Source organism: Amphiprion ocellaris, chromosome 19 (assembly GCF_022539595.1).
Source record: "Amphiprion ocellaris isolate individual 3 ecotype Okinawa chromosome 19, ASM2253959v1, whole genome shotgun sequence".
Taxonomy (NCBI): domain Eukaryota; kingdom Metazoa; phylum Chordata; class Actinopteri; family Pomacentridae; genus Amphiprion; species Amphiprion ocellaris.
Window position 1 is genome coordinate 354 of NC_072784.1, and position 71,331 is coordinate 71,684.

The following is a 71,331-nucleotide window of genomic DNA, read 5'->3' on the forward strand; positions in this document are numbered from 1 at the left end:
CAAAACAGCCACTAATAGTCAGAATCCAGGCAGAACCAGATGTGTAGAAACCACCAGATCTCTCTGGCTGGACTCTAAAAGTGAAGCTGGTTATCTAACAGAGCATGAAGCTGGAATCAGGGGAAACGTTTAGCCTGCTCTCTATAAATACTTCCACCTACCAGCGCCTCCAAAGCTCACTAATTAACAGCCGTCCAAGTCTCTGCTGGTTACCTGGCAACTTGACCCATCCAGAAATAGGTTAACCTCAGAAAAAAACTCAGCAGACACTTTCATAGGCTGGTAGCTGCATGCAAACAGCTGCAGAGCTGCAGGATGGTGGTTTGTTGTCACTGTTTTGATGCTAAGCTAAGCTAACAGCTGATGTTCCATATTTACCATACAGAGGTTTACAACATTGATGCTAAGCTAAGCTAACAGCTGCTTGTTCCATATGTGCCATACAGAGGTTTACAGTGTTGATGCTAAGCTAAGCTAATGGCTGCTTGTTGTATATTTACCATACAGAGGCTTACAGTATTGATACTAAGCTAAGCTAATGGCTGATTGTTCCATATTTACCATACAGAGGTTAACAACATCGATGCTAAGCTAACAGCTGCTTGTTCCATATTTATCATACAAAGGCTTACAGTGTTGATGCTAAGCTAAGCTAACAGCTGTTTGTTCCATATTTACCACACAGAGGTTTACAGCATTGATGCTAAGCTAAGCTAACGGCTGCTTGTTCCATATTTGCCATACAGAGGTTTACAATGTGGATGCTAAGCTAATTGCTGCTTTTTCCATATTTACCATACAAATGTTTACAGTGTTGATGCTAAGCTAACGGCTGCTTGTTCCATATTTATCATACAGAGGTTTGCAACGTTGATGCTAAGCTAAGCTGATGGCTGCTTGTTCCATATTTACCATACAGTGGCTTACAGTGTTGATACTAAGCTAACAACTGATTGTTCTATATTTCCCATACAGAGGTTTACAGTGTTGATGCTAAGCTAAGGTAATGGCTGATTGTTCCACATTTATCATACAGTGGTTTACAACGTTGATGCTAAGCTAACAGCTGCTTGTTCCACATTTATCATACAGAAGCTTACAGTGATAATGCTAAGCTAAGCTAATGGCTGCTTGTTCCATATTTATCATATAGAGGCATACAGTGTTGATGCTAAGCGAAGCTAACAGCTGCTTGTTCCACATTTATCATACAGAAGCTTACAGTGATAATGCTAAGCTAAGCTAATGGCTGCTTGTTCCATATTTATCATATAGAGGCGTACAGTGTTGATGCTAAGCTAAGCTAACAGCTGCTTGTTCCATATGTGCCATACAGAGGTTTACAGTGTTGATGCTAAGCTAAGCTAATGGCTGCTTGTTGTATATTTACCATACAAAGGCTTACAGTATTGATACTAAGCTAAGGGCTGATTGTTCCATATTTACCATACAGAGGTTAACAACATCGATGCTAAGCTAACAGCTGCTTGTTCCATATTTATCATACAGAGGCTTACAGTGTTGATGCTAAGCTAACAGCTGTTTGTTCCATATTTACCACACAGAGGTTTACAGCATTGATGCTAAGCTAAGCTAACGGCTGCTTGTTCCATATTTGCCATACAGAGGTTTACAATGTGGATGCTAAGCTAATTGCTGCTTTTTCCATATTTACCATACAAATGTTTACAGTGTTGATGCTAAGCTAACGGCTGCTTGTTCCATATTTATCATACAGAGGTTTGCAACGTTGATGCTAAGCTAAGCTGACGGCTGCTTGTTCCATATTTACCATACAGTGGCTTACAGTGTTGATACTAAGCTAAGCTAACAACTGATTGTTCTATATTTACCATACAGAGGTTTACAGTGTTGATGCTAAGCTAAGGTAATGGCTGATTGTTCCACATTTATCATACAGAGGTTTACAACGTTGATGCTAAGCTAACAGCTGCTTGTTCCACATTTATCATACAGAAGCTTACAGTGATAATGCTAAGCTAAGCTAATGGCTGCTTGTTCCATATTTATCATATAGAGGCGTACAGTGTTGATGCTAAGCTAAGCTAACAGCTGATGTTCCATATTTACCATACAGAGGTTTACAACGCTGATGCTAAGCTAAGCTAATGGCTGCTTGTCCCATATTTACCATACAAATGTTTACAGTGTTGATGCTAAGCTAACAGCTGCTAGTTCCATATTTATCATACAGAGGTTTACAACGTTGATGCTAAGCTAAGCTAACAGCTGCTTGTTCCATATTTATCATACAGAAACTTACAGTGATGATGCTAAGCTAACAGCTGCTTGTTCCATATTTACCACACAGAGGTTTACAGCATTGATGCTAAGCTAAGCTAACGGCTGCTTGTTCCATATTTGCCATACAGAGGCTTACAATGTGGATACTAAGCTAAGCTAATTGCTGCTTTTTCCATATTTACCATACAAATGTTTACCAGTGATGATGCTAAGCCTAAATGGCTGCTTGTTCCATATTTATCATACAGAGGTTTGCAACGGTTGATGCTAAGCTAAGCTGACGGCTGCTTGTTCCCATAATTACCATACAGTGGCTTACAGTGTTGATAACTAAGCTAAGCTAACAACTGATTGTTCTATATTTACCCATACAGAGGTTTACAGTGTTGATGCTAAGCTAAGGTAATGGCTGATTGTTCCACATTTTATCATACAGAGGTTTACAACGTTGATGCTAAGCTAACAGCTGCTTGTTCCACATACAGAAGCTTACAGTGATGATGCTAAGCTAAGCTAATGGCTGCTTTGTTCCATATTTGCCATATAGAGGTTTACAGTGTTGATGTTAAGCTAAGCTAACAGCTGCTTGTTCCATATTTATCATATAGAGGCTTACAGTGTTGATGCTAAGCTAAGCTAACAGCTGATGTTCCATATTTACCATGCAGAGGGTTTACAGTGTTGATGCTAAGCTAAGCTAATGGGCTGCTTGTCCCATATTTACCATACAGTGGCTTACAGTGATGATGCTAAGCTAACAGCTGCTTGTTCCATATTTATCATACAGAGGTTTACAACAGTTGATGCTAAGCTAAGCTAACAGCTGCTTGTTCCATATTTACCATACAGTGGCTTACAGTGATGATGCTAAGCTAAGCTAATGGCTGCTTGTTCCATAATTACCATACAAATGTTTACAGTGTTGATGCTAAGCTAACAGCTGCTTGTTCCATATTTACGATACAATGGCTTTCAGTGTTGATGCTAAGCTAACGACTGCTTGTTCTATATTTACCATACAGAGGTTGTCAGTATGGATGCTAAGCTAAGCTAACGGCTGACTGTTCCATATTTACCATACAGAGGTTTACAACGTTGATGCTAATCTAACAGCTGCTTGTTCAATATTTATCCATACAGAGGCTTACAGTGATGATGCTAAGCTAACAGCTGCTTGTTCCATATTTAGCATACAGAGGTTTACAACGTTGATGCTAAGCTAAGCTAACAGCTGCTTGTTCCATATTTACCCATACAGTGGCTTACAGTGATGATGCTAAGCTACGCTAATGGCTGCTTGTTCCATATTTACACATACAAATGTTTACCAGTGTTGATGCTAAGCTAACAGCTGCTTGTTCCATATTTACGATACAATGGCTTTCAGTGTTGATGCTAAGCTAACGACTCCCTTGTTCTATATTTACCATACAGAGGTTGTCAGTATGGATGCTAAGCTAAGCTAACGGCTGACTGTTCCATATTTACCATACAGAGGTTTACAACGTTGATGCTAATCTAACAGCTGCTTGTTCAATATTTACCATACAGTGGCTTACAGTGATGATGCTAAAGCTAACAGCTGCTTGCTTCCATATTTATCATACAGAGGTTTACGACGTTGATGCTAAGCTAAGCTAACAGCTGCTTGTTCCATATTTACCATACAAATGTTTACAGTGTTGATGCTAAGCTAACAGCTGTTTGTTCCATATTTATCATACAGAGGCTTACAGTGTTGATGCTAAGCTAAGCTAATGGCTGCTCGTTCCCATATTTGCCATACAGAGGTTTACAGTGTTGATCCTAAGCTAAGCTAATGGCTGCTTGTTCCATATTTACCATAGAGGTTTGAACTGTTGATGCTAAACTAAGCTAACAGCTGCTTGTTCCATATTTTCCTGCAGATTGTCGCCCTTCCTGAATCTGGTTTTAGTCATTTTTTTGATATTATTTGAGTTTTTCCATGAATCATTTTTAAGGTTTAAACCTCAATATTTAAACTTTCTCTGTAAATCCATCACATTTCTCTTTATTTTCCTGACATTGGCTGAGCAGCCGTTGTTTTTAAGTAACGGTGACTTGGCTCCTAAAATGTCACGCTGTTCCCTCCAGGTTTGATTTGCAGAATAAATGATGATCAGATGTGTGCCTCGGAGGAAAAGAAAAGGTAAGAAACAGTTCCTATTCCTACAGCCACAGAGACACAAAATAACAACAAAACAACCACAAATAGAAAAACAACAACAACAAATACACACAACAAAACAACAAAGCAACAACATACAAAAAACAACTACAAAACAAGCACAAATATACAATAATCAATAAACAGTGACATAAATGACAAAAATCTGCTGATTGGAAACTTCAGGAGATGATTCCATTAAAATGTGACTGAGGATGCAGTTTAGCTCGATTACTTCACAGAAATAAATAATAAATGTTCCATAATTTTACTAGATATCTAAAAGGAAAATGTGTCAGATAGTAATAATAATAACAATAATATTAAGAATAGTAAATATTTACAAATCTTTTTCAACCTTAATATATAGTTTTTCTTTGAAATGATGGCAAAATTTCTGTTAAAAAAAATATTTTTTTAGCTGATTTAAATACAGTAAAAGTGTGATTTTATGGTAGCACAGCTGTTACAGAATATACTAATATTTAAATAAAATATAATATTTAAAAATCTGCAACAAAAATTGCAGCCTTTGTAAAGATGTTGGAATGTTGTAATATGTCTGTAAAAAATTATATTTTTACCTGATTTAAATGCTATAAAACTGTAATTTTATGGTAGCACACCGTTTAAAAAAATAATAATAAAAAATAAAATATAATATTTAAAAATGCACCACTATTTGTAAAAAATACAGACTTTCAATGTGGACTACAGTTTTGGCTGTTTTTGCTCAGTAAGCATGTAAATTAATACATTAATAATATCTTTAAAAGAAAAAAATGTATATTTGTAATATTTTTATATTAAAATTTAAAAAATTAAAAAATGTTGGAATACTGCCAGTGGTTATTTTCTGTAATCTACCAATATAGGGAAAAATTTGTAAAATCACAAAAATAAATAAATATAAAATATATATAATAATAATAATAATAATAATATAAATATAAATATATAAACCCATTTTCTGTCCTTATTATACATGAGGGTTCTTTTAAATAACTGATTTAAATGCAGTAAAAATAGTGTAACTTTATAGTTAGTTTTTATATAAATCCACAGAAATATTATGTATATTAAGAATTTTTAAAATGTATTTTTTAGTATTTATTATATTTTACAGATTTGCCCAGTTTTGCTAAATTACAGAGGGTAAATGTCATCATTTTACAGACACTTTCTGTTATTACCAATAAAAAATTATGCATAGTAAAGGATAGAAAATCGGTAAATCAGTTTTGTCACTGTTATTTTGGCAGATTTATATTTAATTTAAATCACTTAAAAATCAGATATTTTACCAGAGATTCATTATATATACTATTATTTTTACAGTTTTTTACCATTCTTGAATGTTACAAGAACATTTTTTTCATCTTTTTTCAGTTGTATTTTTTCTCTTGTTCAGTAAAAATCACAGAAGAAACTTTAAATAAGAACAACAAAAATCTCTCTATGTATATATTTACTTTTTTTAACTATAAAATTAAACAATTTTTACTGCATTTAAACCAGCAAGAAAATATTATTTTTACAGATGTTTTTTAATGTCATATGAAAAGAACACTTTTGTTTATTAAGGACAGAAAATGGGATTATTTTATTTATTTATGTGATTTTATAATTTTTTTCTTGTTTTGATAGACTACAGAAAATAATCATTAATTTGTTTTATGTTTGATGGTAAAATTCAGCTCTTCTTAACAGACTTAAAACATCAAGAAATGTTATTATTTTACAGATATTAAAAAGAAAATGTTTAATTATTTATAGATTTTTTTATTAGTTTTGTGAAATTACAGATATCTAAATATCCAAAAATCACAGAAAAAAGCTAATTTACATGATTTTATTTTACATTATTGAAAAGAACACATGTATATTAAGGACAGAAAATGGGAAATTTATTTATTGTAGTGATTAGTGATATAGTGATTTTACCAGATTTTCCTGTTTTGGCTAGATGATATAAAATAACCATTAAAAAATCTGACAGACATATTAAAGTATTCCAACATTTTTCAATATCTGTAGTTATTTTTATATATTTTATTTAAAGAAAAAATATTTATAATATTTGAAATACATTTTAACCCTCGTGTCGTCCTGCGGGTCAAAATTGACCAGTTTTAAAGTTTGAAAATGTGGGGGAGAAAATATATTTTTCACAGTGAAACTTCTGATGTCCCACATTTTCAACATTTCTGGGAAATCTTTGAGCATTTTTTTTGGTGGAAAAAAGAAATATTTAAAATGTTTCTTAAGAACATTCACATAATCAACCACAATCCAGTGTAATTCCATTATTTGGAAGATTTTTACCCATTTTTTGAAATTATTTACAAGAATTTTCTTGCCTAATTTGGGGGATTTTTTTTGAAAAAAAAAAACCTTTTAAGGGAAATTTTTAAGGAATTATTGGAATTTTCTTCCTGAAGGTGTTGCAAATTTTCAGATATTTGGGGATTTTTTTTGCTGCATTTTTGGATTTTTTTCAGAAAAGGAAACAATATTAAAGTATATTTTTATATATTTATTTCTAAAATATTTATAAATATATTTAAAATATAAATGTATATTTTTTCTTTAAATATATTGTTGACATATTAATCTACACACTGACTGAGCAATAACAGCCAAAACTGTTGTCCACATTTAAATTTATTTTTTTAATAGTGGTACGTTTTATTTTAAATGTTATGTTTTATTTAAATAATATATTTTTTAATGGTGCTGTGTTACAGGAGCGTTTTCTCCATCTTTTTTCAATCTATACACACACACACACACACACACACACACACACACACACACATATAATTGGATATTGTTGAATAGTGTAATATGTCTGTAAAATATATTTTTAGCTGATTTAAATGCTAGGAGAAGGAGGCTAGATGGAGAACCACGCGGTTATGGGTTTAAATCAGTCTCTACTGTAGAACTAGAACACTTCCTAGCTTTATTTTTCTGCTACTGGCATTTTGTGAAAAATCACAATGTTTAAAACCTTTATTTTGTCAGTCCTGCTCAGAGCTAGCATGATACTGCAGAGCTAGCAGGATTCTGCAGAGCTAGCATGATGCTGCAGAGCTGGCATGATGCTGCAGAGCTAGCACGATGCTGCAGAGCTAGCAGTATTCTGCAGAGCTAGCATGATGCTGCAGAGCTAGCAGGATGCTGCAGAGCTAGCATGATGCTGCAGAACTAGCAGTATTCTGCAGAGCTAGCATGATGCTGCAGAGCTAGCAGGATTCTGCAGAGCTAGCACGATGCTGCAGAGCTAGCACGATGCTGCAGAGCTAGCACGTTGCTGCAGAGCTAGCACGATGCTGCAGAGCTAGCAGTATTTTTCAGAGCTAGCATGATGCTGCAGACCTAGCAGGATTCTGCAGCGCTAGCATGATGCTGCAAAGCTAGCATGATGCTGCAGGGCTAGCAGGATCTTGCAGAGCTAGCATGATGCTGCGTGATCTGCCTGAATACAGAAACATAGCAGCTGGTTTATTGACAGAATGATTAGAAAATGCTGGTTAAACTCACGGGCTGCACGGTGGTTTGGTGGTTAGCACCGTCACCATACAGCTAGAAGATCCCTGGTTCGAGTCCTGACCTTCCTGGGGTCTTTCTGCATGGAGTCTCGATGTTCTCTCAGCTGGGTTCTCCAGGTTCTCCAGCTTCCTCCCACAGTCCAGAAACATGCTGAGGTTTAATTGGTGATTCTAAATTGTCTGTAGGTGTGAATGTGAGTGTCATTGTGTCTCTCTGTGTAGCCCCTGTGATGGACTGTTACCTGTCCAGGTGAACCTGTGATGGACTGTTACCTGTCCAGGTGAACCTGTGATGGACTGTTACCTGTCCAGGTGAACCTGTGATGGACTGTTACCTGTCCAGGTGAACCTGTGATGGACTGTTACCTGTCCAGGTGAACCTGTGATGGACTGTTACCTGTTCCTGCAGGTAGGAACAGAATTCCAACTTAAGTCAGGATCTCCTTGTATAGACAATGGATGGATGGATGGATGGGACGGCTGGATGATGGATTGATGGACGACGGATGGATGGATGATTGGATGGATGATGGTTGGATGGATGGATGATGTTGGATGGATGGATGTATGCATGGATAGATGATTGATGGATGGATGCAAGGATGGATGATGGATGGATGATGGTTGGATGGATGGATGGAAGGACAGACGGATTGTTGGATGGATGGATGATGGATTGATGGATGGATGGATGGATGACTTTCAACAACAGCAGCATTATACTCCAGGTTGTGTTTTCAGTCTTATGGTAACTTCTGACTGTTTCTGGTCCATCAGGTGGTTCGTCTCCTTCAGATCTTCCAGATGTCCACCAGGCAGATGATAAACTATCAGTGTGTTTTTAAATTCACATAAGCTTCAACCGACCGTCCGGATTCTGCTCCAGGACTCTCGTCTTCGTCCAACCTTGTGGCGTCGAAGCGTCCGTTCTCCTTCCTGTGGCGTCCTCGTCCTCCAGAGAGAAGTAACCCAGATCTGAAAAAGAATCGCCGCCTATTCCCCTCAATCTCTCTCTCACTCTCTCTCACTCTCTCTCTCTCTCTCTCTCTCTCTCTCCACTTCCCTTCCTGTCCTCCGTCTCCAGAATCAATCTTGGAAAGAGAATCCCAGCAGCAGCTCCTCGTCCTCGTCCCGTCCTCCTCCGGATATAAACCGCTTCCTTTCATCTCTGCTTCCTAGAAAGCTTCCTGACACTTTTCTGGCACTTTATTAATTCATATTTTTACTTTTTTTGGGTTTTTTTTTCTCTGCCAGCTTCTTTTCTCTTTTTACTCTGGTGTTTTTTGTTGTTTTTGAGCCACAGGTGTGACAGGAAGAGAAAGGAATTCGTCTCCGGGCGTCCGAACATCTCCTCCAACTTCAGGTACCGAGTCTTTACCCACTTATTTTTATTCTTTTTGCTGATTTCAGAGCCTTTTTTGATCTATTCGCTCCGGATTCTCACCATCATTTCATCACTTTTTTCTTTGTCCTGGCACAGGTGTTTGTTTTTTTTGTTTTTTTGCTACGGGGTTATTTATTTATTCATTGAATCTCTGTTTGATTCAACATTTAGTAGCACCATCTTTCTTTCTTTCTTTTTTCCGGCTCGTCTCCCTGTAGTCGTTTTATTCTGGTTCAAACTTTCTCCTCCAGAAGTGGGACTGGCTGCTAATAAGGGCAGCGGAGAGGCTCGGAGACGTGGAGGGATGCTAATATTGGAGCAGCTGGTGGGGGTGTTGTTGACATGGCAACAGGAGGCAGGGTTGACATGGCGACCGGGGAGGAGAATGTGGGACACTCGCCGCTAAATCGCTCCTCCGGGTCTCCGAGGAGGTTTCTGGGTCTCAGGTTGTGAATTAACCTCTCTGTCTCCTCCTCCTCTCCTTCTCCTCCTCCTCTTTCTCCTCCTCCTCTTTCTCCTCCTCCACTTCCTGTCTTTTTTCTCCTCCTCCTCTTCTTCCTCCTCCTCCTCTTCCCCCACTTTCTGTCTTCTGGATGCTTCTCTCCTCCTCCCCTCCTCCTTCTCTACCCCACCCTCTCCACCATTTCCTGTCTTCTGTCTCCTCCTCTTCCTCCTCTTCTTCCTCCTCCTCGTCCTCCTCTTCTTTCTCCTCCTCCTCCTCCTCTTCCTCCTCCTCCTCCTCCTCCTGCTCCTCCTCTTCCTCCTCCCCCTCTTCTTTCTTTTCTCCTCCTCCTCTTCCTCCTCATCATCCTCCTCTTCCTCCTCCTCCTCTTCCCCCTCCTCGTCCTCCTCCTCCTCTGCAGACATCATGTCCACCCCGGTGTCCCCTCCCCCGTCCCTCTCCCCCCTGACCCTGGCCTCCCCAGCCTCCTCCTCCCCCGGCGGTGCCTCCTCGTCCCCCCTGCCGTCTCCCCTGTCTCCTCCTCCCAGGGTTCCGGTGTTCCAGAGGAAAGGAGCTCTGAAGCACAAACGCATCGTGGAGGTGAAGGACCACCAGTTCACGGCGAGGTTCTTCAAGCAGCCCACCTTCTGCAGCCACTGCACTGACTTCATCTGGTAACGTTCTGCTGCTCCTCCTGCTGCTCCTCCTGCTGCTCCTCCTGCTGCTCCTCCTGCTGCCCCTCCTCCTCCTCCCTCTCTTCCTCCTGCTCCTCCTCCATGTAACCCTCCACCTCCACGCTGCCGCCCACACCATCCAGCAGTTACTGTAGGAACTTCCTGCACACATCAGAACACAGCAAACACTGCAGAGTTTTCAAATCAATAAAAAATAAATAAAATAAATGTTCTATAATTTTACTAGATATCAAACAGGAAAATGTTTCAGATAATTTAAAAAAAATTTACCATTTTATTCTTCAATACACATAATACACATAATTTTTCTTTCAAATGATGGCAAATAAAAAAAAACTTGATATTTTTAGCAGACAAAATAAATAAATACGAAATCATAAATAATAAAATGTAATTTTATTAGCTATGAAACAGGAAAATGTGTCAAATAATTAATAAAAATATTTACTATTTTATTTTCAACTTTAATATAAGTATTTTTTCTTTCAAATGATGACAAATAAAAATAAAATAAAACAAACAGTAGCCCTTTGTAGCTGATTTAAATACAGTAAAACTGTACAATTTTATGGTCAAAAACCATAAAAAAAAGTGTAAATAAAATCTAAATAAAATGTAATATTTAAAATAAAATGCACCACTATTTGTAAAAAGACATTATTCAGTTTTCTCTGATTTTGCACATTCAGCATGTAAATTAATATGTTAACAATATATTTAAAAGAAAAAATGTTTTAAATATATTAATAAACATGAAATAAATGTACAAAAACATACTTTCAAAATATATTTAAATTATTGTGAACATGTATTTTTCTGAAATAAAAATATAACTATAAATCTAGATATTAAAAAATGTTGGTATACTGTAATATGTCTGTCAGATTTTTAATGGTTATTTTCTGTAATGATCAAAACAGGAGAATCTGATAAAATCACAAAAATAAATAAATAAATAACCCATTTTCTGTCCTTAATATACATATTTGTTCTTTCAAAAAACATAAAAAATATCATGTAAATTGACATTTTTTTCTGTGATTTTTGGATATTATTTAGATATTATCTGCAATTTCACAAACCTAAAAATAATTGATAAATAATTAAACACTTTCTTTTTAATATCTGTAAAATAATAACATTATTTATGATTTAAGTCTGTTTAAAAATAGCAGAATTTTTAAAGGAAAAAAATTGCAAAATCTCAAAAATAAATAAATAAATATATAACCTATTTTCTGTCCTTAATATACAAAAGTTTTCTTCCAAATAACTTAAAAAATATCTGTAAAACTAATAATTTTTGCTGATTTCAATGCAGTAAAAGTAGTGTCATTTTGTAGGTAAAAATTTTATAATAAATAATATATATTAACAAAAACTATAGAAGTATATTTAATAAATCTTTGGTAAAATATCAAATAGTTAGCTCATTTAAATTAAATATAAACCTGTAAAATAACATTTAAAAAAATGATTTACTAATTTTCTACTCCTTCTGTATATCATTTTTATTTAAATTAACAGCATGTGTCTCTAAAATAATGATATTTATTCTCTGTAATTTAACAAAACTGGGCAAATCTGTAAAATATAATAAATATACTAAATACTAAAAAAATGTTTTTTTGAAATTCTTAATATATATAGTTTTTCTGTCAAATAATGGCAAATGTATATACATATACAACTGTACAATAGTGATATTTTTGCGGATTATATTCAACAAAAATGTTTAAATTTAGGGTCAAATATTATGAAATAACAATTAGTATTTGTAAGAATACAGATTTTTGATATTTATAGCTTTGGACTATTTTTAGAGTCGATATCTGAATTGATCATTTTGTTTTTCTGTGATTTTTATGACGCAAAGGAAAGGAGGAGAGGAGAAAGAAGGAAAATCTGTAAAATAACATCGATAATTTTTTAACCAATTTTCTATCCTTAATATTTATATTTTTTTACAAATAATAGTAAATATGTGTGCAATAAGAGTATTTTTTTGCTAATTTTTATTTACAACAAAATAGTGACATTTTACAGTTAAATATTGCAGATTAAAAAATATAATAAGAATGTCTAAAAAATACAGATATTTAATGTAGACAAAATTTATTTTTTTAGTTTTGGATTTTTGTTCTACAATTAACATGTAAATTAAGATTTTTTCTGTGACTTTATTAGATATTATTTGGAATTTAACAAAACAGAAAATCTGTAGAAGAAGAAGTATTTTCTCAGAAATAATTTAATTTGATAATTTAATAATAAATAAATAATAATTATATACATATATAATATCTGTAAAAAATTATACAAATATTGTTTTGTGAGATTTCATATAGTAAAAAATTGTAGAATTATTTAATAATTATTATGAGTAATATTAATAATAATAATAATAATAGTAATAATATATGTATATAATATCTGCAATTATATAACTATTATTTTGTGAGAGTCAATATAGTAAAAATATTATAATTATTTGATAATTATTGTGAACAATAATAATAATATATGTATATAATATCTGTAATTATATATTTTGTGAAATTCAATATAGTAAAAATAGTATAATTATTTCATAATAAAAAAACACATATATATATATAACTTGTGAAATTTAATATAGTAAAAAATAGTGTAAATTAAAGGTCAAATGTTTTTACTATTTTTACTAATTATCAGCTTAAAAATGTATGATCTGCACACAACACTGGAAGATAAATATTTGTTTTTTAAATTAAACATAAATAATCAGACATTTTATCTGTAATTTCAGCATATGTAAGAAAACAAATAAAAAACAAACAATCCTTAATATTTTTATTTTATTTTACTGCACAAATCTGTCAAATAATGACATAAAGACCAAATTAATGATGCTAAAAACACAGAAGTTTGATTTGGATGTGAGCTTTAGACTGCAGAGAAATTAGTCTCATCTTAAACTTCAGGTCCAGAAGTTTGTGCCGGACTCACGGGGGACGAATTAAAACAAAGAAAAGCTGCAGAAAAGGTGGAGATGTCATCGAGTGTTTGTTCTGAAATACCTCCAGATCCTCCGGAGACCTCTGAGGTTGTTTCTGCAGACGTTTCTAACCTCCAGACTTTTCTACCCTCCTCCAGACGTTTCTAACCTCCAGACTTTTCTAACCTCCTCCAGACGTTTCTAACCTCTTCCAGACGTTTCTAACCTCCAGACTTTTCTACCCTCCTCCAGACGTTTCTAACCTCTTCCAGACGTTTCTAACCTCCAGACGTTTCTAACCTCCTCCAGAGCTGCAGAAAGCATGCAGGAGCATTTTTAACGAGACGATCCGACCAAGCAGCAAAACCAATTCAGACTCTGCTCCCATAGTCTGATCTGAAGGTGTTTCTTAGGGTTTTGCTGCAGTTTCTTCACTGAAACCTTGAGAGAATACGGTTCTTCTCTATCAGATTAAAGCAGATTATGTAAAAAATGCAGCGTCACCAAGCTAAAAGTGGATCTTAGTCATTCAGAGATGTGAGGTTTGTAGAGGAGGCAGCAGCAAACTCAGTTCAGCCCAAACATGGACGGTTTCCAACAGCGATATATAGATTTTTACTGTGGTAAAATAGTTTTTTAAAGGCTGCAGTCTCGCCACATGCAACTTATGCACTGAAAATGTTATTTTTCTGAATAAATTTCAAGCAGATTATGTGAAAAGTGCAGCATTATGAATCTAACAGATGTGAGGATTGTACTGGAAGCAGCATTAAACTGTAAAACCTGCAAAAAGTGGAAACAGTTTCATCCAAACATGAGTGTTTCTTCTATTTTTATGCTGCACTCGCTCCACATGGTGCTTCTGTAACTCCTGCTGCAACTTCTTCACTGAAAATGTAGTTTTTCTTGATAAAATTAAAGCAGATGATATTAAAAATGCAGCATCATGAAGCTAGAAACAGATCTTGTTGGTGAATGAAGGCATTAATTCCAAAATCTATTCTTGCAATAACATGTTTTTACTGTTAAAGTAGATTTTAAAGTAGATTTTTCAGGCTGCAGTCTCTCAAATGGTGTTTCTGCAATTCCTGCTGCAACATCTTCATTAAAAATGTCATTTTTCTTGATAAATGTCAAGCAGATTATGTGAAGAATGCAACATCATGAAGCTAGTAGATGTGAGGTTTGTAGAGGAGGCAGCATCAAACTGTAAAATCTGCAGAAAACAGAAAAAGATTCATCTAAACAGGTTTTTCCGCCTATTTTTTTGTTGCATTTGCTCCAGATTGAATTAATGCAACTCTTGCTGCAACTTCCTCACTAAAAATTTCATTTTTCTTGATAAAGGTCAAGCATATTATGTGAAAAATGCAGTGTCATGAAGCTAGTAGATGTGAGGTTTGTGCAGGAGGCAGCATCTTGTCTAAAACCTGCAGAAAGTGGAAACAAATTCACCTCAACATGTGATTGTTTAGACTCCAGTTGTTGTTTCTGTAACTTCTGCTGCATGTGAGTGAAAACAGCAGCGTTCTGAAGCTGAACCCGTCCTGATCGTTGACCGTAGAGCTCTGATGACGGGTTAAAGGAGCTCCTGCAGCTCGTTTCTGATGATCCGTTAAAGGAGCTCCTGCAGCTCGTTTCTGATGACGGGTTAAAGGAGCTCCTGCAGCTCGTTTCTGGGCTGAGGGACCAGATGGTGCTGGTGAATGTGGGCCAGCAGCCTCTGGGCTTCTGTCAGGACGTTCCTCCAACTGGACGGAAACTCTTCCTCCTCACAACATGTCAGAGCAGCTCTCTGATTAAGACCAGCTCGTTGGTAAATATCTGGTTTATTAGAAAGGGAACGAGTTTGATAGTTCTCTATTCAGAGGCGTGCACAGACATTTTGGTGCTCAATGGAAAAAAAGGCACCTGGTGCAGCGTGTAGAACCACTGGCTGCCTGAATAGAACAGTGTGAGATTTGGAAAAAAAAAAAAAAGAAATCAGGAACACATTTTCTGCAGCGGCATTTATTTTAACATCTTAATAACACACAAAGGGTCAATAAAAGTCAGAGTTTTAATAATAGCCTATCGATGTAAATACAAAATTACTGCAAGTGTTGTAACGTAGAAATAACTCATGGTTAGTACATAATAATATATTTTGCTAATACAGCCTATTGCCTGATTTAGTTCCATCAAATCACTTTGTGTTGACAAAATAAATCAGGAACAGCTTTTAAGATATCTCAGTAAGATGAGAGGAGAAGGCCCTAAACAGTTAACATCACTCTGATGTTGACTCTGATGTGTTTTCTCGTGTTTCCTGCTGGTCCAGTTGTGGTGCGTTTCCAGCTGTGATCAGGTGTGTTTACCTGGAGAGGGCCGCAGCTCATTTGCATAAAGTAGACTGGACAAATTGGATGCTGCATGTGGAGACTCCACACATCATGAAACTGTCCTCAAATGTCTAAACCAGCCGTCGGTGAACTAAAACCAGGACAGATTCAGCTACTGCAGATTATTTCTGCCTCAAACGCTTTCAGAAATACTTTTCGCTGAAGTGTTTTCAAAATAAAAGGGAAAGTTTGCAGCTGAGCTGCTGTGCTTATCCGACTCATCTGCTGGACTGTCAAGCTGACAGCGTGGTCATGTGACCACGTAGTGACCCGCTGTTGGTCCAGATGTCATGTGACCATGTTGTGGTCCGCTAGTGACCGCCCAGCATCCGTGCGATTTTCAGATGCGGTGCGTTGCCGTGCGGGAAAACCGCATCTACTGGACATGCGGCTTGTGTATGTGTTTCATGTTTACATTTTTTTTAAAAACTGAGACTCGGAGGGCACCCGCTTGATACTGAGGGCAAAGGGCAAGTGCTCTAGCGCCACCTGGTGTCCATCTGTGCACGCCCCTGTCTCTATTAGTGACATGATCCCTCTGAAGGATCATTTTAACTCACGCTTGGTTCATTTTTCTTCACTCTTGGTTCATTTTTCTTCACTCTTGGTTCATTTTTCAATCTAAAGTTCTGCAACTCTGTGGAACCAGAACAACATGACGAAGAAGAGAGAACTCAAAATCAATGATGGAAATTAGGGGAAAAAATACCCAAAAAATTTAATTTGGGAGGATTTTCTGTTTGGAATGACCGAAAATCACACAAAAATAGTCGCTTTTTAAAATTTATTTTACAAAAATGTTTAAAAAACAATACTTTTGTTGATTTGTGCTAAAAAAAATACAGAAAATTAAGTTTGAGTTACGCAAAATCAGGTGGGTTAGTTTCCAAATTACACTTTTTAAAAAATTCAGTCACAATTAACTTGTTTGTTTAACTGTGGGTTTTTGTCAGGATTTTTGCAGTTTTTACAATTTCAGACTCCAATTAGAAATATATTTTTAGCTATTCTTTAAAAATCACAATGTTTTATGACAAAATTTAAATTTAAATTTTGGACACATTTAGAATAAAGAGATTTTGATGAACAATCCTGATTTTGAGCTTAGATTTTGTTAATTTTCCTAAATAAACCTTACGTTGCACATGAGATGTTCAAGTACTGTTGGAAAGCTGGAAATTTTATTTTTTTTTCAGTTTTTATAATTTCGGACTCCAATAAAAGATGTAATTTTAGCAAATTTTTTTGTCTTTCAAACCACAGCAGGAGACTGAAACTAAAACAGCTAAATGGAATTCAGCCACAATTTATTCTTTTTTTTTTAAACTGTGTTTTTGTCTAAATCTGTTTAGTGAAACAGAAAGCTGAAAATTTGAGGATTTTGTCAGTTTTTATAGTTTCTGACTCCAATTAAAGATGTAATTTTAACTGTTTTTTAAAAATCTGACTGCTTTGTTTTTCACACGTTTAAATTTTAAACTCAATTAGAATAAAGAGATTTTGATGAACAATCCTGATTTTAAGCTTAGATTTGGTTAATTTTCCTAATTGAACCACATATCACACATGATACATTCAAAGACTGTTGGAAAGCTAAAAATTTTAGTTTTTTTTCCTGGTTTTGCAGTTTTTGGCTCTCCTAAAAAAATGAAATTTTAGCTAATTTTTAAAATCTGAATGCTTTGCTTTTCACTCGTTTACATTTTAAACAGGGCTGCACAGTGGTGTAGTGGTTAGCACTTTCGCCTTGCAGCTAGAAGATCCCTGGTTCACGTCCCGGCTTTCCTGGGATCTTTCTGCATGGAGTTTGCATGTTCTCCCTGTGCATGCGTGGGTTTTCTCCGGGTACTCCGGCTTCCTCCCACAGTCCAAAAATATGCTGAGGTTAATTGATTATTCTAAATTGCCCGTAGGTGTGAATGTGAGAGTGATTGTTTGTCTCTGTATGTAGCCCTGTGACAGACTGGTGACCTGTCTAGGGTGTCCCCTGCCTTCACCTGAGTCAGCTGGGATAGACTCCAGCCCCCCCCCCCCCCCCGCGATCCTAATGAGGATTAAGCGGTGTATAGATAATGGATGGATGGATGGACATTTTAAACACAGTTGATTTTTATTAACAATCCTGATTTTGATAAATTTTCCTAAATGAACTGTACATCACACATGAGATGTTCAAGTACTGTTGGAAAGCTGAAAATTTTATATTTTTTTCTGGTTTTATAGTTTCTGACTCCAGTTAAAGATGTAATTTTAGCAAATTTTTTTGTCTTTCAAACCGCAGCAGGAGACTGAAACTAAAGCAGCTAAATGGAATCCAGCCACAGCTGATTGTGTTTTTATTAAAATATATTTAACAAAAATCTTTTTTTTTTATTTTGGCCTTTTTACGGCTTTATTGGATAGGCGCAGTGAGAGAGAGACAGGAAACGGGAGAAGAGTCGGGGGAAGACATGCAGCAAAGGGCCGCGAGCGGGAATCGAACCCGGGCCTCTGCATCAGGGACCAGCCCTGTACATGGGTCACCCGCTCAACGCGTTGAGCTATACGGGTGCCCCGAAAATCTTATTTTTAAAGATCAGCTCCAGGTTCAGTTAGTGAGAGTTTAGATATTTTCATTCTGATTCCTGATCAGTTTCTGTCTGCTCCATCTCTGGTGCTTTGATGCTCTCTGCCGGTCACAGAGCAGAATGACATCACTTCCTGTTTCCTGCTGAATGCTGATCCGGGATCAGATCGCCCTCTGCAGCTCCATCTTTAATAATAGACTTTTGAGCTGACTAAAGATCAGTGACAGTGGTGGTTTTCCTCCTGATCACAGCTGCTGAGTCAATTAAAGCTCAGCGGGGCAGATCTGGGATCAGACTTTGAAGAACATCCTCAGTTATAAAGAGTTACTGCAGCTGGTCTGGGATCAGACTTTAAACAGACTCAGCTACAAGTTTCAGCTCATTTTGGACAAAAACTGAAGTATTTTAGACAATTTTAAGGTAAAAACAGGTTTTATGTCATTCTCTGCAATTTTAGTCCCTTTAGATCAGGTTTCTGTTCATTTTAAACAGTTTTTACCTCATTTTAGACGAGTTTCAGGTCATTTTAGACATTTTTGAGTCATTTTGCACAAATATTAAAAACAGTTTTTAAGCAAATTAACACAGATTTAATGTCATTTCAGGTCATTTTGAGCTCTTTTAGATACTTTTTGAAAATCATTTTGGACAACTAGAGAGCCAATTGTGGACAGGTTTGGGGTTTTTTGAGTGATTTTGAGTGCTTTTATACAGTTTGTGAGTAATTTTAAGCAAGTTTCAAAACTTTGTAGCTTTTTGGGCAGGATTTAAGTCATATTGGGTAATTTTTAATCATTTTTGACAGTTTATTCATTTTAGATGTGTTTCAAGTCAATTTTGGACAGTTTGGGGGTTCATTTAGATGATTTTGAGTGGTTTTATACAATTTTTGAGTAATTTAAAGCAAGTTTTAGCCTATGTTGGGCAGGATTTAAGACATATTGGATGATTTTAAATCATTTCTGGCTGTCAGCTGAAGTCTAATCGTCGTTCCTTTTCTCTCTCAGGGGCATCGGCAAACAGGGATTCCAGTGTCAAGGTACGGATGAACTTATCCCCTGGTTTTTATTATTTAATCTTCTCTGTGGGTGTGATTCTGAGGATGTTTTTTTTTTTATTATTTTTCTCCAGTTTGCAGCTTTGTGGTTCATAAAAGATGCCACGAGTTCGTGACCTTCACGTGTCCCGGATCAGTGACGGAGCCCAGACCTGACGTAAGAGTTTCCACCGACACCTGGGACCATTTAGAGTCATTTTGTGAACATTTAAACAATTTTAACTCATTTGTGGCAGGGTTTAATTTGGAGTCATTTTGAATCTTTTATGATGGTTTTTATTTCATTTTAGAAATATTTTCAGACATTTGGGACAAATTTCAAGTCATTTTGTACAATTTTGAGTCCTTTAGGACAATTTTGTAAGTCATTTTGTGCAAGTTTCAAAGCATTTTAGAGTTTTTAAGTAAATTAATACAGGTATAATGTCATTTTCTGCAAATTTTAGTCCCTTTAGAGAAGATGTCTGTTCATTCTAAACAGTTTTACCTCATTTTAGATGAGATTCAGGTCATTTTGGACAATTTTGAATCATTTTACACAAATATTGAAGAAATTTTAGGCAGTTTTTCAGTAAATTAACACAGGTTTAATGCCATTTTCTGCAATTCTGATTCCTTTTGGACATTTTTTAAAAAATAGTTTTAGACAATTAGACAGTGTTAAATCATTTTGGACACGTTTCAAGTCGTTTTGGATGTTTTTCAGTCCTTTTGGACAATTTTAAATCTGCTTGGACAATTTTAAATATTTTAGACAGTCTTTAAGTCATCTAGGACAAGTTTCAGGTCATTTTCCACAATTTTTAAAATTCTTTTGGACTTTTTAAAAATCATTTTGGATAAATAGACAGTGGCTGTCTTATTTTGGACAATTTTGAGTCATTTCAGAATAATTGAGCAAATTTTGGACAAATGTCAAGTCATTTGTGCAATTTAAAGTGCCTGTGGGCATTATTTAAAATTCTATTTGACAAATAGACAGTTTTAAGGTATTTTAGGTGACTTTGTCCTTTTAGACAATTTGAAGTCATTTCAAACAAAGTTCAAAAGCCTTTTAAACTGTTTTTAGTCATTTGGGGTGAGTTTTAAAGCATTTTAACTGCTTGTAACTCATATAGGGCAGGTTTCATGTTACTTTGGGCAGTTTTCTGTTATTTTTCAAATGTTTAATGGCATTTTGGTAAGTTTTGAAGTAGATTTGTGTCCTTTTAGACAAGTTTGTTCAGTGATCGTCATCAATGGCAATAATATGAAGTCTGTGAGTCGTTCTGAGATCAGTGTGAACATTTTCTGGTTGTTTTTCAGACCTGAACGTGTCCACAGCTGACTCAGATTCTCTTTTCTTTCAGGACCTGAAGAGTCGACACACTTTTAAAGTCCACACGTATTCCAGTCCGACGTTCTGCGACCACTGTGGCTCGCTGCTGTACGGACTCATCCACCAGGGCATGAAGTGTGCCTGTAAGCTTCACCCTTTTATTGTTGTTATTATTTAAATTTAAACGTCCTCATATTTTAGTCAGCAGGCAGCAGCAGCAGGTTGTTAAAGATCTTCATTAGTTTGTTTTTCTGCAGGTCAAACTCTCTGACAGAACTCATAAACAGAATAATAACCTGGAACTGATTAAAAACCTGGAACAGCTGATGGAGTTTTGCTTTGTTAAATGTTGATGAAACTCGGGAGATTATTATAATTTAAATTCCATTCAGATAATTAAACTCTCCTGGTTCTGTTCAGGACATCCAGACTGTCGTTTCTCTTCCAGCTGCAGCTTCTGGGACACAATGAGACACAAAATGGCAAAAAAGAGACACAACACGACAAAAACGAGATACAAAATGTCACAAACGAGAGACAAAACAACAAAAACGAGGAACAAAAGGACAAAATCAAGACACAAAATAAAAAAACAACACACGAAATGACAAATGAAACACAAAATGCCAAAAACGAGAGAGAAAACAACAAAAACAAGGCACAAAACGACAAAATTTAGACACAAAATGACAAAAATTAGACACAACATGACAAAACAAGACACACAATGAAAAAAACAAGACACAAAGCAACTTAAGTGTAAAATGTTGTGTTTTTTGTGTTGCTTTTTTGTGAGGCTGCGACATGAACGTCCACCGGCGCTGTGAGACCAGCGTTCCCAGTCTGTGTGGTCAGGACCACACCGAGAAGAGAGGCCGGATCCACCTGACAATCCGGGGCGAGAAGGAGGACGTCTACGTCACGGGTGAGAACCTTCTACAGAACCTCCACACAGGAAGTAGGTCTACCTCACACAGGAAGTAGATCTTTCTTCTCTCCGTTCTGACGGTCCTTCTGCTTCCTTTCCAGTCCGGGAGGCTCGGAACCTGATGCCGATGGACCCCAATGGCCTCTCGGACCCGTACGTCAAACTGAAACTGATCCCGGATCCCAAGAGCCACAGCAAACAGAAGACCAAGACCATCCGCTCCACGCTCAACCCCATCTGGAACGAGAGCTTCACCTTGTGAGTCCTCCTGGGCTGAAGATCCAGATCTCAGCTGACCGGTTCTGTCCTCCTTTTAGTTTTGTCCACTGACCCATTCTATCGTCCCCCTTTAGTTCAGTCCGCTGACTGGTTCTGTCTCCCTTTAGTTTCATCAGCTGACCAGTGCTGTCCTCGTTTAGTTCTGTCTACTGACCCTTTCCGTCCACTGACCCATTCTATCGTCCCCCTTTACTTCCATCCACTGACCGGTTCTGTCCACCTTTAGTTCCGTCTGCTGACCCGTTCTATCCCCCTTTAGTTCCGTCCGCTGACTGGTTCTATCCCCCTGTAGTTCCGTTCACTGACTGGTTCTGTCCCCCTTTAGTTCTGTCCAGTGACCGGTTCTGTCCCGCCTTTCAGTTAAGTCCGCTGACCCGTTCTGTCCCCCCTTTAGTTCCGTCCGGGGCCACCAGTGGGACCGGCGCCTGTCGGTGGAGATCTGGGACTGGGACCGGACGTCCAGGAACGACTTCATGGGAGCTCTGTCCTTTGGAGTCAGTGAGATCTTCAGGCGTCCCATCAGCGGCTGGTTCAAGCTGCTGGCTCAGGATGAAGGAGAATATTACAACATCCCAGTACCGGACCCAGACCTGCAGGTAGGAACTGGACCTGTCGGTAGGACCGCGATCTGTAGGTAGGAACCAGATCTGTAGGTAAGAACCAGACCTGTAGGTAGGAACCTGATCTACAGGTAGGAACCACATCTGTAGGTAGGAACCTGATCTACAGGTAAGAACCAGACCTGTAGGTAGCAACCTGATCTACAGGTAGGAACCACATCTGTAGGTAGGAACCTGATCTACAGGTAAGAACCAGACCTGTAGGTAGCAACCTGATCTACAGGTAGGAACCACATCTGTAGGTAGGAACCTGATCTACAGGTAGGAACCACATCTGTAGGTAGGAACCTGATCTACAGGTAAGAACCAGACCTGTAGGTAGGAACCTGATCTACAGGTAGGAACCACATCTGTAGATAGGAACTAGATCTACAGCTAGGAACCGGACCTGTAGGTAGGAACCTGATCTACAGGTAGGAACAACATCTGTAGGTAGGAACCTGATCTACAGGTAGGAATTAGGTCTACAGGTAGGAACCGCACCTGTAGGTAGGAATTAGACTTGTAGATTGGAACCAGACCTGTAGACAGGAACCAGATCTACAGGTAGGAATTATATCTGTAGTTAGGGGCCAGATTTGTAGGTAGGAATTAGATCTAGAAGGTAAGAACAAGACCTGTAGGTAGGAACCACATCTGTAGATAGGAACTAGATCTACAGCTAGGAACCGGACCTGTAGGTAGGAACCTGATCTACAGGTAGGAACAACATCTGTAGGTAGGAACCTGATCTACAGGTAGGAATTAGGTCTACAGGTAGGAACCGCACCTGTAGGTAGGAATTAGACTTGTAGATTGGAACCAGACCTGTAGACAGGAACCAGATCTACAGGTAGGAATTATATCTGTAGTTAGGGGCCAGATTTGTAGGTAGGAATTAGATCTAGAAGGTAAGAACAAGACCTGTAGGTAGGAACCACATCTGTAGATAGGAACTAGATCTACAGCTAGGAACCGGACCTGTAGGTAGGAACCTGATCTACAGGTAGGAACAACATCTGTAGGTAGGAACCTGATCTACAGGTAGGAATTAGGTCTACAGGTAGGAACCGCACCTGTAGGTAGGAATTAGACTTGTAGATTGGAACCAGACCTGTAGACAGGAACCAGATCTACAGGTAGGAATTATATCTGTAGTTAGGGGCCAGATTTGTAGGTAGGAATTAGATCTAGAAGGTAAGAACAAGACCTGTAGGTAGGAACCAGATCCGTTTCTATTTAAAAATCTAAGCATATTTTCCATTTTCAGACGGAACAGTTTTTTCTTCTAGTTATTTACTGGAGGAGACGTTTGAAGGTAAACGGCTTCAATAAATAAATTAACAGGAACTTTAACTTCCTGTTGGTGACTTTCGTGGTTCAAGGCCAGATTTGTTCCCAATGGATCCAAACAGTTTCTACGTTTCTGTACTCTATAATAAAATAAGTTCAGGTGAATCAGAAAGCAGATATTTACAGCGTTTGTCCTCAGACCAGCAGCAGAGGATGAACGTCGGTGATGTTTCTGAATAATTTGATGATAAATTCCCTCCAGCAGGGAGCAGGATTGTTCTGCCTGACTGGGATTTACCTTCGGGGGCAGAAAGAAGCTCCACGTTCCTACTGCTTTCCTTCATTTAATACAAGTTGTATGTCTTTTTCAAATATTAAACTCTATCTGAGATGGAAAGTTGAAAAAAAAATTACCTGTCGAGCCACTTTCAGCAGGTTTTTAAACAAAAATATTTCAGATAAAAACCTGAAATTTTACTGTTTGTTAATTTGATCTCAGCATTTTTAGAATAATTTCTGCTTGATGAGCTCCGATTTGCCGTTTATAGCATAAAATATTAATATTTATGAAGACGTTTGTCTATTTTTAAAAATAGAAAATACTAAAAAAAGAAGAAAGGTAAAAGAAGAAAAAGCCCTGAAATTTTCTCTGTTCAGTTGTTGAAAATGATCAAAGCTTTGGAATAATTTCTGCTCAACCGTCACTGATTTGCATGAATTTTTATAGCATAAAATATGTATATTTCTAAAGACATCTATAAAATTTTACAGTAATATATCAAATGCTTCACAAGATGTTTTTCTTGTTTAGTTTTTTTTGGTTTAGTTTTAAAATAATTTTTGACTTTTAAAGAAGTCTTTATATATATTTAAAAATATTTATATTATATATAAAATATATATATTTATTTAAAACATTGTTGGGTTTAAACCTGAAAATACCCACGCTCAGCACAGGAAGGAAAGACAGTACTCACAAGCTCAGATCTTTTACTTGCAGCAAGGGGAGACAGAGACTGCATGCACTGCTGTATGCACCGCTGCTGCAGCCTTCCCTCTCCGAAGGGTCTGTATCTCCTCTGTGTCTTTTATTTAGTTTCAACCAGTCATGTAACATGGGGCGGCATCATGCGTCAGCATAAGATATGTTGAACAGTGAAAGTGTCAGAGAAAGTGTCACTTGCATTATCTTATCATATGGAACACGTTAACCCTGTTCTCATGTTTCTTACTGAGTACATACAGACTACAGTTAAAATGTACATGTACTTCTTCAACAAGAAGTGCTTACATATGCATAGAGATACCTTTACAGTCATTCAATGATAACCACAATGAATCTAAGTATAATTCTTCTTACAAATATATATATTTAAAATATAGTGTGTGTGTGTGTGTGTATATATATATATATATATATATATATATATATATATATATATATATATATATATTTAATATTTCAAAAATAAACTAAAAAAAGCTAGAAAAGAAAAATATCTCGTGAAGCATTTGATATATTCTAAAATTTTCTGATTTTGTAAGTTCAAAATTTTATATATGTTTAGCTTTATATATCAAATAAATTTTGAGATTTTTAATATTTTTATTATTATTATTAGAAATAATAAACTTGTTTTCTCTATTGATAAATATTATTATTATTATTATAATTTCATGTTGACCCACTCCCAGCAGGTTTATACAATATAAATAAAAATTATTATTAAAACTATTGAAAATAAAATCCAGAAATTTTTACTGTTTGGGCATTTTAGCTCAAATCATCTAATTTTAACAAAAAAAATCTTCCCCACCATCTCTGATTTTCCTGAAATTGTTGTACCATAAAAAAATATGGCTATTTGTAAGAATATCTGTGAGATTTGGCATGAAATATAAAACACTTTCTGAGAAAAAAGCTTTTAAAAGTTTCTCGTTGACACTGATGACCTGAAGTTCAGCAGGTTTTTTGCACCTTGAAAGTTGAGGCTGTTTTCTCTGATTTGTCTGAAATTTTTATGTCATCAAATATATTTTTATTTATTTTTAGGTAGGGCTGGGCGATATGGCCTAAAAAAAAAAAATCTCAGATTTTTTCACAAAAAATCCAGATTCACGATTTATCCGATTTTTTTTTTTTGCCCCCTACCTAATCTCTGCATGCAGGAGTCCAGTCTATTTTATGCAAATGAGCTGCAGCCCTCTCCAGGTAAACACACCGCATCGCAGCTGGAAATGCGCTGCATGTGGCATGCTGGTCCGGTTGCGGTGCGTTTCCTGCTGTGATCAGGTGTATTTACCTGGAGAGGGCTGCGGCTCATTTGCATTAAGTAGACTGACTTCTACTTTATGCAAATTGGATGTGGGTGCGGAGATTCCACACATCGTAAAACTGTCCTCAAACTTCTAAACTAGGCGTCAGTGACCTAAAACGAGGACAGATTCAGCTGCTGCACAGATTATTTCTGCCTCAAATGCTTTCAGAAATACTTTTCGCTGACGTGTTTTTGAAATAAAAGGGGAAGTTTGTGGCCGAGCCGCTGTGTTTATCCGACTTGTCTGCAGGACTGTCCAGCTGAAAGCTCGGTGACGTCACCACGTAGCGGCCTGCTGTTGCTCAGCGCTGTCATGTGACCATGTTGTGGTTCGCTAGTGACCGCCGTCCGTGTGATTTTCAGATGTGCTGCGTTGCCGTGCAGGAAAATAGCATCTAGTGGACACGTACCTTTAGATCTGCACCGCTCGCCGCCATGTTGTTTGTATATCAAGCGCGGGGAGGAGGGGGGGGGCACTCTGAACTACGGGAGCCCAGCGGGAAGGCGTTGGTGGCGGATGTTGATGAGAAAATCGATTTTCATTAAAACAAATCCACATTAAGTACAAACTCGAATTAATCGATAAAATCGACAGCTCTATTTTTAGGTTTATATATCAAATACTTTTTGAAATTATTCTTCGTATTAGTATTATTAGAAATAATAATATATTTTTTAAATGTATTAGATATCTAATATAATAATAACATACTATAATTTCACGTGGACCTACTTCCAGCAGGTTTATATAATTAATAATATAATAATATGTAGTAAATAAAAATAATACATCAAGGACTATTAAAGGTATAATCCAGAAATTTTACTGTTTGGAAATTTGATCTCAAATCATCAGATTTTAACAAACATTTCAGCTCCACCCTCTGAACTTTTTATACCATAAAATCTGTATATTTCTAAACATATTTGTAAAATTTTAAATTAAAATATGAAGCACTTTCTGAGAAAAAGCTTTTAAAAATACCTTTTTACATTTTTTTTTATTTCACATCGAGCCACTTTCAGCAGGTTTATATAATATACAGTAAATAATAATAATGCAATAATATAGTCCAAAAATTCAACCTAAACTTGTCTAGTTGCCTCCAATTTGTCTGAATTTTATAGAATGAAATATGAATATTTCTAAAAATATCGGTCCAATTTTAGATTCCTGTATCTAAATACTTTCTCTCCTCTTTTTCTTTTTCTCTTCTCCTCCTCCATCCCATAATGATCCTCCAGGAGCCCCAGCCAGATGGCTCCGCCCCTTCCCTGCCTCAGGTCCTCCCCTCTCCGCTGTCCGAGTCCTTCCCAGTGGCCCTGAGTCCGGTCCCGGTCCTGTCCTGCCCCCCCATCCTGAGTCCCGGGAAGGTCAAAGTGGGAATCCACGACTTCAACTTCCTCATGGTTCTGGGGAAAGGAAGCTTCGGGAAGGTGAGAACAGCCGAGAGTCAGCTGATCAGTAGCAGAGAGTCAGCTGATCAACGGCAAAGAGTCAGCTGATCAACAACTGAGAGTCAGCTGATCAGTAGCAGAGAGTCAGCTGATCAGTAGCAGAGAGTCAGCTGATCAACGGCAAAGAGTCAGCTGATCAACAACTGAGAGTCAGCTGATCAGTAGCAGAGAGTCAGCTGATCAGTAGCAGAGAGTCAGCTGATCAACGGCAAAGAGTCAGCTGATCAACAACTGAGAGTCAGCTGATCAGTAGCAGAGTCAGCTGATCAGTAGCAGAGAGTCAGCTGATCAACGGCAAAGAGTCAGCTGATCAACAACTGAGAGTCAGCTGATCAGTAGCAGAGTCAGCTGATCAGTAGCAGAGAGTCAGCTGATCAACAACTGAGAGTCAGCTGATCAGTAGCAGAGTCAGCTGATCAGTAGCAGAGAGTCAGCTGATCAACAACTGAGAGTCAGCTGATCAGTAGCAGAGAGTCAGCTGATCAATGGCAGAGAGTCAGGTGATCAGTAGCTGTTAGTCAGCTGATCAACAGCCGAGAGTCAGCTGATCAACAACTGAGAGTCAGCTGATCAACAACTGAGAGTCAGCTGATCAACAGCAGTCAGCTGATCAACAGCAGAGTCAGCTGATCAGTAGCTGTTAGTCAGCTGATCAACAACTGAGAGTCAGCTGATCAACAACTGTTAGTCAAACCAAACACCACAGAGAACAGCCGAGAGTCAGCTGATCAGTAGCAGAGTCAGCTGATCAATGGCAGAGAGTCAGGTGATCAGTAGCTGTTAGTCAGCTGATCAGTAGCTGTTAGTCAGCTGATCAGTAGCTGTTAGTCAGCTGATCAACAGCAGAGTCAGCTGATCAGCAGCTGTTAGTCAAACCAAACACCACAGAGAACAGCCGAGAGTCAGCTGATCAGTTTATCAGCAGCTGATGTTTTTGGACAGTTTCTGGGTCTTTTTGGACGGTTTTTGAGTCAGCAGTCGTGAGCTTGGCTTCCTATGTACTATTTAGACAGTTTGTCTTGTTTTTTTTTTTTTTGTTTTTTTTTTACAGTTTCTGGGTCTTTCTGGATAGTTTCTGAGTCAGCCATTATGAGCTTGGCTTCCTACGTGATATTTTGAACAGGTTTTGGGTCATTTTGGGGTAATTATGAATCTTTCTGTACAGTTTCAGGATCTCTTTGTATAGTTTCTGGGTCTTTCTGTACAGTTTGTGGGTCTTTCTGTACAGTTTCTGACTCAGCAGTCGTGATCTGGGCTTCCTATCTACCACACAGGCGTCCGTCCTCCCGGCGTCGGTTTCCAGGGAGCCTCTGCTCTCCAGTTTCTCTTTAATTCCCCAGTAGATGAGGCATAATGAAGCGAGCTGCGAGTCCTTCTTCCTCTGAAATCCCCCCACGCTGTTTCATAACCGTCAGAGGAGAGTCTTCAGAGGACGGGAGGAGAAATAGACTCGACTTACGTAAGACGACCGGAGAAGGAGAGACGAACCCCGGGGCTTCAGAGGAGGAATCAGGAAGACTGATGGATGAGAGGAATAGATGTTTTAGCTGGAAACCACGAGGAACACTGATGCTTTATCACAGATACACAAATCTACCAAAGTGTCCTTGGTCAAGTTTGAACTCATTTTGGACAAGCGTCAAGTAAAGTTAGACAAGTTTGAGTCCTTTTGGGGATCATTTAAGTCCTTTTGGATAATGTTTGAGTCATTTTGAACAATTTCTGTGTCATTTTTACAAATTAAAAGTAATTTTGGACAGTTTTGGAGTGATTTTGGACAAGTTGCAAATAATTTTCGACAATTTTTAGACGATTGTTAGCTAATTTTATACAGATTTAAGTAATTTTGGACAATTTTCAAGTAAAAAATGGCCAAAATGACCCGAAAATTACACAAAATGACTAAAATTTGTCGAATATTACTTGAAATGTTTCCCGAATGACTTAAATCTGTATAGAATTAGTTACAAACTGTCCAAGATTAGCTAACAATTGTCCAAAAGGACTCAAATTTGTTGAAAATTATTTGCATCTTGTCCAGAATCACTCAAAAATTGTCCAAAACGACTTTTAATTTGCCCAAAATTACTTGAAATGCATCCAAAGTGAAGCGCAAATTGTACAAAAGGATTCAAACTTGCCCAAAAATAACAATTGTCCAAAATGATTCAGATATTATCCAAAAAGACTTGAATTATCCCAGAATGACTTAAAATTTTTCCAAAATCACCAGAAAATTACAAAAAATGACTCAAACTTGTCTAATATTACTTGAAAATTTTCCAAAATGACTTACATTTTTATAAAATTTATTTTTTTTTTGTTATCCCTTATTAATCCCAAGAGGGGAAATTCAGATTTTCGCATATCTCCCAAATGGGGGAGTCAGATCAACGGGTCAGCTGCAGTACAGCGCCCCCTGGAGCAGGAAGGGTTAAGGGTCTTGCTCAAGGGCCCAACAGTGGCCACATCGGGGCTTGAACCTCTGACCTTCTGATCAGTAGTCCAGAGACTTAACTGTTGCACCACCACTGCCCCTTTGTTCCAAACTGTCCAAAATTAGCTAACAATTGTCCAAAATGAATCAAAAATTGTCCAAAAAAACTTTTAATTTGCTCAAAATGACTTGAAATATGTCCAGTGAAGCACAAATTGTACCAAAGGACTCAAACCTGCCCCAAAATAACTAAACCTGTTCAAAATGCTTTGAAAATGGTCCAAAATGACACAGAAATTGTCCAAAATGACTCAAATATTATCTAAAAGGGCTTAAATTATCCCCGAATGACCCGAAAATTGCACAAAAGGAATCAAACTTGTCTAATATTATTTGAAAATTGTCCAAAATTACTTAAATCCGTTCGAAATTTGTTCCAATCTGTCCAAAATTAGTTAACAGTTGTCCAAAAGGACTCAAATTTGCCCAAAAATAACTAAACCTGTTCAAAATGCTTTGAAAATTGTCCAAAATGGCTCAAATATTATCCAGAATGGCTTAAATTATCCCAAAATGACTGAAAATGTCTCCAAAATCACCTGAAAATTGCAAAAAATTGACTCAAAAATGGTAGAAAAGGACTTCAAATCACCCAAACTGACCTAAGACCTGGGATTGTTTAAGCCCTTTTAGATCATTTTGAGTCATTTTGGAAAGTTTTTTTCATCATTCTGACATGTTTTTAACCCATTTTGAGCAGGTTTTAGGTGTGTTTGGGTGATTTGGAGTCCTTTTCTACAATTTTTGAGTAATTTTGGACAAGTTTCAAAGCCATTTTGAGCAGCTTTTAGCTCATCGGAGACATTTGGGGCAGATTTAAGTTCTTTTGGACAATTTCTGTGTGATTTTGAACAATTTTCAAAGCATTTTGAACAGGTTTAAAGTTTTTTTTGGGCAAGTTAAAGTCCTGTTGTACAATTCGTGCATCACTTTGGACACATTTCAAGTCATTTTGGGCAAATTAAAGGTCTTTTTGGACAATTTTTGAGTCATTTTGGACAATTTGCAAATAATTTTCAACAATTTTTGGACAATTGTTAGCTAATATTAGACAGTTTTTAACAAATTTTATACAGATTTAAGTCATTTTTGACAATTTTCAAGTAATGTTAGACAAGTTTGAGTCTGTGAAATTTTTGGTTCATTTTGGAGACATTTTCACTCATTTTGAGATAATGTAAGTTATTTTGGACAATATTTGAGTCATTTTGGACAATTTTTGCATCACTTGGACATGTTTTTAACCCATTTTGAGCAAGGTTTGGACCTAGTTTCCTTGTCACTCATACCACAGTGACCTAAAAACAGCGCTGGAGAACATTCTGACTGAGAGATGCGTTCATGAGCTGCTGGTTTGATGCTTCTGGTGGAGATTTCTGCAGAGAGAATGTGGAATTTGAAGCTCTTCCTCTATAAATACACAGGTTTTGTGTTTTCTGTTCAGGTGCTGCTGGCGGAGGAACGAGGCAGCGAGCGTCTGTTTGCCGTCAAAGTCCTGAAGAAAGACGTCCTTTTCCAGGACGAGGACACGGAGAGCGCTCTGGTGGAGAGGAGGGTTCTGGCTCTGGCCTCCCGTCCTCATTTCCTCACGTCGCTGTACTGCGCCTTCCAGACCGAGGTCAGGGATGAACCCCATAAAATCTGCATTCAGCTGACATTTTAGGACGAGTTTCAAACCACTTTAAAACAGCTTTAAACTCATTCTAGGCAAGCTTCAAGTCATTTTGGGCAAATTTAAGTTTGTTAGGATGATTTCTGTGTCATTTTTGACAAGTTTCATGTAATTTTGAAAAAGTTTTCTAAGTATTTTTAACAGTTTTCACTCATTTTAGACAGATTTAGGTTAATTTTGGTAAATTCCAATGTTTTTTAATAGTTTTCATTCATTTTGGACAGATTTTAAGTTAATTTTGGACAGATTTCAAAGCATTTTAAACACTTTTCACTCATTTTGGACAGGTTTTAGGTTAATTTTAGACAGTCTGCTGCAGTTTCAAGTCATTTTGGGCAAATTTATGTTCGTTAGGATGATTTTTGAGTAATTTTGATCAGGTTTAAGTTTAATTTTAGACAGTCTGCTGCTGAACTCCACAGGTCTGAATGTGTAAAAAGTCCACGAGGTCCCAAATGAAGCTCATAACTTTCAGTAAATTGTCCATAAAGCCGCCTGACATGTTGGCTGCTCCGTCCTCCCAGGAACCGTTTCCGTCCAGGTTGGGTGAATAAATGAAATAATTAGCTTTGCTTTCTTTAACGAGGTCCTCGGTCCTGACGGAGGTTGAGCAGTTTGCTTTTTAATTTGGACAGGAGCTGATTGTTGATGTGTTTCTGCAGGACCGGCTGTACTACGTGATGGAATACGTCAACGGAGGAGACCTGATGTTCCACATTCAGATCGTCGGGAAGTTTAAAGAGGCTCACGCAGCGTACGTCCTTCACTTTACCGCTTTTCTTCTTCATCATGCAGATAAAATGTCAAGAAAAACACATCATCCTCCCACGAATCTCATCTCTGAGTCTTCTAGACAGTTTCAGCACACATTTCAAAGCATTTCATCATTTTTTTTTTGCATAACTTTGGACACATTTCAAGTAATTTTGTGGTTTCAAAGCTTTTCAAATGTTTTTTGTGTTGTTTTTTATAGGTTTGAAGCCAGTTTGGACATTTTTTAGTACTTCTGAGCAGATTTTAACAGGTTTTGGACACGTTTCAAGTCATTGAGGCCAATTCTGAATCCTTCTGGGCAATTTTCCATCACTTTGGGCATATTTCAAGCTCATATCAAACATAAAACCTGTGGAAAATGACTTAAAGCCATTTAAAAGACTTTGAAACTAGTTGATGACTTCATTTAAAAATGCCCAAAATGACTTAAAATGACTTAAAACTGTCTGAAATTCTTTGAAACTTGTCTAATATGACTAAAATTTGTCCAAAATTACCTGAAACTTGTTAAAAAATTAGTTAAAAACTGTCCAGAAGGACTTAAAGTTGCCACAAGATTGCTTGAAATGTGTTCAATATAATGCAAAAATTGTACAGAAGAACTCAATATTGCCCCCAAAAGCTTGAAATCTTGTCTAAAATGAGACATAAACTGTCCAAAAGGACTCTGAATTACCCATAATGACTTGAAATGTATCCAAAAATGGACACCAAATTTTCCAAATTGAGTTAAAAGCGATCCAGAATGAGTTGAAAACATTGATTTTAGTTTTAGTAGTTTCAAAGCATTTTAAATTGTTTTTCACTGTTTTTTTTTTTTTTTTTTTTTTTTTAACAGGTTTGAGGTCAATTTTTAGAACTTTTGGACAGATTTGAACAGATTTTGCACTAATTTAAAGTCATTTTTGGTCATTCTGAGTCCTTTTGAGTCATTTAGGACATGTTTCTGGGCAGCTTTTAACTTATTTTAGGCAAATTTCAAGTCATTTTGGGCAATTTTAAAACATTTTAATGTTTTCAAACTGCTTCTAAGTCAATTTGGGCAGTTTGGTGTCCATTTTTGGACACGTTTCAAGTCATTTTAAGACTACTTTGAATCCTTCTGGACAGTTTTTAGCTTTTATAGATGTTTCAAAGCGTTTCAAAGCATTTTAGACAGTTTTTAGCTAATTTTTAACAAGTTTCAGGTAAATTTGGAAAAATTTTGAGTTATATTAGACAAGTTTCAAAGAATTTCAGTTTTAAGTCATTTCAATTCATTTTGGGTAATTCAGAATCGTTTTGGACAATTTATGTCTCATTTTAGACAAATGTTCAAGCTTTTAACCAGTGTGGACTTCTTTAGTACAGTTTTCACATCATTTTGGATGCATTTCAAGTCATTTTGTGGGAATTTTGAGTCTGTCTGGACAGTTTTTAGCTCATTTTCAAACGTTTTCACACATTTTAGACATTTAAACAGGTTTTAGGTAATTCTGTGCAATCTTTGAGTCATTAACTAGTTTCAAAGCCTTATTTCCACAGGTTTTGTGTTCAATTTGGGAAGTTTCAACTCATTTTGGGCAATTTTAAGTCCTTTTTGACAATTTCTGATTCGTTTTGGACAATTCTAAAACATTTTAAACTGTTTTCAACTCATTCTGGATTGCTTTGTCACTTTGGACAATTTGGTGTCCATTTTTGGACACATTTCAAGTCATTATTGGTAATTCAGAGTCCTTTTGGACAGTTTATGTCTCATTTTAGACAAGTTGGGCAGTTTTGAGCTTTTCTCTCCAGTTTTTGAGTCATTTTCAGCAGGTTTTTGGTCGGCACAGGAGACCTGATTGTTTGGTTTAAAGTTCAGAGAGGCTCCGTCCTTTAATCTCAGCCTTTCTTCCTTTGTTCATCATCACAGCGACTCATAAAAAGTCCTCATTTCCTTCTGGAGACTTTCTCCTCCCACTAATCTCATCTTTCATCTCCGTTTTCCCTCCATCCCCCCTGCTGTTTGTCTAATCAATAATCTTTGATCAGTCATCTGAAACTGAAACCTGTCCTGCTGCTCATTTCCATCTTCATTTCCTACCTTTCATCGGCCTGAATTCTCTGAGAACCTCCGTCCTCCTTCTTCTTCTCCTGCAGGTTTTATGCAGCAGAGATTGCAGTCGGCCTCTTCTTCCTCCACAGCAAAGGCATCATCTACAGGTAGGTTTCTCTTCTGTTGTGAAGACGTTTATCTGTGGAGATGATTCATCCCGTGTGATCCCCCTCCTCCTCCTCCTGTCAGGGACCTGAAGCTGGATAACGTCCTGCTCGACAGCGAGGGCCACATAAAGATCGCAGACTTTGGGATGTGCAGGGAGGGCATGTTTGAGGGCGACACCACCCGGACCTTCTGCGGTACGCCTGATTACATCGCCCCGGAGGTACGAGGAGCTCCAGGCCTCCACAGACTACCCTCATTTCCACCGTTTTCCACCATTTTCTACCGTTCCACCTCTTTTCTTCTGTTCGACCTGTTTTGCAGCTGCAGTTCCTCCGTCCTCTATGACCTTGTCAGCATTTTTGAATAATTAACTTCATGTGATTTAATTAGCAGCAGTGTGAGTCTGAGCTGTGAGGTTGTTGCTTTGGAACAACTGTTGTCCTTCACAGACCTTGTAACTCGCAGTTTTTTCTCTTCTGCAGCTCACGACTGAAACTCACATTTAGACAGAGTTCAGTTTGCAGCCTGCGTGTCTTTTTCAAACTTTTATTGATTGCAGATTATTTGATATTTACTTCAAAATTTTCACACAAAATCGTCAAAGCCTGTTGCAGAGCTGCAAGCTTTAAAATGCAGCTATTAAAGTAGTTTTTGCAGATTTTATTTGCACGTCTTTTGTGCAGGTTACTGAACGGTTTACACGTGAATGATTAGAGACAGGACACATCCAAGACAAATGAAGAGAAACTATAAGAGTATGATAATATCACCAAAAAAAGACAGACAGACAGATAGATAGATAGATTCAAACAAGAGATGAGAAAATGAACATAAAACCAGATAAACTGAATAAAATATGAGTAAGAAAATAAAATTTCATTTCGGACATGTTTCAAAGCATTTTAGACTATTTTAATCTAAGTTTAGGATAATTTTGAGTCCCTTTGGGCAGATTTTAACTAATTTTGGGCGATTTAAAGTCAATTGCAGCCGTTTTTGAGTCATTTTGGACAATTTTCAAAGCATTTTAGACCATTTTAGACTCATTTTGGACAATTTTGGGCAATTTTAAGTAAATTTCAACAGTTTTTGAGTCATTTTAGACAATTTTAAGTCATTTTGGATATGTTTCAAAGCATTTTAGACGGTTTTAAGTCATTTTAGACAATTTTAAGTCATTTTGGATATGTTTCAAAGCATTTTAGACGGTTTTAAGTCATTTTAGACAAGTTTTAATCATTTTGTGGAATTTGGAGTCATTTTACACAACTTTCAAGGCATTTGAGACCATTTTATACTAATTTTGGACAAGTTTTGTGTTATTTTGGGCAATTATGACTCATACGGAACATGTTTTAAAGCGTTCTAGACAGATTTAAGTCATTTTAGACATGTTTCAAGTCATTTTGGGCAATTTCGAGTCCTTTCTGACAAATTCTGACTCATTTTGTCATTTTTAGACAAGTTTTAGGTCATTTTGTGGAATTTTGAGTCATTTTAGATGACTTTCAAACCATTTTAGACAATTTTAAACTAATTTTGGACAAGTTTGGGGTCATTTTGGACAAGTTTCAAAGCCATTTTTATAGTTTCAAACGCATTTGTTCAGGTTTTAGGTCACTTTGGGTCATTTTTAGTCCTTTCTGAGTCATACTGAATATGTTTCAAAGCATTTTAGACAGTTTTAGGTCATTTTAGAGAATTTTTAGGTCATTTAGTGCAATTTTGAGTCATTTTAGACAACTCTCAAAGCATTTTAGACGATTTTAAACTAATTTTGGACAAGTTTTGGGTCATTTTGGACAATTTTAGGTCATTTTGGGCAATTTTTGAACATGTTGAAATGTTGTTTTATGTGGCCATCACTTCACTACATCGTTTAACTCCCCTGAAAACTAACTGAGGAGCTTAAATAGGATGTAAATGATGTCAATGAAAAGGCGGTTTTGATGTCCAAAGATGACGGATTGAATCTGCGTTCTGAGGAAGCTGCAGGATCTTTGCTGGGACTCGCGGCTGCAGCAGAGTGGTTCTTTGATAGCATAGAGCCGCTGATACTTTAAACCTCCGGGTATCGACTCTCTTATGTAAACACCCATTGATTCTGCTGCGTCGGCATTCTTGGAAGAGCTGCCATGTATTTCCCTGGAGGGCCCAGAGTTGTTCCACACACAAACCACAGAGCAACAAACAAACAAACACAAAGCGTCACAGAGTCATGTGTCGGCTGTTTCTCAGCTCATTTAACTCTCCTTTATGGTCCAGATCGTGGCCTACCAGCCCTATAACAAAGCCGTGGACTGGTGGTCGTACGGAGTGCTGCTGTACGAGATGCTGGCCGGACAGGTAACACCAACAACACACCTGTTGTAGTATTAGTATTTCTAGCAGCTTGAACTCATTTTATACAGGTTCCAGGTCGTTTTGGGTCATTTGGAGTCCTTTTGGGCAGATCTTAACTAATCTTGGACAATTTTAAGTTCTTTTTCAACAGTTTTTAACTCATTTTGGACAGGTTTTAGGTCATTTTGGGTAATTTTGAGTCCCTTAGGTCAGATTTTAACTAATTTTGAGTCATTTTAGACAACTTTCAAAGCATTTTTGGCCATTTTAAACTAATTTTGGACAAGTTTTGGGTAATTTTGGGCAATCATGAGTCCTCTCTGACAATTTTTAGTCATGTTGGACAAGTTTCAAAGAAGTTTTAACAGTTTCAAAGTCATTTTGGACAGGTTTCAGGTCATTTTGGTTAAGTTGAAGTCCTTTAGGGTAGATCTTAATTAATCTTGGACAATTTTAAGTCCTTTTCAACAGTTTTTGAGTCATTTTGGACAAGTTTCAAAGCATTTTTCGCAGGTTTAACTCATTTTAGACATGTTTCAGGTCATTTTGGGTAATTTTGAGTCCCTTAGGGCAGATTTTAACTAATTTTGGGCAATTTTAAGTTAATTTCAGCAGTTGTCATTTTCGACAATTTTTTTAAGCATACTGAACATGTTTCAAAGAATTTTTAACAGTTTCAACTTCATTTTAGACTGGTATTTGGTCATTTTGTTCAATTTTTAGTAGTTTTAGACAACTTTCAAAGAATTTTAGACCATTTTAAACAAATTTTGGATGAGTTTTGGGTAATTTTTTGGCAATTTGGAGTCCTTTCTGACAATTTTTAGTCATTTTGGACAAGTTTCAAAGAGTTTTTAACAGTTTCAAACTCATTCTTGGTCAGGTTTTAGGTCATTTTGGGTCATTTGGAGTCATACTGAATATGTTTCAAAGCATTTTAGACAGTTTTAAGTCATTTTAGATGAGTTTTGGGTCATTTTGTGGAATTTTGAGTCCTTTTTTGACTCATACTGAACATGTTTCAAAGCATTTTAGACCATTTTAAGTCATTTTAGACAATTTTTATGTCATTTTGGACAACTTTTAGTCATTTTGGACAAGTTTCAAAGAATTTTTAACAGTTTCAAACTCATTTTGGTCAGGTTTTCGGTCATTTTGGGTCATTTCATGTCATTTTGAGTCCTTTTTGACTCATACTGAACATCTTTCAAAGCATTTTAGACAGTTTTAAGTCATTTTGTCATTTTAAGGCAAGCTTTCGGTCATTTTGTGCAATTTTGAGTCATTTTAGACAGTTTTCAAAGCATTTTAAACTCATTTTAGACAAGTTTTGGGTAATTTTGAGCAATTTTAGTCCTTTTGGACAATTTTCATACTGAACACATTTTAAAGCATTTTAGACAAGTTTCAAGTCATTTCAGTCAACAACACACCTGCTCCTAAAGAACTTTAATTATATCTGCCGTCCATCTTAGTTTCATTAATACCTCGTCTGTGTTTCCTCTTAAAGCCTCCGTTTGACGGCATCGATGAGGAGGAGCTGTTTCAGTCCATCATGGAGCAAAGCGTCTCGTATCCTAAAAGTCTGACTCGTGAAGCCGTCGCTATCTGCAAAGGAGTGAGTTTATTTCTACTTCCTGTTTGAACTTTCACACACAGTTAAGATTAAAGAAAAAGTATTTTAGTCGTAATAACCGTGCACATTTACTGACTTCTTAAAGGAAAAGTTCAGCATTTAAGGACAGACTTGAACTTCTGTTTATCTGGAAGAACTGTTATATGGAACCATGTTTCTGCAGCTGTTGTTTCCACACGGACGCATTTTAACAGCACAACAACCCCCCTCTTCTTCTTTCTCTTCTTCCTCATTTTTACCCCTCCTCTGTCTCCTTCCTCCTCTTTCTTCCCCTCTTCTCACCCCTCTTTTTACCCCTTCCTGCCTCTCTTACTACCCCTCTTTTTACCCCGTCCTGCCCCAGCTGCTGACCAAACATCCTGCCAAGCGTCTGGGTGGAGGAGAGGAGGCGGAGAGAGAGATCAGAGAGCATCCTTTCTTCCGCTGGATCGACTGGGACCGACTGGAGAGACTGGAGATCCCTCCACCCTTCAAACCCAGAACTGTTAGTCTGAAGAACCATCATGCAACCTTCATCCAACCAGCATCCATCCATCCATCCACCCTTCAAACCCAGAACTGTTAGTCTGAAGAACCATCATGCAACCTTCATCCAACCAGCATCCATCCATCCATCCACCCTTCAAACCCAGAACTGTTAGTCTGAAGAACCATCATGCAACCTTCATCCAACCAGCATCCATCCATCCATCCACCCTTCAAACCCAGAACTGTTAGTCTGAAGAACCATCATCCAGCCTTCATCCAACCAGCATCCAACCTCCATCCATCCATCCATCCATCCCTCCACCCTTCAAACCCAGAACTGTTAGTCTGAAGAACCGTCATCTATCTATCTATCTATCTATCTATCTATCTATCTATCTATCTATCTATCTATCTATCTATCTATCTATCTATCTATCTATCTATCTATCTATCTATCTATCTATCTATCTATCTATCTATCTATCTATCTATCTATCTATCTATCTATCTGTCCTCCTCCGTCTCTCCGAGGACTCTTTTAGGGAACTGAATCCATCATTTCCTTCCCCTCTTCCATCCTTCGTCTCCCAGCATGTTGCCTTCCTTCCTTCCTCCTCCAGATCCGACCATCCAGCGCTACCAGACAGAACCTCTGACCTCCGTATGCTAATGTCCCCCATCATTAGCCCGTCAGGGTCGGAGGCCAGGAGCATTAGAATAATGAGATTCACAGTCTTCCTGCAGCAGCTGTTTGGAGATAAAGAGATCTGGGGGAGGATTCTGTCTGAAGTCTGACAGCTCGAACAGCAACTAGAGAAAATATTCACCTCTCCTGGAAGTTTCCTTCTTTTATTGCTTCTCAGAACTGAATCATGGTCAGTTTATTTTGGACTTTATGGACAAGAATTTACCGAGATTCAGATTCAGAAAACTTTATTTGTCCCCAGGGGGCAATTAAAAAGGCATGTAGAGCAGGCAGTGCAACAGTGGTGTAATATTTTAACAAAAAAGACAAAGACGCGAATAACAGGACACTATAAAAACACTATAAAAACTGCTCTACTAGCCAACCGGTCAGCCACACGAGCAGCGACCCAGGGTTCGACAGATTCACACAAAGTAATGTTAGTTATTGAAAATATGAAACATAAAATAACACTATTAGTCAAATGGAGTCAGTGATTGTAGTACAAAGACTAGTGGATCTGAAAGTCCAGTCCCTGGTGGATCAGTCCTCCTGGATAGAACTACACCATGAAGACTAAAGAACTCCCAAGAAACTCTGAGGAAAGGTTGTTGAACAGCATCAGTCAGGACGATACAAGAACATTTAAAGTTCCTGAAGATCTCCTGGAGTCCAGTTAAATCCATCATTAAGAAATGGAAGGAAGATGGAACATGAATAAATCTGACTAGAGCAGGACGTCCTCAAGACCTGAGAGACTAGAGAGGGAGGCCACCAAGACTCCTATGACTCCTCTGAAGGAGAATGAGACTAGAGAGGGAGGCCACCAAGACTCCTATGACTCCTCTGAAGGAGAAAGAGACTACAGAGGGAGGCCACCAAGACTCCTATGACTCCTCTGAAGGAGAATGAGAGTAGAGAGGGAGGCCACCAAGACTCCTATGACTCCTCTGAAGGAGTTCCAAGCTAGTATTAACCACCATGCTTCACATCATGATGCTGCCACCTCCATGCTTCACATCGTGATGCTGCCACCACCGTGCTTCACATCGTGATGCTGCCACCACCGTGCTTCACATCGTGATGCTGCCACCACCGTGCTTCACATCGTGATGCTGCCACCACCGTGCTTCACATCGTGATGCTGCCACCACCGTGCTTCACATCGTGATGCTGCCACCACCGTGCTTCACATCGTGATGCTGCCACCACCGTGCTTCACATCGTGATGCTGCCACCACCATGCTTCACATCGTGATGCTGCCACCACCATGCTTCACATCATGATGCTGCCACCACCGTGCTTCACATCGTGATGCTGCCACCACCATGCTTCACATCGTGATGCTGCCACCACCGTGCTTCACATCATGATGCTGCCACCACCGTGCTTCACATCGTGATGCTGCCACCACCGTGCTTCACATCATGATGCTGCCACCACCGTGCTTCACATCATGATGCTGCCACCACCGTGCTTCACATCGTGATGCTGCCACCACCATGCTTCACATCGTGATGCTGCCACCACCATGCTTCACATCATGATGCTGCCACCACCGTACTTCACATCATGATGCTGCCACCACCGTGCTTCACATCGTGATGCTGCCACCACCGTGCTTCACATCGTGATGCTGCCACCACCGTGCTTCACATCATGATGCTGCCACCGCCGTGCTTCACAGTGGGGATGGTGTGTCCACCAATCATAGTGTCTGATGAACTTAAAGCTCCACAGTGTCAATACTTACACAATCATTTATTTGACATTTTATATTTTTAATGAATTAACAGTACTTCATTGAAAAAAAGGAGTCTTTTTATTGGAACTTCTTGTCCAGAAAACCAAAATAAATTGATTATGATTCAGGTTCGAGATGCAATAAAAAGGTAAACGTCCAAGGAGGTGAATACTTTTATAGCTGCTGTATGTTGAGAAAGAAAAGTTTACTGTAAATATGTGTTCTAATTTTAATCTGTTGTGTTTTCTTCTTCTCCTCCTTCTTTTTCTCCCTCCTTCTTCTTTTTCTCCTTCTTTTTCTTCCTCTTACCCATCTTCTCATTCTTCTCCTTGTTCTTCTTTTGCACCTCATTCTTCTCATTCTCCTCTTCCTTCTTCTTCTCCTTCTTATTCTTTCTCTTCTCCTTCTCCTTCTCCTTGTTCTTGTTCTTCTCCTTGTTCTTGTTCTTCTTCTTTTTCTCCTCCTTCTTCTCCTCCTTCAGGGCGGGAGGAAAGGTGAGAACTTTGACAAGTTCTTCACAGGAACTTCGTCGGCGTTGACTCCCTCCGACCCGGAGATTCTTGCCGCCATCAACCAGGAGGACTTCCAGGGTTTCTCCTTCCTGAACCCAGACTTTGCCCCGTCGCCTCTCACCGCCGTTTGAAAATGGCCTCTGTCCCTCTCCCCAGTGCTCCCAGTTCTCCCAGTTCCTCCTCCTGTAGTAGTTTTCTGGCAGAGAATTTAAACAAGAGAACTTTAATTCTGACGTTTACAGCGAGAAGACACACCTTGAAGCTCTGCAGATCTTCTGATGTAGGAGAACCGTAGTAGAACCTGAACTTTCTGCATGCAGCTTGTTTTTATAGCTCTAGTCCTTGAACCTTTAATCAGACCACATAGAGGATTTAACAGTTTCTTTGTGTTTATTACAGTAACTCAGCAGCACTAAAGCGTCTCTCACTCTGTTTGTTTTAGCTGAAGATTCTCTGACTGCGACTCAAACTGAGCTGGTTGTTAGTTCAGGAGGGCTGACTGTCAGTCCTCAGCGTGACTCCAGATGACCTGATGAAACATTTAAACAACAATCTTCTTCTTCTTCTCTGCTCTGATGTCGTCATCTTCTTCTTCTTGTTCATCATCTTCATCTTCGTCTTTTTCTTTATCTTCTTCTCCTTCTCTTCCTTCTTCTTTTTCTTCTTATTCTTCTTCATCTTCTCCTTCATTTTCTTTATCTTCGTCTCCTTCTTATCCTTCGTCATCATCATCGCTTCTCCTTCTTGTCCTTCTCCTTCTTCTCCTCCTTCTTCGTCTTCTTCTTTTTCTTATTATTTTTCTCCTCTGCTCTGACATCTTCATCTTTTTCTTCAACTTCTTCATCTCCTTGTTCTTCATCTTTTTTCTTAATCTTCTCATTTTTCTTCCTCTCCTCCTTCTTCTTCTCCATCATCATCTTCGTCTTTTTCTTTATCTTCTTCTCCTTCTCTTCCTTCTTCTTTTTCTTCTTATTCTTCTTCATCTTCTCCTTCATTTTCTTTATCTTCGTCTCCTTCTTATCCTTCGTCATCATCATCGCTTCTCCTTCTTGTCCTTCTCCTTCTTCTCCTCCTTCTTCTCCTTCATCATGCTGAACAGAGAGGTTGAGTTTTAACGCTGATCTCTCCTAAACTACCTCCAGCTCAGTTTGTGTTGTCGTCTCTCCCTCTGTTTGTGTGTTTTAGCTTCGTATTCTTTGACTCCGACTCAAACTGAGAGTTAGTTTAGGAGGGCTGGCCGTCGCTCCTCTGGCCCGATTCGACCTTTTTTGGTTCAGCGTGAGTCCAGATGACCCGATGAAACGTTTAAACAACGCTCGATGTGACGGTTAATGCGGTTGCAGTTCAGACTGTTGCAGGGATTCCTCACAGTACAGCAGCATTACTTCAGAATCAGTGTTCTTCCTGAGCTCTACATGGATTAATCCTCTCTTACAACATCTTAACGTCAAATTTCTTTTTATTTTTGATGCAATTTTAGAACAAAGTCCTCTTAATAACGTCCAGGTACTCATAATTATGAACTTAGCGGTGCAGAACGCAGAGCTTTTGGCTGTGTAATGACGTACTGGCAGCATTGATTAGGAGTAATTAAAAGTGGGGCTCGCTGGGACAGTTCAATACGTGGAAAAATAATAGCAGCGCTGGCGTTAAACGCTGCCTGAACGGGGCAGGTGGTGGTTTAATAACCCCTTATTTCACCAACCAGCTGCTCCATAAACGCAGATGTTTTAACCCAAACATCTTCTAGCTCGGCTTGAGTTGAAGTCAAACATCAGAAACCTCCAATAATCAGTCCCTCCAGGATTTCATGGGCTTTTTTTCAGATTGTTGGAGCCTAAAATGCCTGAATTTGCAGTGATTTTGATGCAAGTTGTGATGTTTTAAGCATATTTGTTGCGATGAAATTGCAGGAGACAGTGGCACTGGCTAAAAAGTTGCTTTTTATTTATTCTGAAGCTAATTCTTTAACAGGCTTCAACCCATTTATAAACCTCAACAAAAACAAGACAAAATATTAGAAAAATTAAACACAAAACAACAAAAATGGCACATAAAACAGCGAATGAAGTGAAACACAAAATGACAAAAAAGACAAAAACAAGCGAGACAAAAAGGAAACACAAAACGACAAAAACAAGAAAAAATGACAAAAAATGACAAGTCAGACAAAAAAGACCAAAAACAACAAAACCAAGACAAAATATTACAAAAATGACACACAAAAGAACAATGAACAATCTAGTATTTTACTTTCTGATCCAAACAACTTGTCATGGTCTAGAATTGATTTTAAATTTACAGTTTTACTAATTTACAATCTGCAGTTAATGTCTTCTCTGTAATTTTTGCACTTTGAGGACCGGATTGGACCCTCTGGAGGACTGGTTTTCAGATCCCCAGGTAATACTGATAACGTGCGAATAGTCGTTTTATTTTTTGCAGCAATTTTTGTTGGTAAACGAGACATTGGAATCGGACACGTCTGGATCTTCAAACCATAAACGCAAACATTGCAAATTCCTGGAGGGACTGAAGACACGATCGATAACAGATGGAATGATAGATGATTCATGTTTGTTTTCATGTGCTGGAATAAAGAAGAAATCTAAATAAACTGAGAAAAGAACTGCGGAGGTGAAGTGTGTGATTCTATGTGAGAGTTTCCTCCACCGGCCTCCTGAAGACGTCGACCTTCCTGTTGGGTTCGGAGCGTCTCTCAGGACCGACGTCCCCGCAGAGATCCCAGTTAGAACAAGTTGACCTTCACATTAAAATCTCATCAGCTTGCCATCTCCCTCTCCGCCTCCCTCCCTCCCTCCCTCCCTCCCTCCATCTTCCTCCTCCTCTTCCTGCCCTTCATCGTCGCTCTTCCTCTCTTCTGTCAGATCTGAGCTGTAAACGCTTCGCCGCTTCGTTCCTCCATGAATCATGTTGTCAGGATTTATCGCCGCCCCTCGTATCTCTCTGTTGTTGACCGTTGATGTCTCGTCTTGTCCTCGACATCAGTGTTATCATCTGTTTGTGTTCCCCGCTAATGGAGGTCGAGCAGAATAGCTTCAACCTGGGACGGTCCTCATTAAAACAGGAGGAACGGAACATAAAACTGGACTTTTTCTGCTGTGAAACATCAGTTTAAGCAAAAAAAAAAATGCATGTTCTGATCTACACTACCGTTCAAGAGTTTGGGGTCACTTAGAAATGAGTTCATTAGGATCATTATTGGATATGTTCCAGAGCAGTTTAGACTGTATTTAACTTATTTTTGGACTGATTCAAGGCATTTATGGACTTCTGAAGTCAATTCACACCATTTTAAAATCCTTTTAAACAGCTTTAGACTCATTTTAGGCAAGTTTCAAGTCCTTTTGGGCATATTTGTCTGTGTTAGGAATATTTTTGACTCACACTGGACAAATTTCAGGTCATTTTGAAAATGTTTTAGACTATTTGGGGCACTTTTGGCTCCTTTTTCACAATTTTGAGCATTACTGCATAGTTAATGTGGTAAATGACTATTTTAGCTGGAAACAGCTGATTTTTAATGGAATATCTCCATAGGGGTACAGAGGAACATTTCCAGCAACCATCACTCCTGTGTTCTAATGCTACATTGTGTTAGCTAATGGTGTTGAAAGGCTCATTGATGATTAGAAAACCCTTGTGCAGTTATGTTAGCACATGGATAAAAGTGGGAGTTTTGACCCCAAACTGTTGAACACTAGTGTATGTTTCATACCAAGAAGATGTTGATGCTAAAAGTTGGTTATAGAACAGAAACCAGGGCCTGTAACTCTGAAAATACTCACAGTGTGAAGGTAAAACTTTGCAAAGATACTACAGTTACAGCAGATAAAGAGTTTTACTTCAGATTTGATGGATTTTATGTGGAATGATCATCCTACAAACACCTCAGTCTAAATGTTTTGGTCACTAACAGATCATATTTTGTTGTTTTTTCTCCATCTTGTCTTGATGATGCATTTCGCATACACACAAATATATATGTTATATATATATGTGTGTATATATATATAAAACATATAAGTTATATATACATACACACACACACACACACATATATATATATATATATATATATATATATATATATATATAGTTTTATTTTTATTTTATTTGCAATTTTGCCTATATTTGACTTTTTATATATATAATTACATTTTTGGTTCATTTCATTTAATTTTGCTAATTTTTTTTCTAGGTTTGGGTTTTTTTTATTTTTATATATATATATATATATATATATATATATACATGTAATTTTTTGTTTGTTTATTTTATTTACATATTGTTTTGCTATTTTTTTCTAGATTTGGGTCTTACAGGGTTAATGAGAAGAAAAACATTTAAACTGCATATATTCTTCTATATGTAGGAAATGGGTTTTGCAAAGATTACTTGATGTACAAAATTAGATGTTGCACAGATTTTATTAAAGTTGCACATATCATATATTGAAAAAAATATTTTTCACAGATTATTTTATGTAGAAATTCAGATTTGATTGATTTTTTCCCAGATTCTTCTCCTTGGAATATGTAAAATAACGATCCTAGGTTGATATTTGTGTTATAAAAACACTGATACTGCAGCGATTCTTCCATATTTCTATAAAACTAGATCCCCAGAGTGTTTTAAATGCAGAAACTCTCCATAATGCAGGAGTTTATGTGTGCTGATGTTAAAACAGCTGCTGGATCTCTTCAACACGTCAGTTTCTCTGCTCCTCTCTGGAGTTTAAAACCTCTTCCGCCAGCCTTGACAGCATTAGGCTTCATGTAACCGAAGCTCCATCATTCACTGTCGCCGTGACGACACCTCATCCATCTCCTCCTCTATCTGCATCCCTCCCTGCTCCTCCTCCTCCTCCTCCTCCTCCTCCTCCTCTCAGGGCCTGAGGTCAGAGTGTGCTGCAGACTATTGATATCGTTACTATAAATACAGGATTCCTCCACCAGCCAGCGGCTAAAAATAGAGTTTGGGACACGGACCACGGGAGACAAAGGAGGAGAGGGAGGAGGTTAGGAGCTGCTGTTCATCAGGATTCAATCATCAGATCCAGGGCAGCACTCCTCTTCTGCTCAGAGTTCAACTTTAAAACTGGAAATGTGTGAAATCTGGAGCTCAGTTTGTAGCCTGCATCCTCTCTACACTCCATCTTGCTTATTTATTGCATATATTTATGATATTTACCTCAAAATTCTTACACTATATCATCAAAACATGCTGCTAGAAGTTTTGGATTGCAGGTGAGAAATCAGGTGTTTTTCTCCAGTAGCAGCTGTTCTGGTGTCTTTTCTGCTCAGATTTAAAGTTGTACATCTAACATGTAAAAAACGAGTTTTCACAGAATATTTTATGCAGAAATTCAATCCTTGCACAGATTTTAACAAAGTTGTACAGATTCCTTTGAATGTAGACAATAAAAATACTGATAAGAGTTATTTAACCCTGGAAAAAAAATTACTTACACACACACACACACACACACACACACACACACACACACACACACATATATATATACATATATATTTTTCTGAGTCTTTCATGCTTTTGCAGCATTTTCACCTCATATTCAGCTTTCATGTCTGTTAAACTGTCAGATTACTGTGTAACGGCTGGATATTATGGGATGCTGTGGTTTGACATGAACTCCTCTCCCTCCTCCCTCCTGCCTCACCCCTCTCCCCCTCTCTCCCCCTCCTGCTCCAGCTCCGGTATGTCTCTCCGGTAGCCGGAGCTGGAGCACCGCAGTGCCCGGGACGGACCGAGGAGGAGCGGACGGATACGGAGGATGGCTGCGGGGGTTTAGGGGCACCGGAGAGGAGACCGGAGAGGAGACCGGGGAGGAGACCGGAGAGGAGACCGACAGCCAGCCCGCCTCCCGGTGTTCTGTTTCTGGACTACCGACGCACGACTCCGGTGTCGCGGTGAGTGTCGCTGCTGTTTAATTCTGACGGTTCCGGTGGCTTTAACGTGCTCGTGGAGACACACGCGCAAACAATTTTTTTTAAATTTAAATTTTATTGTTATGTTTTTTTGCGCACAGAAGAAAAATCCGATCCAAGTTTTTCCGCAGCGGTTTTTGCTCCAACTCCTCTCAGAGACTGAAGCAGCTCCTGGACGAGCCGCTGCGCACATCATCTGTGCACGGACACGGACACGCGGATCACGGAGGGTCCGCCGCGTGGACGTGCGTAATTTTTTAATGTATTTATTTTTTTTTTTTTGCGCAGCTCCGAGAAGCTCACGAGCCGCTCATGACCGTCGGTCAGTTTAGCACTAACTAACCTTTCACGCGCGCTCTCGGCGTGCACGCGCGTACACGTGGGGTGCTCAAGCTGGATCTCCTGGACCTCCTTCTCCAGGAGGAGATCCTGGTTGTCTTGGACCTCCTGGCTGGAGGAACCTGGCTCTTCCGTCAGTTTAATGGGCATTAAAGGCTGAATATGAGGTGAAAATGCTGCAAAAGCATCAAAGATTCAAAGAAAATTGGACAGAAAAATATATAAATGAATAAAAAATGAGAAATATGATTAAAAAACAAACAAAAATGGCAAAAAATCTGAAAATTATTACATTTAACAATATAATTTGTCATTATTTCTCTTAGATGTGCATTAAAAGCTGAATATAAAGTAAAAATTCTGCAAAAGCATCAAAAATTCAAAAATTCTACAGAAAAATCTATAAATTGAATCAAAAATGAGAAATGTGATATGAAAGGACAAGAAAATGTCCCAAAATATGAGTCTATAGTCCTAATCTGCAGTAATCTGACATTTTAATGTGCATTAAAGCTCCAGGAGATCCAGGAGAAGGTCCTGGTTCTCCTCCAGGTTCTCCAGGTCCTCCAGGTTCTCCTCCTCCAGCTGCAGATGGACTCAGAGCTCTTCGTCCCCCTGGTGGCGTCTCCAGAACATCCAACCGCCTCGTTACTCTGAGGATGAGCAGCTCTCTGGGATTTCTGCTCACAAATCACACGAATGCTGCAGTTTCCTGCAGTTTCTGACCAAAACTCATGAGATTCTTAGTCAGAAAATCACACAAATGCTGCAGGAAACTACTAAAAGAAAAGTCTGTAATTTCCTGCAGCATTCATTTGATTTCTGATCAGAATTCATTCAAACTGATTCGTTCTTCTGCTGGTTTCCTACAAACTGAATCAGTTTGTCTTCTGTTTTCTGGAAGATGTCCGAGTTCATCTTCACAGTTGAACATTAAAACTCTCCTCTGGGTGTCAGTTTAGGCCTCACAGATCAATCATGCCATCAGATATTCAGCGTTTTTCAGATTATTGGTGAAATAATCAGGTTGGTTTCATGCAGAGCTGCACAATATGAAAAAAGATTGATGTCATTTGTTTAGATGCAAATCACATCATTTATGGATCAACTTAAATTGCACAAGTAAAGCTGTAAGTCAATCTGACATATTCAACTTTTCTGTGATTTTTTGTGGAAAAAAATGGAGGAATTTTCTGCAGACTCAAAATGTCCAAAATGAACTGAAACTTGTCTAAAATGAGGTAAAGGTTTCCTGAAATACTATGAAAATGTGTCTAAAATGACTCAAAATCACCTAAAATTATTCAAAACTTGTCCAAAAGGAGGTAGACACTGTCTAGTTGTCAAAAAAGAACTGTAAAAAATGTCCAAAATTACCTGAAACTCGTCTAAAATGAGGTAAAAACTTTCTGAAATACTTTGAAAACTTGTCCAAAATGACCTAAAACGACTTAAAACTTGTCTAAAATGATTTAACACTGTCTAGTTGTCTGAAATGATTCTTAAAAAATGTCCAAAAGGACTCAAAATTACCTAAATTGACATGAAACCTGTATAAATTTACTTTAAAACTGTCTAAAATGATTCAATACTTCAGCAAAATGACTCAAAAATGTCCAAAATGACCTGAAACTCATCTAAAATCAGGTAAAAACTGTTTAAAAGGAACAGAAATCTTGTCTAAAAGGACTAAAATTACATAAAATTACATAAAATCTTCATTAATTTACTTAAAAACTGTCTAAAATGAGTTGAAAAACTTCTGCTTCCCTCCCAGTACACTCCTTTGTACCGGCAGGAAGTCCCGCCTCTCCAGTTTAAACCGATCAATCAGGACACACCTATTGTCCAATCAGATTAGGGCTAGTTCTGGGGGCGTGGCTCCTTTTCAAACTCCAGGACAAGATGGAGGAACCTCTGTAAAAGTAAAATCTCTTTAGATTTATCGTGTTTTTAAGCAGCTGCTGCTTTAATCAGAGAAATAAACTGAACTTTAAAAAGAAGAAGAGTTAAATCTGGAGCTGCTGGAGCTGAAAAACGGAATAAAGTCGACAGAAAAACGACACATTTCTACTTTAAAGCTCCTCAGGTGGTCAGATGAGGAGCAGCAACAGTCACTGTGGGTCTGAAATAATGTTTTAAAGGAAAAATGTAGGATTATTCTGCAGAAAACTGGAATTATTCTGTTTGGAAAGAAGCCAGGAGTGTCCAACATGCGGCTCGTGGGCCAAAAGCGGTCCTCCAGAGGGTCCAATCCGGCCCTCAAAGTGTAAAAATTCCAGAGAAGACATTAACTGCAGATTGTAAATTAGTAAAACTATAAATTTAAAATAATTTCTAGACCATGACAAGTTGTTTAGATCATAAAGTAAAATACTAGATTGTTCGTTGTTCTTTAGTCATTTTGTGTCTCATTTTTGTCATTTTGTGTCTCGCTTGTGTCATTTATCCATTTTTTTGTTGTTTTGTAACTTTTTGTTAAATTTTTTGTCTCGTTTTTTGTGTTGTTTGTCTGATTTTCTGTCATTTTGCTCTTCGTTTTGTGTGTCGTTTTTGTTGCTTTGTGTTTCATTTTTGACATTTTGTATCATTTTTGTCGTTTTATTTCTCGTTTTTATTTTGTGTGGTTTTTGTGTCATTTGTGCAGTTTTTGTCGCTTTGTGTCATTTTTGACATTTTGTGTCATTTTTGTCATTTTGTTTCTTGTTTTTGTCATTTTGTGTGTCATTTTTGTCACTTTGTGTCATTTTTGTTGTTTTGTGTCTTGTTTTTGTCGTTTTGTGTGTCATTTTTGTTGCTTTGTGTGTCATTTATGACATTTTGTGTGTCACTTTGTTTCTCATGTTTGTCGTTTCATTTTTTTGTCTTATTTGTGTCGCTGGTTCTTTTTTTGTCGCTTTGTAACCTTTTTATCTAATTTTCTGTCTCTTTTTTTTGTGTCATTTGTCTATTTTTTGTCTATTTTTTGTTTTGTTTTGGTTTTTTGTCTCGTTTTAGTCGTTTTGTGTCTCATTTTTGTAGCATTTTGTCTTGCTTTTTTGTTGTCTTTTTTGTCTGACTTTTGTCGTTTGGTTTTTGTTGTTTTGTTTCTCATTTTTGTCATTTTGTGGATTTTTTGTCTCATTTGTGTCGTTGGTTCTGTTTTTTGTCGCTTTGTAACCTTTTTGTCTAACTTTTTGTCTCTTTTTTGTTTTGTTTTGTCCTGTTTGTGCATTTTTAGTGGTTTTGTGTCTGATTATCAGACTCTGAAGCAGAAACACTGATGTCTGAATGTTGTTCAGTAGAATCAGAGGATAAATCCAGGTGAGAAACAGCAGCTGCTTGAATTATTCATGACAACATGAAACCTGATGATGCAGCATCATGATGATAACAGATAACAGTCCTTCCAGAGGACACTAACTCTCTGCTGGTCACTTTCTGAATCATGTAGTATTTTATTTTAAAAAAGACAATAAACAACAAAAACAAGAAAAAATATGACGTTTTTCTCAGATATTCTGAGTCAGACCTCCACTCTGATCCCTACTCTGATTGGCTGTAGATGAGCTCGTGCAGCAGCAGGGCCCTCACCATCCTGTCCAGGTGTTCTGATCTCTGATTGGCTGTCCCTGTAGATGAGCTCGTGCAGCAGCAGGGCCCTCACCATCCTGTCCAGGTGTTCTGATCTCTGATTGGCTGTCCCTGTAGATGAGCTCGTGCAGCAGCAGGGCCCTCACCATCCTGTCCAGGTGTTCTGATCTCTGATTGGTTGTCTCTGTAGATGAGCTCGTGCAGCAGCAGGGCCCTCACCATCCTGTCCACGGTGTTCGGGGCCTGTGGGCTACTGCTGGTGGGCGTGGCCGTGTCCACAGACTACTGGCTCATCATGGTGGAGGGCGTCATCCTGCAGCAGAACCAGAGCATGGAGGTGAAGATGGCGCTGCACTCGGGCCTGTGGAGGGTCTGCTTCGTGGCCGGTACGGGTCAGAGGACTTTATTTATTTATTTATTCATGTAGGAGACACGGGTCAGAGGACTTTATTTATTTATTTATTTATCTGTTTGTTTGTTTATTTATTAATGTAGGAGACACAGGTCAGAGGACTTTATTTGTTTATTTATCTGTTTGTTTGTTTATTTATTAATGTAGGAGGAGCCTAACGACGCCTCTACAGCCAATCCTTAACTGCTCTGTGGGGTTTTAGAAATTAACAGTATAAATTCTAACAGTTCTTTCTCTCTTTTTTGTTTTGTCTTTTGTCGTTTGTCCCATTTTTGTCATTTTTTTGTGTCATTTTTGTAATTTTGTATCTTGCTTTTGTTGTTTTGTGCCTCATTTCTGTCATTTTGTGTCTCATTTTTGTTTTGTGTCTTGTTTGTTGTTTTGTGTCTCGTTTTTGACGTTTTGTGTCTTGTTTTGTCGCTTTGTGTGCCATTTTTGTCATTTTGTGTATCGTTTAGTCTTTTTGTGTAATTTTTTGTCTCATTTTTGTTGTTGGTCCTTTGTTTTGTTGCTTTTGTAACTTTTTTGTCTAATGTTTTGTTTCACGTCATTTGTCTCATTTTTTGTTTTGTTTCAAGTCATTTGTCTCATTTTTTGCCATTTTGTGTCTTGTTTTTGTCGTTTTGATCATACAGTAAAGCCCTACATCATTCAGTTCCAAGTGACTAAATGTTGTGTTCCTTTGTCGACACTCTGTGATCTAGAAGTTGTCATGTGGAAATGATAACCTGAGGCTGAATGTTGATGAAATTGAATTCATATTCAGGTTGTTCGTGATGTTTAGTGAAAAGATAATTCCTTAAATGTGAACATTTTGCACTCAAACAGAGGAACCATGAGGAGTTGTGGTTATTTAGAGGTTATTCTGCTGTGGGTTTGAGTTTGTTTCCTCCAGAATGACGTTTCTCTGCTGCTCTTCTTGGTTTTGTTGTTCCTTCGTGCATCACTGACTCTCTTCTCTAAAAGCTGAACTTGACTATTTTGGTTTTTCTGTCTTCTGTGTTTCCTCTCAGGATCAGAAAACGGGAAATGTGTGGCGTCAGAATACTTCACCGAGCCCGATATTGAGATCACGACGGAAAACACAGCGAACATCCTGAGTAGGTGATCCTGAAATCTGATGGCAAACGGTTTATAGTGGGCTTAGGAAAACATCTTTCACAGTTTTTAGACATTTTATTGAACAACCAGCTGATCGATTCATGGATTTAAGCACATTTTTAAAAGTGAAACGGTCTAAATTCTGTGATTTCAGCTCCTTAAATGTGAATATTTCTGGTTTTGTAAACTGTTGTGGATTTTACAGTCTAACCTGAAGTACAAATAGATGTAAAAACAAGACATTATGCACAAAACAACTACAAACAGATACAAAAAAACCACAAAGAAACACAAAACAACCATGAAGAGACACAAAACAATCACAAAGAGATACAAAACAACCACAAATAGACAGAAAACAACTACAGATGTGTGTGTGTTTGTACATCCAGCTCTACAGGAGTCTAGTCAGACTCTTCTAAACTTCATCTAGCTGCAGAGGAGCTCAGCAGGAATAAATCAGTAAAATCAGACGTGTTGAATCTCAGAATGTGTAATTCTGTGTAACTCACCCCCCCCCCTCCGTCTGCAGAGATGGTTCGGACCGCCACGCCCTTCCCCATGGTGTCGCTGCTCTTCGTCTTCACCGCCTTCGTCATCAGTAACATCGGACACATCCGTCCCCAGAGGACCATCCTGGCCTTCGTCTCCGGCATCTTCTTCATCCTCTCAGGTGGGATAGGTGCTCTGTGGCGGCTCCGGTTTTACCTGTACAGGTGATCAGATCTCAGGTTTACTCCAGAGGATGGTAGATTCTACAAGCTGCTCTTCACATACAGTGTGTCTTTTATTGGCCCAGCTGAGCAGAAATGTGAAGAAAAAAACTTTTTCTTCTTCAACACAGTGTTTCCTGATTGATGAGCATCTATTTGTGATCATTTTGTGTCTCTTTTTGACTGTTTTATGTCTATTTGTGGTCATTTCATGTCTATTTGTGATCATTTTGTGTCTCTTTTTGACTGTTTTATGTCTATTTGTGGTCATTTCATGTCTATTTGTGATCATTTTGTGTCTCCATTTTGACTGTTTTATGTCTATTTGTGGTCATTTTATGTTTATTTGTGGTCGATTTGTATACATTTGTCATCATTTTGTGTCTTTTTGTGGTCGTATTGTGGTTTTTTGTGTGTAATATGGTCTTTTTGCATCTATTTGTGACCATTTTGTGTCTCTTTTTGGTCGTTTTGTGTGTCTTTTTATGTCTATTTGTGGCTGTTTTGTGTCTATTTGTGATTGTTTTGTGTCTTTTTCATATTGTGTCTCTTTGTGGTAATTTTGCATCTTTTTGCAGTTGTTTGTGTGTCTTTGTGGTCATTTTATATCTATTTATGGTCGATTTGTGCATATTTGTCATTATTTTCTGTCTTTTTGTGGTTGTTTTGTGTCTTTTTGATGACTATGTTTTTTGTGGTCATTTTGCATCTTTTTGCATTTGTGTGTCTCTTTGTGATCATTTTAGGTCTATCTGATTATTTTGCATCTTTTTGCACTTGTGTGTCTTTGTGGTCATTTTAATTTCATTTGTGGTTAATTTCTGTATATTTGTGGTTGTTTTGTGTCTCTTGTGGCTGTTTTATGTCCATTTGTCATTATGTTGCGTCTCTGTGTGATTATTGTATGTCTTTTGTGGTCATTTTGTGTGTATTTGTGTCCCTTTCTGGCTGTTTTTTGTCCATTTGTGATAATTTGCATCTCTTTGTCATTATTTTGCATCTTTTTGTGTTAGTTTTATGTCATTTTATGAAGCTAAATGCGTCACAAACAAACTTTTGCTTCAGAATCTGCTCAGATATGAGGCGAAAGCTGCACATGTCCTGAAATCAAACTGTACCAGGAGCAGGATTTGTGTTAAAACGTCCTCCAAGCACCTGGAGCTGCTGATTTTGCAGTTTTTGTGTGTGTCTTTGGTCATTTTATGTCTGTTTATGGTCGATTTGTGTCTCTTTGTGGTTGTTTTGTGTTTATTTATTGTCTTTTTACATGTATTTGTGCCCAGTTTGCATCTCTTTTTGACTATTTTATGTCTATTTGTGACTATTTTGCATATTTTATGATTATTTTCTGTCTCTGTGGCTGTTTTGTGTCTTTTTGTGATTATTTCGTGTCTTTGTGGTCATTTTGTGTCTCTTTTTGACTGTTTTGTCTATTTGTGACTATTTTTGTGTCTTCTGTGATTATTTTGTGTCTCTTTGTGACTGTTTTGGGTCTATTTGTGATTGTTTGGTGTCTTGTTGTGATTATTATGTGTCTCCTTGTGGTCATTTTGCATCTTTTTGCACTTGTTTGTGTGTCTTTCTGCTCATTTTATGTACAGTTGTGGTTGATTTGTGTACATTTGTCTTTATTTTGTGTCTTTTTGGGGCAGTTTTGTGACTTTTTGTTGTTGTGTTGTGTCTTTTTATGATTATTTTGGGGTTTTTTGTGGTCAATTTGCATCTTTGGTGGTCATTTTGTGTCTATTTATGGTCTATTTGTGTCTCTTTGTGTTTGTTTTTTTCTATTTATAGTATTTTTGCATCTATTTGTGGTCATTTTAGGTCTATTTGTAGTCTATTTATGTGTCTTTCTGTCTGTTTTGTATCCATTTGTGATCATTTTCATCTCTTTGTCATTATTTTGTGTCTTTTTGGGGTAGTTTTGCATCATTTTATGAAGCTCAATGCGTGACCAGGAGCAGGATTTGTGTATAATCAGCTGATTTAGCTCCTGGGTGTGGTGGAGCTCCTCTGACAGCAGAGGGCTCTGATGTTCAGATCTTCCTCCTGTCCTCCGATCAGAGTGAAGCCGATCCTCTGGACTCCGTGCAGGAGGACGAAGCTTCGCTCTGAGGAGCTTCTGGAGCGTCTCTGCAGCAGAATAAGAGCAGTTACATAAGGCAGCAGGTTACGTAATGTTTGCGAGCAGCGACGTGTCGCAGCGTCTTCCTCTGTGATTACAGGGTGATAATCAGCTGATGGAGAAGCTCCATTCACAGGGTTTAGTTAGAGCTGCAACCTCAGTCTGAAATCTGCTTTTTTTGCACTTGTTTGTGTGTCTTTGTGGTCATTTTATGTCTATTGGTGGTTGTTTTGTGTCCTTTTATGATTGTTTTGTGTCTCTTTGTGGTCATTTTGCACCTTTTTGCGGTTGTTTATGTGTCTCTGTGGTCATTTTCTGTCTATTTGTGATCGATTTGTGTCGCTTTGCAGTGATTTTGTGTCTTTGCAGTCGTTTTCCATCTATCTATGACCCTTTTATGTCTCTTTGACGCTGGTTTATGTTTATTTGTGGTAATTTTGTGTCTTTTTGAGGCCGTTTTGTTTCTCTTTTTGCCTTTTTTTTGTCTGTTTGTGATTATTTAGCATCTTTTGTGGTTATTTTGTGTCTCTTTGTGGTTATTTTGTGTCTCTTTGTGATCATTTTATGTCTTTTTGCGGTTGTTTTGTGTCTATTTGTGGCCATTTTGTGTCTCTTTAAGCTGGTTTATGTCTATTTGTGATTATTTTGCATCTTTTGTGATTCTTCTATGTCTCTTTATGGTTGTTTTCTTTCCATTTGTGACCATTTTGTGTCTTTTTGTGATTCTTCTATGTCTCTTTTTGGTTGTTTTCTTTCCATTTGTGACCATTTTGTGTCTCTTTTCAGCTGGTTTATGTGTGACATCCTGCAGCTTTTTCCTCCATCTTCCTCCCATCCTGCTCTTTTCCCTCTCAGATGAAGATGTTGTTCTTCTTCAGGATCGACAGCAGCACGGTTTCTGCATTTTCTCCTCTGTCCGGTCTTAAATGGACATGTTTAAACCTCCGTTACTGTGAGGGCTGACGGCACACAGCTGCTATAAATACCCTCCTGCAGCTTTCTGTGAATATTGATTGAGAGCCATATGTTTCTATCTCATGCATTTAACATGTGAGAGGCTGCTGGTGTTCCTGGAAGAAGAAGAAGAAGGAGAAGAAGAAGAAGAGGGTTTTAATGTTGGATGTGCTGCTGCTGCCGGCTGACGAGATTCATTCTGTCATCAGGAGAAAGTCTCACCGCTTCAGTTAGGACTAAAACGCAGAAAAAACTCCTATTTTTTGGGATTTTTCAAGAAAAACACCAAATATAATAGCTTTAAGATGAGCTTAAGGACAGAAATAGTTGAATTTAAATGTATCTCTGCAGAAATTCCCCTATGAATATGGGTAAAAGATGAAACGCATTGTAAATTTCCCCACTGTGGGATCAATAAAGGTTTAATCTATCTATCTATCTATCTATAGTCTATCATCTATCTATCTATCTATAGTCTATCTATCTATCTATCTATCTATCTATAGTCTATCATCTATCTATCTATCTGTAGTCTATCTATCTATCTATCTATCTATCTATCTATCTATCTATCTATCTATCTATCTATCTATCTATAGTCTATCTATCTATCTATCTATCTATCTATCTATCTATCTATAGTCAATCTATCTATCTATCTATCTATAGTCTATCTATCTATCTATCTATCTATAGTCTATCTATCTATCTATCTATCTATCTATAGTCAATCTATCTATCTATCTATCTATAGTCTATCATCTATCTATCTATCTATAGTCTATCTATCTATCTATCTATCTATCTATAGTCTATCATCTATCTATCTATCTATAGTCTATCATCTATCTATCTATCTATAGTCTATCTATCTATCTATCTATAGTCTATCTATCTATCTATCTATCTATCTATCTATCTATCTATCTATCTATCTATCTATCTATCTATCTATCTATCTATCTATCTATCTATCTATCTATAGTCTATCTATCTATCTATCTATCTATCTATAGTCTATCATCTATCTATCTATCTATAGTCTATCTATCTGTCTGTCTGTCTGTCTGTCTACATAATGAGGAGATATTTTCACTAATTCTGTGAAAATCTGCTTAAATATGTAAATTTATTTGGAGCTTGAGGTCACTTTGCTGCTGGTTTTACTTCATAAACTCACAACACGCTACTTCAGAGCTGAAGCTGCAGCCGACGATTGGTTTTTATTATCAATTAATCTGTTAATTATTTTCTGGATTAATCCATCAGCCGCTTTTATGTCCTTCCTGTGATGATTTTACGTCTCTTTGTTGTCCATTTGTGTCTAATTTGGTCTTTTTGCATCTGTTTGTGACCATTTTGTATCTGTTTTTTGCTGTTTTGTGTCTATTTGTGGATTTTTTGTGTCTTTTTATGGATATTTTGTGTCTTTACATGGTTATTTTGCATCTTTTTGCACTTGTTTGTGTGTCTTTATGGTCAGTTTGTGTTTATTTTTGATTGTTTTGTGTCTTTTTTAATTATTTTGTGTCTCTTTGTGGTTTTGTGTCCATTTGTTATTATTTTTCATGTCTGTGTGATTGTTTTGTGTCTTTTTATGGTCATTTTGCATCTTTTTGCACTTATTTATGTCTCTGTGGCTTATTTGTGTGTTTTTTTATTTTTTGGGGTCCATTTGTGGTCGATTTGTGTTTGTTTGTCATTATTTTGTGCCTTTTTGTGGTCATGCTGTGTCTTTTTAAAATTATTTTGTGTCTTGTGGCTGTTTTATGTCTATTTGTGGTTGTTCTGTGAGTTTTTTGGATTATTTTATGTCTGTTTGTGGTCATTTTACATCTAATTGTAGTCATTTTGCATTTTTTTGCACTTGATTGTATGTCATTGTCATTTTAGGTCCATTTGTGGTTGTTTTGTGTCTTTTTTTGATTATTTTGTGTCTGTGATTGTTTTGTGTCTATAACAGTTTTGTGTTATTTTGTGGTTGTATTGTCTTTTCTGGATTATTATGTGTTTTTTTGTGGTCATTTTGCATCTTTTTGCACTTGTTTGTCTTTGTGGTCATTTTTATGTCCATTTGTGGTCGATTTGTGTATCTTTGTGATTGTTTTGTGTCTAATGTGGTCTTTTAACATCTCTCTGTGACCATTTTGTGTCTCTTTTAAACAGTTTTATGTCCATTTGTGATAATTTGCATCTCTTTGTCATTACTTTGTGTCTTTTTGTGGTTGTGTTGTGTCTTTTTTTTTGATTATTGTTTATTTTTTCTGGTCATTTTGCATCTTTTTGCACTTGTTTGTGTTTGTCTTTGTGGTCATTTTAGGTATATTTGGTGTCGATTTGTGTCTCTTTGCAGCTGTTGTGTCAATTTGTCATTATTTTGCATCTCTGTGTGAATATTTTGTGTCTGTTTGTGGTCATTTTACATCTCATTGTGATCATGTTTCTTTTTTTGCCCTTGTTTGTGTGCATTTGTTGTCATTTTAGGTCCATTTGTGGTCGATTTGTTTCTCTTTGCGTTGGTCTTGTGTCTCATTTTGATTGTTTTGTGTTTAATGTGGTGTTATAGCATCTATTTGTGATCATTTTGCATCTCTTATTTTGTCGTTATTTTGTGTCTTTTGTGGCCATTTTTGTCTCTTTGTGGTTATTTTGCATTTATTTGTCACCATGTTGAATCTCTTTTAAGCTGTTTTATGTCCCTTTGTGACAATTTCCATCTCTTTGTCATTACATTGTGTCTTTTGGGGTAATTTTGTTATTTTTGTGGGTTTTTTTTATTATTTTCAGTTTTTTATTGTCATTTTGCATCTTTTTGCACACTTTGTGTGTCTTTGTGGTCATTTTATTTCCATTTGTGGTCGACCTGTATATATTTAACATTATTTTGTGTCTTTTTGTGGTCGTTTTGTGTCTTTTTGGATTATTTTGTGTCTTTTTATGCTCGTTTTGTGTCTTTTTTTGATTATTCTGTGTCTTTTGTGGTCATTTTAAGTCTATTTGTGGTTGCTTTGTGTCTAATTTGGTCTTTTTGCATCTATCTTTGACCATTTTATGTCTATTTTTGGCAGTTTTTTCTATTTGTGGTTGATTTATTTCTCTTTGTGACTGTATTGTGTCTAATGTGGCTGTTTTATGTCCATTTGTGATTATTTTATGTCCGTTTGTGGTTGTTTTATGTCTTTTTATGATTATTTTGTGTCTTTTTATGGTCACATTTTACATTTTTTTGCTCTTCTTTGTATGTCTTCATTTTATGTCTATTTGTGGTGTTTTTTTTGTCTCTTTCTTGTGGTTTTGTTCCTCATTGTTGTTATTTTGTGTCTTTTGTGGCTGTTTTTGTCTATTTGTGGTTGTTTTCTGTCTCTTTGTGGTCACGTTGTGTCTCTTTGTGGTTGAGACTATATAAAGAAGTGTGCTGAATATTGGTTTAATGTTGCTTCTGAATTAAGTTCGCTCTCTTTCTTTATTCTGTTTCCATCGAGCTGCAGGAAAACGAACCCACAGTGATGAAAAATGAGACAAAACATCCAGAAACTGCTCAGGTTTTGCAGCATTAATGTGCATATTTCTGCTTCCAGTTATCTTTCTGCTAACGCCGACTCCTTCCTCGTTAAGAGTCTCTGCGGCTGCTCCTCCTCGTCGCCGTTCACGTCCAGAAGCTAATTATCTGCTGTCGTCTCTCAGCGTTGACTCTCCGCTGACTGTCTGTCGCTGCTCGTGTTCCGTCCAGGCCTCAGTCTGGTGGTGGGTCTGGTGCTCTACATCTCCAGCATCAACGACGAGGTGATGAACCGACCCAGAGAACCCGAGCAGTTCTTCAACTACCACTACGGCTGGTCCTTCGCCTTCGCCGCCTCCTCCTTCCTGCTCAAAGAGGTCAGTGGATGACAGGAAGTGTCGACCACAAAGAGACACAAAATAATCACAGATGGACATAAAACAGTCACATGACACACAACAACCACAAAGAGATACAAAATGACTACAAAGACACACAAGGGCAAAAAGATGCAAAATGACCACAAGTAGACACAAAACAACGAAAAAGAGGCACAAAATTATCATAAAAAGACAAAACAACCACAAAGACACAAAAATGGCCACAAAATAACAACAGAGATGCAAAATAATCCCAAAGAGACACAAATCAACCACAAATAGACAAAAACGAGCAAGAAAGAGATGCAAAATGGTCACAAATAGATGATAAATAATCACAAATAGAATTAAAACAGCCAAAAAGACACAAAATAATCACAAATAGACATAAAACAGCAAAAAAGAGACAATTATCACAGATAGATGCAAAAAGACCACATTAGACACAAGACACCCACAAAGACACTCAAAACAACCACAAATTGGCCATAAAAGACACAAAATAAAGACAAAGAGATGCAGAATACCAGAGTGATGTGTGATGATCGCCTGATCGCTGAGCACCGCTTTGTTGGAGTTTTCCCCGGAGAACCAGAGGGTCGCCTCTCTGAGACTTCGTGTTGCACAAAACTCTGACTGTTGTCTGTTCTTATGTACTGAACAGCAGTTAAGAGGATTCGGCCTTCTTGGAGTCTCTGGATGGTTCCTGGAAGGGGGACCACCTGGGAACTCCATCGTTCTCCTGGGGAACTTCAACTCTCACGTGGACAACGATGGAGAAACCTGGAGGAGGTGATTGGGAGGAGCAGCCTGATCTGAACCAGACTAGTGCTTTGTTATTGGACTTCTGTGCTGGTCATAGATTGAGGGGTGAACTGGGAACGTCTGGTGGAGAACCTGTCTGTGGGGTTTTCAACTCCCACCTCTGGAAGAGTTTCTCCTGCATCCTGGAGGAGGTTGAGGACATGGAGTCTGAGTGGTCCATGTTCAAAGCCTCCATTGCAGAAGCAGCTGTTAGGAGCTGTGGTCTGAAGGTCACTGGTTCCTGTCGTTATGGCAACCCAAGAACCTGCTGGTGTCCACCAGCGGTGACGGAAGCCGTCAGGCTGGAAAAGGAGGCCTTTGTTGTTAATCACAGTCATTTTTTATTTTAAATTTCTAATATTTTAAAGATTTTTTGTTGCATAAAATACTTTTAAAATATATTCATACGTTTGTCTTAATTTAACTTTTTTTTCCCCCTTTTTACCAGAATCTAAAAAAGGGGAAAAAATTAAGGTAAATTTGTGAATATATTTTAAACCCTATATTTTAAAAGTATTTTTATGCAAAAAAATCTTTAAAAAATGTAATTTTTTTGGTTAATCACTATCAATTTTTTTTAGATTTTTATTTTTTTATTTTATTTTTAAAAATTTCTAATATTTTAAAGATTTTTTTGCAGAAAAATACTTTTAAAATATATTCACACATTTGTCTTAATTTATCATTTTTTTCCTTTTTACCAGATTTTTTTGAACGTTAATATAACACAATAATACAGTGGTTGTAATTTAACAGACTTTTTTTCTGTATTTTGGAAATCCATAAAAACATTATTTTTTTTAACAGTTTCTACACATTTAAACAGATCACATCTCACCTTTCTACTGTCTGTCCTCTCATTTCCAGCCTGTTGTTTGTGTTTTTTAGATTTCAGATTCCGTCTCTGATCTTCTCTGGATCTTCTCTCCTCAGGGTGCAGGTGTGATGTCCGTCTACCTGTTCATGAAGCGCTACGCTGAGGAGGAGATGTACCGCCCCCACCCGGCCCTCTACCGCCCCCGCCTGTCCGAGAGCAGCGACTACAGCGGCCAGTTCCTCCACCCGGAGTCCTCCTGGCCTCCGCCCAAACGGCCCCGCAGCGCCTCCTCCGCCTCCAGCGACGTCTCCATCCAGCTCACCCAGACGCCTCCGCCCAAACCCAGCCTCCAGCCGCTGCAGACCAGCCCGCCCTCCGCCTCCTCCTCCACCAGCTACCAGGCTGGGTACCCCCCCTCCACCCACACCCTGCCCCGGGCCCCACACCCCCAGGGCCCCCACCCCCAGGGCCCCCACCCCCAGGGCCCCCACCCCCAGGGCCAGGCGCTGCCCCTCACCAGGCCTCCATCACCCACACCTCCACCTCACTACCACACTCACATGCACATGAGCGCCTCCCCCTGCTAGGAGGGAGCAGATGGAGAAGGATGGAGGAGGATGGACTTCTGGAGGAGACTGAACATCTGGAGATGGAGGAGGTGGAGAAGGATGGAGGAGGATGGACTTCTGGAGGAGACTGAACATCTGGAGATGGAGGAGAACATCTGGAGGAGGAGAGTGATCATCTGGAGGAGACTGAACATCTGGAGGGGGAGGAGGTGGAGGAGGTGGAGGAGGATGGACTTCTGGAGTCCACCTCCAGATGTTCAGTCTCCTCCTCTCCCTATTAGGAGACATCAGATGGAGACTGAACATCTGGAGCTGCTGGAGCTGCTGGAGATGGATCCACTGTGGAGATGTTGGAGGTTTGAAGGGAAGCGATCACACCAACTGCTGGTAGTTGTTTTTTTGTTTTTTTTTTTAATATTTTTAATCCGAACGGTAAAAACGTTGAATCTTCTCTCGTCTTTTCTGACTTTTCTGCATCATCAGTCCAGGTAGAATTATCAACACAAATGACTCAGACATGAATAAATGTGAATATCAGGAGGAGGACAGGAGCTGCTGAAGGTCTGTGACTCCAGGTCTGGAGCTGTGAACTGGAGGAGTGACGCCCTCTAGTGGTCCTGGACTGAACTCAGACAGGATTAAAGACTGTTTAGAGACGATTTAAAGCTTTTAGCTGCTGGTTTATCTGATCGTTCAGCATTAAAATAATAACTACAGGCTGCTTTCTGATTTTAGTTTATTCTAACGTTTCTTAGAGCCGAAGGATTTAACCCTGAAAGACCCAAATACTGAAAAATAATCAGCAAAATGTAAGAAAAGGAATCAATTTTTTTTAAAAATAACTATGATGATAGTGCACACACACACACACACACACACACACACACACACACACACACACACACACACACACACACACACACACACACACACACACACACACACACATATATAGTTTTCTATATTTTATACATAGAGGAAACAAGCAATAAATACATAAAAAATATTTGAAAAAGCTGATGTGTTTTTGGGTTTTCCAGGGTTCAGGAGAATCTAGAGATGCTTCACATCAACACCTGCTTGAATTAAATCAAACTGAATTATTTAAGTCTCATTTTTTAAAATAATCTGTTGTTATTTGGTGCCTAGTTTTAGTCTACAAATGTTTTTTTCTTAATTATCTGAGAAAAAATAGATAAAAACTATAATATTGAAGTTTTTCAAAGGTTTAGAGCCGCAAACAAAAGATTATTTTGATTATTTTGAAGATTACATGTCTGTTATTATTTTTACCAAATCCCAACATTCAAATGTTTCTGTTTCTGAATAATTTGGAAAAAACTGAAAAAAATATTATATTGATCCGTTTCAGTGTCTTTAGAGCTGTAAACAACAATAAATGTTCAGTTTTCTGTCAGATCAGACAAAGAAAAGCACAAAATGATCTCATTTTAGATTCCAGAACCAAAAGAAAAATGTTTAAAAGTCCTTTATTATTTGTTCTAAAGCAATTTAAACCCCAAAATATTCAGTTTGCTGTCAGAAAAGACAAAACAATACAGTTTTAAAAATCTTTAAATATCTGTTATAATTCTTTCAATTTTAAATATTTGTTTCTGAATAATTTTGAAAAAACTGCAAAAAGATATAATATTTATATTTTCCAGACTCTAATAATAAAAAATAAATCTTTTTCTTTTTCCAGAGGAGAATAAAACCCCAAAATATTCACTTTGCTGCCAGATGACAAAAGAAGCACAAAATTATTTCCTTTTAAATGCCAGAACAAAAACCAATAATTTTAAAAGTCCTTTATTATTTTTACAAATGTTCAGTTTTCTCTCCAAAGAAAAGCAGAAAAACCCTCTCAGTTTAGAATTTTTCCTTTAAATGTTTCTCATTCTGGATTATCTGGAAAATAAAAAGCGGGATTATTTCAGCTGCCGACTGATCTGTGAGTCGACGAAACGTGAAAAAATCTGTAAAAAACCCACAAATATTCAGTTTATGATCCAAAGTAAAGCACAAAATCCTCCAGTTTTAGAAACCAGAAGCAAAAAAATGTCAGTTTTCTATCAGATGAAACAAAATAAAGCAGAAAATCATGTATATTTAGAAGTCAGAACCAGAAAACAGTTTGAAATTTAGTTTGAAAAATGACAAAAAATTGATTTAAAAATGCATTTCCTGTTAATAAATTGATCAATTTTCTGACTCCATGCTATAAAATGGTGAAAAAATCTGTTGTTTTTCTGTCAAAGTAGATTGAAACCAAAAAATTATTTAGTTTATTCTCTAAAGTAAAGCACAAAATCCTCCAGTTTTAGAAGCCAGAAGCAAAAAATGATGTATTTCAACCTAAAACATGTCACTTTTCTATCAAATCAGAAAAAATCAATCATAAAATCATCTTTTTAGAAAGGCAGAACACAAAAATCTATGTTTATGTTTAAAAAAAATGTAGTTTTAAAGGCCCAAACATTCAAAGAAAAGTGTGAAATCCTTTCAAGAAAATAGAAGTTTAGTTTGAAAAATGACTGAAGATGATTCAAACTGGTGCAGATGAATTTCCTGTTGATAAATTGATCCGTTTTCTGTTTTTCCTTCAGGTAAAATGTGTTTTTTGACGTCTTTTAAGTGCATTTTAACCACATCGGAGGTTGTTTTGTACGTTTTCAGAGCTGATATTTCAGAAACAGGATTTATTTTCATTTAAACTCTGCTTTATTTTCTGTTTTAAGGCTCCTAAATGTTTGTTTTTATCGTCTAAACTGGAACAGCAGAGTTTTCTAGTTTGTTGGCCGTTTTTCTTCCTCTTGTTCCGGTTTAAAATCAGTGGACCTTCACAGAAAAACTCACCAGAACCCTCTCTGGAGCTTCTTCACCTTTCTTTGTCTCTTTAAATGAGCTGCAGGAAGTTTGTTTCTGGTTTCATCTGTAGGAATCTGAACGTTAATAAACCTCCAGCGTGGCTCAGATCACCTGTTTCTGCTATTTTATGCTTTTATTCTAGTCTGAAATCCAGGAGTTTGTCAGCCTCCATCCTTCCTCCATCTAACCTCCATCCTTCCTCCATCCAGCCTCCATCCTTCCTCCATCCAGCCTCCATCCTTCCTCCATCTAACCTCCATCCTTCCTCCATCTAACCTCCATCCTTCCTTCATCTAACCTCCATCCTTCCTCCATCCAGCCTCCATCCTTCCTCCATCTAACCTCCATCCTTCCTCCATCCAGCCTCCATCCTTCCTCCATCCTTCCTCCATCTAACCTCCATCCTTCCTCCATCTAACCTCCATCCTTCCTCCATCCTTCCTCCATCTAACCTCCATCCTTCCTCCATCTAACCTCCATCCTTCCTCCATCTAACCTCCATCCTTCCTCCATCCAGCCTCCATCCTTCCTCCATCCTTCCTCCACCCTTCCTCCATCCAACCTCCATCCTTCCTCCATCCTTCCTCCATCCTTCCTCCATCTAACCTCCATCCTTCCTCCATCCTTCCTCCATTCAGCCTCCATCCTTCCTCCATCTAACCTCCATCCTTCCTCCATCCAGCCTCCATCCTTCCTCCATCCTTCCTCCACCCTTCCTCCATCCAACCTCCATCCTTCCTCCATCCTTCCTCCATCCTTCCTCCATCTAACCTCCATCCTTCCTCCATCCAGCCTCCATCCTTCCTCCATCCAGCCTCCATCCTTCCTCCATCTAACCTCCATCCTTCCTCCATCTAACCTCCATCCTTCCTCCATCCAGCCTCCATCCTTCCTCCATCCTTCCTCCACCCTTCCTCCATCCTTCCTCCATCTAACCTCCATCCTTCCTCCATCTAACCTCCATCCTTCCTCCATCCTTCCTCCATCTAACCTCCATCCTTCCTCCATCCAGCCTCCATCCTTCCTCCATCCAGCCTCCATCCTTCCTCCATCCAACCTCCATCCTTCCTCCATCTAACCTCCATCCTTCCTCCATCCAGCCTCCATCCTTCCTCCATCTAACCTCCATCCTTTCTCCATCTAACCTCCATCCTTCCTCCATCCAGCCTCCATCCTTCCTCCATCCAGCCTCCATCCTTCCTCCATCTAACCTCCATCCTTCCTCCATCTAACCTCCATCCTTCCTCCATCCAGCCTCCATCCTTCCTCCATCCTTCCTCCATCTAACCTCCATCCTTCCTCCATCCAGCCTCCATCCTTCCTCCATCTAACCTCCATCCTTCCTCCATCCAGCCTCCATCCTTCCTCCATCCTTCCTCCACCCTTCCTCCATCCAACCTCCATCCTTCCTCCATCCTTCCTCCATCTAACCTCCATCCTTCCTCCATCTAACCTCCATCCTTCCTCCATCTAACCTCCATCCTTCCTCCATCCTTCCTCCATCTAACCTCCATCCTTCCTCCATCTAACCTCCATCCAGCCTCCATCCAGCCTCCATCCTTCCTCCATCCTTCCTCCATCTAACCTCCATCCTTCCTCCATCTAACCTCCATCCTTCCTCCATCCAGCCTCCATCCTTCCTCCATCCAGCCTCCATCCTTCCTCCATCTAACCTCCATCCTTCCTCCATCCAGCCTCCATCCTTCCTCCATCCAGCCTCCATCCTTCCTCCATCTAACCCCCATCTATCCTCTATTCTTCCTCCATCTAACCTCCATCCTTCCTCCATCCTTCCTCCATCCAGCCTCCATCCTTCCTCCATCCAGCCTCCATCCTTCCTCCATCCAGCCTCCATCCTTCCTCCATCTAACCTCCATCCTTCCTCCATCCAGCCTCCATCCTTCCTCCATCCAGCCTCCATCCTTCCTCCATCCAGCCTCCATCCTTCCTCCATCTAACTCCCATCTATCCTCTATTCTTCCTCCATCTAACCTCCACCTTCTTTCCTTCTGATGCTGTTTAATCTGTGTTAAACTGGGCTCAGATCTAAGTTCTGTCAGTTAATAAACCTCCAGCGTGGCTCATCTCAGCCCGTTTTCTCCTCTTTTTATGCTTTTATTGGGGAGTTTCTGCAGGTTCCTGCAGGTTTCCTGCTAGCTTTGATGCAGCGTGTCGTCCACAGAGAGAGTTTCTGTCCTGAACACTGCAGTGCAGAGAGGCTGGGTGTGAAGCAGACTCCACATCACAGTTCAGATCATTCAGTGTTTGTCAGGGAAACACCGACTGGAGCTGATTCAAAGTGTTGTTCAAGGTCATAAAGGGAGGAAGTAAAACCACATCCAGAGCTGCTCGCTGTCTGAATAAACAGGAATGTTGTGGTTTCAGTGAATATTTGCCCAGAAGTGAACGAAGGTTTCATCCAAACCTCCTCCACAGGTCCTGATGAATGAAGCAAACAAGCCACATTAGACTGCACTTTATTTCCCTGTGAAGACACACTCCTGGCTGTGTGTGTGTGTGTGTGTGTGTGTGTGTTGTAGTGGTGTGTGTGTGTGTGTGTGTGTGTGTGTGTGTGTGTGTGTGTTGTAGTGGTGTGTGTGTGTTGTAGTGGTGTGTGTGTTGTAGTGGTGTGTGTGTGTGTGTGTGTGTGTGTGTGTGTTGTAGTGGTGTGTGTGTGTTGTAGTGGTGTGTGTGTGTGTGTTGTAGTGGTGTGTGTGTGTGTGTGTGTGTGTGTGTTGTAGTGGTGTGTGTGTGTGTGTGTGTGTTGTAGTGGTGTGTGTGTGTGTGTGTGTGTTGTAGTGGTGTGTGTGTGTTGTAGTGGTGTGTGTGTGTGTGTGTGTGTGTGTGTGTGTGTGTGTGTTGTAGTGGTGTGTGTGTGTTGTAGTGGTGTGTGTGTGTGTGTGTGTGTGTGTGTGTGTGTGTGTTGTAGTGGTGTGTGTGTGTTGTAGTGGTGTGTGTGTGTGTGTGTGTGTGTGTGTGTGTGTGTGTGTTGTAGTGGTGTGTGTGTGTGTGTGTGTGTGTGTGTGTGTGTTGTAGTGGTGTGTGTGTGTTGTAGTGGTGTGTGTGTGTGTGTGTGTGTGTGTGTGTGTGTGTGTGTGTGTGTTGTAGTGGTGTGTGTGCAGCAGCAGTGTGGGCTGAGTGGATTCTCTTTTCACCATCACCATCACTGCATGAAAGACCTGTCACTCTGCATTAGCTGCATCCAGCTCTGCCTCCCCCTGCCTCCCCCTGCCTCCCCCCCCCCCCCCTCTACACTGTGTGCGTGCGTGCACGTGAGAGAGATCGAGTAAAGGGGTGAACTGGGCAGTGAAGCTATTTTAAAGCAACTGAAGGTCACTCTTTTTGCTCCAAACTGCGTTTTTTTTCTTCCCACCCCCTCAGATCTGCAGATGATGATGACATAACTGCCGCGCTGACGTCATCCGACTAAATAATTATGACGATAAGAGTCAATTAGCAGAAATATTCCGGTCCGTATCGACGCGCTGCTCCCATCGACCTGTGGATGTTTGATTTCTCTCTCTCTCTCTCTCTCTGCAGGGCTGCGCTCGTGCTCCATTTCCCAGAACTACCAGCGCGGCCCTCTTCATCATCCTCATCATCCTCATCATCACCACAGAGGGAAACTGTCCCGGCGGCGTCCATCAAGTCCAAATCCATGAGCGGCCGCCGCTGCCGTATGGATCCTCTCTGTGGCTTCATGTGGAATCAGCGGCTGAACGTGAGCGCGCCGCACGCTCCAATAAGCACATCCAGACCCTGAATCAGCGAGTGCCTCAGTGGGGGGAGGAGGGAGAGGAAGGGGTGAGGAAGAGGGGGGTGACACCTCCGTCCTGATCAACACACTTTAAAAATCTCACACTATTTTTATTTCTTTTTTAGCTCCATCACTTTGTATGTTTGTTTGTTTGTGCGTCAACTTGGCCGCGTTGCGCGCTTTGCCGCTCCGTGAGAGAGAGAGAGAGAGAGAGAGAGAGAGAGAGAGAGAGAGAGAGAGAGAGAGAGAGAGAGAGAGAGAGAGAGAGAGAGAGAGGGAGGGGGGAGGAACCTGAGGGGAGGAGGGGGGGAGACGCATTCTACCGAGTACACACGAACAGCGGCCACATCCACCGGAGACGAACCCGCGCTCGGTGACGTTTTTCTATTAGCCTCCTTTTTACGCAGCCGCTTCCAGCAGAGCGCGCCGCGGATCCGAGCCGGACTCCGTTCATCCCGCCGCTCCACGGAACCGAACCCGCAGGTAAGGAGCTCTCTGGCTCTCCGGTTCTGGGCTCGGGTGGGTTTGGTTGTCGCCGTGGGTTGGATGAACCTGGACGTGGCCTGAAACGAGCCGTTGTGCAAATGAGCGCGGATCAAAGCGCGTCGGAGGCTCCGGTTCCGCTGCAGGTGTCGGGGGCTCGGATCCGGGCTCATGCGTCGCGTCGGTGCGTCCGGTGCTCGGAGGTTCCTGCACCGGGGGCTCGATGCTGGGCGTCCATTTTCCCCCCACTGTGCAGCGGCTGATGTGTGGAGCTCCGTCCGTTAATGAATGCACCGCAATACGGAGCTGATAGCCGCAGCCCCGAGCCGCATCAGCCTCCATCTGCCTCCATCTATCCTCCATCTCCTTCCTCCATCTATCCTCCATCCTTCCTCCATCAGCCTCCATCTATCCTCCATCCTTCCTCCATCTATCCTCCATCTAACCTCCATCCTTCCTCCATCTATCCTCCATCTATCCTCCATCCTTCCTCCATTTATCCTCCATCAGCCTCCATCTATCCTCCATCCTTCCTCCATCTATCCTCCATCAGCCTCCATCTATCCTCCATCTATCCTCCATCTAACCTCCATCCTTCCTCCATCTATCCTCCATCTATCCTCCATCCTTCCTCCATCTATCCTCCATCAGCCTCCATCTATCCTCCATCCTTCCTCCATCCGTCCTCCATCTATCCATCAACCTCCATCTATCCTCCTTCAGCCTCCATCCTTTCTCC

The 71,331-nt window shown here is 38.7% G+C and overlaps 3 protein-coding genes across 9 annotated transcripts in view; all 3 read left to right on the plus strand.

Moving 5' to 3' along the window:
* Positions 1-8,269: 8,269 nt before the first annotated feature.
* On the plus strand, positions 8,270-44,852 carry LOC111569071 (protein kinase C, gamma). 2 transcript variants are annotated; one of them, XM_055004929.1, is made up of 19 exons: positions 8,270-8,416; positions 8,785-8,971; positions 9,092-9,370; positions 10,255-10,507; positions 19,461-19,492; positions 19,585-19,667; positions 20,860-20,971; positions 21,625-21,753; positions 21,858-22,014; positions 22,430-22,631; positions 27,491-27,682; positions 31,645-31,818; positions 32,535-32,626; positions 34,771-34,833; positions 34,916-35,054; positions 37,100-37,180; positions 38,688-38,795; positions 39,157-39,297; positions 42,193-44,852. In XM_055004929.1, exons 4-19 carry the CDS (start codon positions 10,260-10,262, stop codon positions 42,352-42,354), a joined length of 2,115 nt encoding a protein of 704 aa, XP_054860904.1. In that variant the 5' UTR covers positions 8,270-8,416; positions 8,785-8,971; positions 9,092-9,370; positions 10,255-10,259; the 3' UTR covers positions 42,355-44,852. The 2 variants fall into 2 exon arrangements, with proteins under 2 accessions (XP_054860904.1, XP_054860905.1); XM_055004930.1 differs by lacking the exon at positions 8,270-8,416 and having other exon boundaries at positions 8,571-8,971.
* Positions 44,853-47,940: 3,088 nt separating this feature from the next.
* Positions 47,941-70,150, plus strand: LOC129347488 (voltage-dependent calcium channel gamma-7 subunit-like). 3 transcript variants are annotated; one of them, XM_055004905.1, is made up of 8 exons: positions 47,943-48,177; positions 52,298-52,493; positions 53,533-53,619; positions 54,153-54,293; positions 61,143-61,288; positions 63,029-63,570; positions 63,632-63,868; positions 69,893-70,150. In XM_055004905.1, the coding sequence occupies exons 2-6, from the start codon at positions 52,298-52,300 to the stop codon at positions 63,497-63,499; spliced, it is 1,041 nt and encodes a 346-aa protein (XP_054860880.1). In that variant the 5' UTR covers positions 47,943-48,177; the 3' UTR covers positions 63,500-63,570; positions 63,632-63,868; positions 69,893-70,150. The 3 variants fall into 3 exon arrangements, with proteins under 3 accessions (XP_054860881.1, XP_054860880.1, XP_054860879.1); XM_055004906.1 differs by lacking the exons at positions 63,632-63,868; positions 69,893-70,150 and adding an exon at positions 61,956-62,083 and having other exon boundaries at positions 47,941-48,177; positions 63,029-63,176; XM_055004904.1 differs by lacking the exon at positions 69,893-70,150 and having other exon boundaries at positions 63,632-66,459.
* A 270-nt stretch (positions 70,151-70,420) lies between these two features.
* LOC111572536 (voltage-dependent calcium channel gamma-8 subunit-like) overlaps positions 70,421-71,331 on the plus strand; it is a 26,875-nt gene continuing 25,964 nt past the window's right edge. For 2 of the 4 annotated variants that reach the window (XM_055004909.1, XM_055004911.1), the window contains exon 1: positions 70,424-70,592. The gene's annotated coding sequence lies outside the window, so the exon portion shown is untranslated. Of the gene's footprint in view, positions 70,593-71,331 lie in introns of all 4 variants that reach the window. The other 2 variants (XM_055004913.1, XM_055004914.1) reach the window with 2 other exon arrangements.

What these genes read in the sequence shown, in the direction of transcription:
- LOC111569071 (XM_055004929.1), top strand. Translation starts at nt 10,260, where the DNA reads ATGTCCACCCCGGTGTCCCCTCCCCCGTCCCTCTCCCCCCTGACCCTG. An exon ending in TGACGGAGCCCAGACCTGAC is followed by an intron (nt 19,668 to 20,859) that starts GTAAGAGTTTCC and finishes CTTTTCTTTCAG; the next exon opens with GACCTGAAGAGTCGACACAC. An exon ending in GGAGGACGTCTACGTCACGG is followed by an intron (nt 21,754 to 21,857) that starts GTGAGAACCTTC and finishes CTTCCTTTCCAG; the next exon opens with TCCGGGAGGCTCGGAACCTG.
- LOC129347488 (XM_055004905.1), top strand. Translation starts at nt 52,298, where the DNA reads ATGAGCTCGTGCAGCAGCAGGGCCCTCACCATCCTGTCCACGGTGTTC. An exon ending in GAGGGTCTGCTTCGTGGCCG is followed by an intron (nt 52,494 to 53,532) that starts GTACGGGTCAGA and finishes GTTTCCTCTCAG; the next exon opens with GATCAGAAAACGGGAAATGT. An exon ending in AAACACAGCGAACATCCTGA is followed by an intron (nt 53,620 to 54,152) that starts GTAGGTGATCCT and finishes CTCCGTCTGCAG; the next exon opens with AGATGGTTCGGACCGCCACG.